This window comes from Hyperoodon ampullatus (assembly GCF_949752795.1).
Source record: "Hyperoodon ampullatus genome assembly, chromosome: 12".
In the NCBI taxonomy this organism is placed as follows: domain Eukaryota; kingdom Metazoa; phylum Chordata; class Mammalia; order Artiodactyla; family Ziphiidae; genus Hyperoodon; species Hyperoodon ampullatus.
In genome coordinates, this window is record NC_136925.1 from 20,479,512 (window position 1) to 20,551,600 (window position 72,089).

The 72,089-nt window shown below is 40.8% G+C and overlaps 1 pseudogene across 1 annotated transcript; it reads right to left on the reverse strand.

Annotated features, from left to right (window-relative positions):
* Positions 1-31,772: 31,772 nt before the first annotated feature.
* On the reverse strand, positions 31,773-41,350 carry LOC307061523 (cell division cycle-associated protein 7-like; annotated as a pseudogene). Its single transcript has 3 exons — positions 41,232-41,350; positions 32,829-33,202; positions 31,773-32,776 (listed from the first exon to the last, which is right to left on the reverse strand). The product of its transcript is annotated as a cell division cycle-associated protein 7-like (transcript).
* Positions 41,351-72,089: the final 30,739 nt, after the last annotated feature.

A 72,089-nucleotide genomic window follows, 5' to 3' on the forward strand; every position in this document is an offset into this window, starting at 1 on the left:
TCACTGATGAATATACATGCAAAAATCCTCAAGAAAATGCTAGCAAACAGAATCCAACGACACAATAAAAGGGTCATACACCATGATCAAGTGGGATTTATCCCAGGAATGCAAGGATTCTTCAATATACACAAATCAATCAATGTGATACACCATATTAACAAATTGAAGGATAAAAACCATATGATCATCTCAATAGATGCAGAAACAGCTTTTGACAAAATTCAACACCTATTTATGGTAAAAACTCTCCAGAAAGTGGTCATAGAGGGAAACCACCTCAACAGAATACAGGCCATAAACGACAAACCCACAGCAAGCATCATTCTCAATGGTGAAAAACTGAAAGCATTTCCTCTAAGATCAGGAATAAGACAAGGATGTCCACTCTCACCACTATTATTCAACATAGTTTTGGACGTCCTAGCTATGCCACCAGAGAAGAAAAAGAAATAAAAGGAATCCAAATTGAAAAAGAAGTAAAATTGTCACTGTTTGCAGATGACATAATACTATACATAAAGAATCCTAAAGATGCCACCAGAAAACTACTAGAACTAATAAATGAATTTGATAAAGTTGCAGGATGCAAAATTAATGCACAGAAATCTCTTGCATTCCTATACACTAACAACAAAAGATCAGAAAGAGAAATTAAGGAAACAATCCCATTCATCATTGCAACAAAAAGAATAAAATACCTAGGAATAAACCTACCTAAGGAGGTAACAGACCTGTACTCAGAAAGATGACACAAACAGCTGGAGCGATATACCATGTTGTTGCATGGAAGAATCAATATTGTGAAAATGACTATACTACCCAAAGCAATCTACAGAGTCAATGCAATCCCTATCAAATAACCAATGGCATTTTTTACAGAACTAGAACCAAAAAAATTTTAATTTGTATGGAAACACAAAAGACCCCGAATAGCCAAATGAATCTTGAGGGAAAAAAACAGAGCTGGAGGAATCAGGCTTCCTGACTTCAGACTATACTACAAAGCTACAGTAATCAAGACAATATGGTACTGGCACAAAAACAGAAATAGAGATCAATGGAACAGGATAGAAAGCCCAGAGATAAACCCACGCACCTATGGTCAACTAATCTATGACAAAGGAGGCAAGGATACACAATTACGAAAAAATAGTCTCTTCAATAAATGGTACTGGGAAAACTGGACAGCTACATATAAAAGAATGAAATTAGAACACACCCTAACACCATACACAAAAATAAACTCAAAATGGATTAAAGACCTAAATGTAAGACTGGACACTATAAAACTCTTAGAGGAAAACATAGGAAGAACACTTTTTGACATAAATCATCACAAGGTCTTTTCTGACCCACCTCTTAGAATAATGGAAATAAAAACACAAATAAGAAAATGGGACATAATGAAACTTAAAAGCTTTTGCACAGCAAAGGAAACTGTAAACAAGATGAAAAGACAACCCTCAGAATGGGAGAAAATATTTGCAAAGGAATCAAAGGACAAAGGATTAATTCCAAAATATATAAACAGTTCATGCAGCTCAATATTAAAAAAACAAACAACCTAGTCAGAACATGGGCAGAAGACCTAAATAGACATTTCTCCAAAGAAGACATACAGATGGCCAAGAGGCACATGAAAAGCTGCTCAACATCACTAATTATTAGAGAAATGAAAATCAAAACTGCAATGATTTGCACATTCTATGATTTCTACATTCTTACATAACACCAGTCAGAATGGCCATCACCAAAAAATCTACAAACAATAAATGCTGGAGAAGGTGTGGAGAAAAGCACCTCTTGCACTGTTGGTGGGAATGTAAATTGATACAGCCACTATGCAGAACAGTATGGAGCTTCCTTAAAAAACTAAAAATAGGACTAACATACGACCCAGCAATCCCACTACTGGGCATATACCCAGAGAAAACCATAATTCAAAAAGACACATGCACCCCAATGTTCATCACAGCACTATTTATAAAAGCCACGTCATGGAAGCAACCTAAATGCCCATCTACAGACAAATGGATAAGGAAGATGTGGTACATATATACAATGGAATATTACTCAGCCATAAAAAGTAATGAAATTGGGTCATTTGTAGAGACGCGGATGGACCTAGAGATTGTCATACACAGTGAAATAAGTCAGAAAGAGAAAAACAAATATCGTATATTAACGCATATATGTGGAATCTAGAATAATGGTATAGATGAACCGGTTTGCAAGGCAGAAATAGAGACACAGATGTAGAGAACAAACGTATGGACACCAAGGGGGGAAACTGGAGGTGGGGGGGTGGGATGAATTGGGAGATTGACATATATACACTAATACATATAAAATAGATAACTGGGGCTTCCCTGGTGGCGCAGTGGTTGAGAGTCCGCCTGCCGATGCAGGGGACACGGGTTCGTGTGCTGGTCCGGGAGGATCCCACATGCCGCGGAGCGGCTGGGCCCGTGAGCCATGGCCGCTGAGCCTGCGCGTCCGGAGCCTGTGATCGCAACGGGAGAGGCCACAACAGCGAGAGGCCCACGTACCGCGAAAAAAAAAAAAAGTTTTATAGATTTCCTCATATAAATCTTGTAAATGTTTTGTTAGATTTATAACTAAGTATTTTATTTTGGGGAATGCTAAACAAAATAGCATTTTTGCTTTATTTATTTTGTGTTCTTAATTTCAAATTCCATTGTTCATTGCTGGTATATAGAAAAATGACTGACTTGTGTATATTACCCTGTATCCTACAACCTTGCTATAATTGCTTACTTATTCCAGTAGGGTTTTTTTTTTTTTTTTGGTTGATTCTGTTGGATTTTCTATATAGAGAGTTGTGTCTTTTATAAACAAAGACAATTTTTAGTTCTTCCTTCCCAATCTATGTATCTTTTATTTCCTTTTCTTGTCTTATTGTGTTAGGAAGGACTTCCAGTACAATTTTGAAAAGGAGTGGAGAGAGGGGATATCCTTGTGCTGTTTCTGATGTTAATGGAAAAACTTCTCCACAGGTACAGCAGGAGGAGGAGGGCTTCAGTCCAGCTCCTCTGATCCACTTCAAATGGCCAATCCTTTTCTCCAACCCATCTCTTTTTTACATTCTTACTCTTCTCCCCTTCCTTCAACCTCAGGATCCTTTAACACCTTTTTGCTTCCCAACTGCACCCAAACCAAGCCTGTTCCTTTCTCTTCTCGACTTTCAAAGCAGGTTTTGCCCATCTGATTTCTCTTCTGGATCACTAGATGTGGCTGGAGGTCGAGTGAGACGGGGTGGGGGGAAAGCCCCTATTAGAGTCTGACCTCAGGTTGGGTTATCTACAAGACAGGCTGAACTTCCACATTGCCAAAGCAGACCTTTTTTTTGACATATCCCCTGTTTTACTATTGTGCTACAAAACGAAAGAAAACCTCTGTCTTTTTTTCGGCACCTTTTGAGGTACGTTCAAAAGGCCTTTCTTGGTTATTTGTACTTGGGTATATTTCAAGCCCCAGAAATGGGAGTAGGCAAGAGGAGGGAGAACACAACCCTGTCACATGTATATTGTGGTTGTTATCATTAAAATTAAATTTATAAAACAATCTTTAATTATATGCTAACTTAAAATTAAAAACTTTACTTGAATAACAAAATAATTATTTTAACCCCTGAACAAATTATAAAAGTATATTATTCTGTGCAAGTGGTTCAAGCATCAAAATAATTGGACTATTCTGATATTCTGGACACTAGGACTACTCTGATATGTCCTATCAAACAACTGACTGTATCTCTTTGACATTTCTAAAGAACTTTATTTCTTGCTATCACTGATTTTTAATTTTTGCTTTGCAAATTGAAAAATTGAGAAAGGAAGCAAAGTGTTAAAAACTATAGTGAAAAGAAGCTAGAAAACATTCTATATGTATGTGTCTTACTGTTACTATTGTTGACAATGAGACTGACTTTGTAGACCACTGCAAAGGACTGAACTGTGTCCCCCTAAAATTCATATGCTGAAGCCCTAACCCCTCATGTGACTGCATTGCAAAAAGGGCCTCTAAGAAGGTAATTAAGGTTAAACGAAATCATAAGGATGAAGCTCTGATCCCATAGAACTGGTATCCTTGTAAAAGGGAAGTGACACCAGAGATCTCTCTCTCTCTCTCCACCATGTGAGGACACAAAGAAGCACGGCCTTCTGCAAGCCAGGAAGAAAGCTCTCACCAGAAACCAAACCCTGCTAGAACATGGATCTTGGACTTTCCAGCCTCCAGAACTATGAGAAAATAAATTTCTTTTGTTTAAGCCACCCAGTCTATGTTATTTTGTTATGGCAGCCTGAGACGACTTAGACAACCACTGAATATATGTCAGGGTAAAAGGAGGGTTGCACAATACGAATAGCTTGAGAAAACCTGTTCTAAGACAAAATTACCTTCAAGAAAATACATTGTACTGAGTCTCCAATGATACTTTGGTTTTCTTTTTAACACATTAAGGAATCATTTGGAGAAGTTTCAAAAAACACAGATTCCTCAGCCACAGCCTCAGAGATTTTGATTCAGTGGATGTAGGGCAGAATTTGATTTTATTGATATAGTTTTTACACGTCCCCAGATGATTCTGATGCAAAGTCAGGGTTAGAAACCACTGCACCTCAGAAATAAGAATCATAATGAATGTAATCCCCTCCTCTCATGTTTTCTCCTCCTCCCCACAAACCTGTCTATTCCCTGCCCACTTCTTTTCTTACTAGTAAAATTAATTTTAAATTAATCAGAGTGTTGAATTGGAATCAGTATGTGGAAATTTTCTGATGAAGAAGAAGAAACCTGCTACTCTCTGGTCCAACAATTAGACACTATGCACAAGAGGAGGACACAAACCTCAGGAAGCCACTGAATCAATTCTGTCTGCTCAGCAGGTCTGTGACTGATCTCTATAGATAACCTGTATCCAAAAATGGCCTTTGGGATTAGTCTATTTACTTTCTTTTCACCTTTGCATTTTAAAACCATAGTTTTCATCTCCCAGCCTAGAAACAAGTGAAAATTCCAACATTCCTCTTCCCTCCTGCCCTTCCTCCTGGTCACCAAATCCTATTGACTTTTCCTTTTAAGTCTCTCGCAAATACTTCTCTACCTCTGTATCTATCCACAACCTCTACCTTCTTCCAGATTACTATAATTTCACACATAATTATTGTAATAGCTCTGGTTTTCCTTGCTTGCAGTCTTGACCTTCTATGATCTAATCCAGATTAAGGTCCTTCAAACCCCTTACAGTGGTGGACGGGGCTCTTCCTCCTTTCAGGCTTAACTTCCACAGCATTACCCCAGCCCTGACCCATAAATACAGACCCAGGACCAGTCACGCTGAGCTATTTTATTCTCTAAACACTTTAGCTTATGACTCAAATGAATTCCCACATTTGCTATTGTAAACTAAACTTCTGCTTGGAATATGACTTCCCCCATACCTGTACAATCTGACTCATCACTCCTTCCAGGCCATCCTCAATTCTGCCTCCTCTGTGTAATGCTCCTGAAGTTCCCTGTAAGGTTAAGAGAAAATAAACAAACAAACAACCAAAACAAACATAGTTGTTGTGAATAACTCAAATCTCCGGATAGGCCTGTCCTTGGTAAGATAAAAGAGTATGGGGAAGTAAAAATCCCGCCTTGAATTTGTGCCTCTAGAGCCTGGAAAGCAAAAAGCCTAATAAGCCATGATGAAGGGAGAATCTGGTGCCTGAGAGGAAGCTCTGCAGACTTTGTCTCCCTGGCAGTGCCCAACCATGCACACTTTCCCCCACCATGCACCACAGCCCTGAGGGGAAGGCTTGCACTATCTCCCAAGGGAGGCTAAGTAAAGAAAACAGCAGCAAAAACAAAGAGAGTAACGTAGAGAAGATGAAACAAAACAAAACCGCACAACGAAAGAAAATGGGAATACCATCTGGAAAGCTCAAGAAGAATATACTCCTGAAGAGGATCTAATGAAGGATAAAGCTGTAACACCAGGGACCCTCACACACAATGTGAGGACAAAGGAATGAGTTGAACATTCAATGAGAGAAAGGCACTACATTTAACATATTTGAAGTTCCTAGAGCTGAAATTTTGAGAGGGGCTCTCAGGGGAAACTCGATTTCTTTTCTTTCCAAGGACTCACTTTGGGAAGTACTTGTTGATAATAGTCTCCAGAGTCTGCTGTAGCTAAATTTAAAAGAAAAAATTTTTAACACCAACCCTTTCTGATAGGACTGTGGCCTCTTCTCTCTGTATAGATAGATACATGACACACATGGAATTCTCATCCTGGCCCAGTCACCTGTGAATTCAAGAATTTGCAGCAACATGGATGGATTTGGAGGACATTATGTTAAATGAAATAAGTCAGACAGAGAAAGGAAAATACTGTATGATATCACTTATATGTGGAATCTCAAAAATACAACGAACTAGTGAATAATACAAAAAAGAAGCAGAATCACAGATAAAGAGAACAAACTAGTGGTTACCAGTGGGGAGAGGGAAGGGGGAAGGGCAATATAAGGGTAGATGGAAAAGGGGGGTTATTACGGGATTATATGAAATCACATGTGTGAAACTTCTGACAATTGTAAAGCACTATAGGATTTAAAGAATCTTTCTAAATACTATATGATATCACTTACATGTGGAATCTCAAAAATACAAAAAAACTAGTGTGACTATAACAAAAGAAAAAGCAGACTCACAAATATAGAGAACAAACTAGTGGTTACCAGTGATGGCAGGGGGCAATATTGGGGTAGGGAAATAGGAAGTACAAACTATTGGGTGTAAGATAGGCTCAAGGATGTATTGTACAACACAGGGAATATAGCCAATAATTTTATAATAACTGTAAATGCAAAGTCAACCTTTAAAATTGTATAAAAATAAAAAATTTAATACAAATAAATAAATAAAATGAAATCAGATTTTTAAAAAAGAGTATTTCATTCAATAAAAAATTTTAAATAAAGGAAAAAATTTTTAAAATTTTAAAAATTCCAATGACTTGGAAACACCATCTTTCTTTGGTAGAAAAAAAAATCCTTCCATCCCATCCTCCTGTTAGGCTTCAGTCAGCTTAAGCCTTTTCTCTTAGTTTCATAAGATGAGCAGAAGCAAAGCACAATTCAGGACTTTGGTTTTCCAACTTTCTCTGGTTCAGTGAAATTCTCCTTCATACCCATCACCCAGTCCCTGCTGGTCCTGAGAGGCACTCCAGAAGGCAGGAAGAAGAGTACACATGCTTGCTTTCTGAATTGAAGAAGGATTTTGTCTGCTTTAGAATTGCCAAGCTACTAGAAAAAAATCACGTCAATTTAGCCATGAGGTTACACAGCAAAGGCAAGTGTGAGGCAGATATTTGGGGAACCACATGGTTTGTCTGCAGAGGTTCCAATGACCTTTCAACTCAAAGATGATATCAAGCTGTCTGCAAAGCACATTGTCTATGTAAAATTTTCTCTTTCATTTTATGGCTCCCATGTCTCCTCTCCCATCTGCCAGGGTTGTGGTTCAAATAATCTGATTTTTTTTCCCTGAAATATGGAATAAATCTACATAAATCCTCAAGGTTTCAGAGCTACCCAGGTTCCAGACAGGAAGTAATCCACTAGCCCTCGGGAAGCCTCCTTCAGCCGGGCCAGGATTCTATAAAGTCCCTCCCAAGTTAAATTCTCTGGCCTCGCGGAAGGTGGATACTCAGAACACTCGGAAGAGCAGAAAGCTCCTGCCAACTTTTCCCCACCCCGCTTCTTCCCTACCCTCCTCTTCCCATCCCTCTCCGTAAAACATCCTGTGGATGTTGACTGGAATTTTCCCCTTGAGAAAAGCTGAGGAATAATTCACCTCCAGAGGGTTTGCCTGGAGGAACCGCAGGAGACAAAGTCCAAATCTGCCCCACTCTCCCCCGTAGCCAGGTTGGCCACAGGAGAGGGGAACGGGGTCTGCTTCTCCCGGCAGCCACTGGCCCGCCGCCAGCGAAGGGCCCTCGTCCACTCCTCCCCCCTCCCCTAGGCCAAGTTTATAGTGCGGGCAGCGCTGCCCTCTAGCGTTGGCAACTGGGAGCCCGGGGGCGCCGTCAGCTCCAGAATTTCTCTTTTACAGCCTAAGCAAGACCTGAAGCACCTCGGAGCTCCGGCCCCCTGTTCTCGTCCACCACCACCGCCCGCACTGCACCCCGGCCCACCTCTTCATCCCACCCACCCCTTTCTCCTTTCAAGAGTGTCCTGGACGGCTGTAACCTACCGGTCGATTTAACAGACAGCGCCCCGCTCCCGCTCCTCTCCTGGTCCGTCTCCTCCTCCCCGCTCTCGCTCTCGCCTCCTCTTCCAGTCGGGGCGCCCAGACGTGGCGGAACGCAGCGCCTGACGCCCTGCGCGCCGCGCTCCCGGCTCCTTCCCGCCGCAGCCCGGGGTCACCGCGAGGGCAAAGGGCGCCCGAGGGGTCAGCGCCCGGGCTCGACGCGCCCCGAAGCCGGGTGCCGTGAGAAGCGGCGCTTTGGTAAAGCTCGAGAGAAAAGGGAGAGGTTCGGAGTGAGACTTCTGGAACCACCGGACGCCCGAGTTTGCCCAGTGCGCGGCGGCTGCGCGCACCATCCACAAGGTGAGGAGGGCACGCCTTCCGGTACGGCCTCGGCCTCCCCTTGACCCTGTCCCGAGGCAGAGGCTCGGGCTTGGGCTGGCGGATTTCTGCCCGGTCTGAGGCTCAAAGGCGGCGGGGGTTAGGGCCCGGGGAGGGCGACTACGGGGGTCGCCCAGGCACCGTGCCTGCCTCTGGACTTCTTAGCACGGGACACGGTTCTCGATCAAACAGTCCCCCAAATGTGTGAACCTGAATGTCGACATTGTGTAGAACTGTGCTTTGAGATTTTATACGGTTTCCTTGCAGAAGGATTTGAGGCGGCGTAAAAATTAAGTAAAGGTAGAAAAGGGGTGCTTGGAGGAGGGAACTCGGGTGGCAGTCCGGCGGAGAGGGGTATGCTGCGGGGACCGCGGGAGGACGAGGGGGAATGCAGAGCCATCGCTGATGGAAAAACCTTTGATTAGAAAGGAAGGCACGGTTGCGCCAGCGGTCCGGAAACAGTGATGTGCTCCTGAGAAAGAAAATACCCAGGTGGGGAGGTGATGGGGCTGACTCATTTTCTTAAATTACCAAATAAAGCTTGGAAATGCGAGTGAAGACGGGAAGTTTAGTCTAAAGCTCTTTCCACCCAGTACTGCAAGGTGAGAGACTGGCCCCCTACGTAGTGAAAACGAAAGGGAATTGAAGCTCAATGGAAGTGGTTCCTGCTCCTATCTCAGGCTCATACAAGGTTGTGCGTTATTAAAATATCATATACTTTTGTGTGTTTCCGTCTGCGTCCAGTTTGGGGTAAGAGCTTGTATTCAGCCTAACCCTGCTTGTCCTTGAGTTAGAAGGATGAAGCAGAGGGTGTCAGCCTCCCAGGTGCTTCTTCCTAACCTTCCTTATTGTCCTTCCGCGCTTCCTGCAGCAAATCTCTGAGTCTGGGAGGGACTAATAGATGGTCAAATGGATTGGGGGAGGGGTTTTTTCCCCAAATAATTCAGGGTTCTCTTACCATTTTTCTCTCACTCCCAGCTCCAAACAGTATATGCTCAGATCTGAACTTGACATTGCTCCACAATGTATGTTTGCCATAGTTACATACTCAGATGCAATGTGCATGACCTTAAACACCCAGGGTGGACTTGGGAATCCGGGACTTCCCTGAATTAACCCTGTTCAAGGGGCAGGAAGCAGGGGCCTGGGTCTGGTTCCCTGTGCAGTCTCTTCCATGGGGAACATATTAGAAATACATATTTGAAATACAGAGGAGATTATGAGCCAGCCTTTCTTCTCTTGCTGGTGTACTTGTTTACCTGCTGAATTCAATGAGATGACCCTGTCTTCAACAAATAAATGAGTAGAAGCATCTGAGGGCAGCTTAGCAAATGCATAAAATATGCCTGCCTGCCTGCCTTTTTCCTCCCTTCAGAAATTTAGCCCCCAGACCGCAGAACTGTGAAAATGAAGCAGGCCTCCTAAATGGGTCTCAGCTCAATTTCTGTAATCATGTTTAAAGCAAAGTATGTTGCTTATTTCTAAAATTGCATAGCACCTCCACTACTAACCATTTTGCTGCATAGAAGTGGGAGAAGTACTTCTGCCCGGTATTTCATCACTAGAGAACTATACAGAGAAGCTCATTCACATCCTGATTCATCGTTGTTGATAGAACTTAACTATCATGTCATCATCACCTGATATGGGCTGTCGAAGCCCAAGGGTTGCTGCAGATCTCATGATGAGCTTGAAAGAGCTGGAAAAGAGCTCAAAAAAATAATGTAGCTGAGACTCAGATTCTGAGAATCATGGTTTATGCATGCCCAAACATCCCTTTAGGTGGTCATTGTTCCTTTTGGGAAGATTTCCAGGGATGAAGACTTCACAGATTATTTTCATAGTAAAAATATTCAAACTGGCCGTTTATGTCCACCAGCTGACAAATTTAAAATTCCATGGAAATCAACATAGTAAACTCAAGTTTTCCTTCTCTTCTCTTCTCCTGCCCATGGTGACTTTACACAGGGCATATTCCCAGACCAGTGCTCCTGGCACACTGTGCCCTTAGGCACATGTTGAGCTTTTTAAATTTATTTTATTTTATTCATTTATTTAATTTTTGGCTGCATTGGGTCTTCGCTGCTGTGCACGGGCTTTCTCTAGTTGCGGTGAGCAGGGACTACTCTTCATTGTGGTGTGCGGGCTTCTCATTGTGGTGGCTTCTCTTGTTGTGGAGCACAGGCTCTAGGGGCGCGGGCTTCAGTAGTTGTGGTGCGCGGGCTTCAGTAGTTGTTGTGCATAGGCTTCAGTAGTTGTGGCTCACGGGCTCTAGAGCACAGGCTCAGTAGTTGTGGCACATGGGCTTAGGTGCTCCATGGCATGTGGGATCTTCCCAGACCAGGGCTTGAACCCATGTCCCCTGCATTGGCAGGCAGATTCTTAACCACTGAGCCACCAGGGAAGCCCTCCCTGATATCACTTTTGTTAGCCTTTCTGGTATCTATTCAGAAACATCTGCTCCCCATTTCTTCTTATTGATGCCTGGTCAGCATCAATCATGTAAATAAATTTCTATTCGTTGGAGGAAAATAGCCAAGGTTCTCAGAGATGGGACCTAGGAAGAGATAAAAATGCAGGACACATCTTTAGCCCAGATGACACTGCAATATGTTTCCATTCCCTGCTGTTCGATGAGATTCTTACTGGAGAGTGAAGTGAAATATGTCTCTAGTGGCACCTTGTCCCCGGCTAGCTCAAGCACCTCCCCATGGACGTATTAAACCACCCCCCGATCACCAGGATCTCAAGGCTTCAAATCGAAAGTAGATCCCTTTGCAGAAAACCTCAGGCCCTGACCTGCTGGGTTATCTTCGCACTAATCAAGCATCTGATTTCCACGCCTCACCTGTATACACGTGTCATTTTTTCATGTTTCTGTAGTCTTTCTTGGAACTTTATTTCTATACTGTCCTTTAAAAGTACAAGATTTAAGTCTAATATTTTAATATAGAGAGGGCTTCCCTCTATCTCCGTAGGCTTATTTACATGAGAAAATAAGCTCGAGGCTGTTCAAGTGGTGAATTTCAACCAAATAAGGATTTATTGTTCACACCACATTTTATCAAGGCCATCTCATGGCAGAGGTGAATCTGGGCATCTTATGCTTTATGTTCCTTTCTGCTCCCCCTCCCACATTTTTATGCATGGGAAATTATATGAACATTAATTGCAGGGAAACACTGAAGATGAGTATGCTATATGGGTGAGGAAGAGGGGCAGATGGCTGGAGAGGGAAGAGAAAAGGGGGGGAAATGGGGCAGTGGCTCTTGAGAGCATCTGACTTCTGTTTTCTCCTCCCTGAGTTATTTTCTAAAACTAGTACTGGGGCCTCTAAAGCTTGGGGCCAGTCATCTTTCCAAAGTCTATCTTCCTAGGAATGAAAGGACTTTCATCAGTATCCCATCACCTTTTTATAATTTGGTATTTGTTTCCACATTTTGTGGATGAAGAAACTGAGAACCAGAATTTACAGAGATCGTTCAGTCAGTTGGCATATTCCTGAATCACAACAAATTGGCAAAATCTTTGAGAATTCTGTTTCTGATACAGTTTGATTCTGATTTTATTTTTCATTTTTAGTTTATTGTTTGTTTGTTTGTTTCATCCACTGTGGATTACCTGGTCACTGTGGTCTTTGTCCTAATAGATTTCAGTGCTTTTAGTTCTGAAAAATGCACATAACCAGAACACTTGTAATAGGTTTGTTGTTAGGGCTCTCTTCTGGTCACCAGTTCTCAACACGTGCGTTGTAGGATTAGGAAGACAAAATCCTTTGGAAGAAGCTGTAAAACCCAATCCTTCTACATGTGGATCATTTTAAGTTGTAAGAGGAATGAGCATCTCAAGATTCTAGTTATCAGTACAGACCAGATGGAAGGTCTTTGTGAAATCTGGCTTGAGAAAGAAAGCATTTTTAGAGTAAGAAGGTAATATTTTGAAAGATAGCAGCCAATAGCAGCAGCAGCTTGCAGTGCTAAAGCTCTCAGATCCTTCTAATGACCCCATCTACCGAAAATGCCCAGGTAAAGTAAAACCAGACCCTGAGAAATGTCTTTCCTTATCTGCAGCCGTTCTTTATCCCTTTATCAAATAATGGGTATATGGTGATGTTTCCAAGGGATCTGGGAAGGATCTGACTTAAACTTGAAAGTATGGGTTTGGTTGGGACAGCTTTCCCAAGAAAGTCAAATTTGTGTCAAGATATGTATTCTTGGGAATCAAAGACAAGCCAAAGTGTCTTTCTGGAGTAAACTCTGCCTAAGAGTGAGATTGATAGGCAATACCTCCCAGAAAATGACTTCAGCTACAGTATTATAATAATGTGCAGAGTTTTCATAAGCCCATTCGTATATGGTGGAAGGGGGAAAAGAGGAGGGAACTAATGTATGATGAGTGTCTGCAGTGCTTCAGGAATTGTGCTAAGAACTGCACATGTATTCTTTTATTTAATGCTCACAAAAGCACTGCAGGGTAAATATTATCAACCCCTACAATTCATTCATTCATTTAGAAACTACATTTGTCATCCAACTGCTGGACCTGCTGTCCTTTTCAGGAAGCTGCAAAAAATCCAGAGTGAGTGATGTGAACACACATAAGGGGAATAGCTAGAGAGAAGGTTTGAAAAGAATGTTGGTCATGGAGGGGATCCTATGACTTTGGACTTTACTCTGTAGGCCTGGGGGAATCATTACAGAATTTGTAAATGTATTTAAATGTATTTATTAAGAATAATATACATACAGGGCCTCCCTGGTGGCGCAGTGGTTGAGAGTCCGCCTGCCGATGCAGGGGATACGGGTTCGTGTCCCGGTCTGGGAGGATCCCATATGCCGCGGAGCGGCTGGGCCCGTGAGCCATGGCCGCTGAGCCTGCGCATCCGGAGCCTGTGCTCCGCAACGGGAGAGGCCACAACAGTGAGAGGCCCGCGTACCGCAAAAAAAAAAAAAAAAAAAAAAAAAAAAAAAAAAAAAAAAAAAAAAAGAATAATATACATACAAAAAGTGTACACATCATACATGTACACTTAACACATGTTAAGCTCAGTGACCTTTCTCAAAGTGAACATACCCAGGTAACTAACCACCATCAAGATAAGAAATAGAACCTCTTCACTACACAAATCTCTTCTGACCCCACCCCATCACTCCTTTACCCTCCTCCCTAAATGTAACCACTACCTGTCTTCCAACATCATAGTTTTTTTGTTTTTTTTGGGGGGGGGGTATGCGGGCCTCTCATTGTTGTGGCCTCTCCCGTTGTGGAGCACAGGCTCCGGACGCGCAGGCTCAGCGGCCATGGCTCACGGGCCCAGCCACTCCGTGGCATGTGGGATCTTCCCAGACCGGGGCACGGACCCATGTCCCCTGCATCGGCAGGCGGACTCTCAACCACTGCACCACCAGGGAAGCCCCGAGAGCCTAGTCTTGTTCTGGTTGGTTCAGGGGGACTGACCCAGTTAAAATGTGCAGAGCGGCAGATGCCAGCACTTCACGAAAGACAAGCACTATCTGAAAATGCAGTTAGACCGCCAATGGGCTGTGTACTTGGCTTTGCTGGGGACCTGTCACGGGTCAGGCTCTCCAAGAGCCACACGCTGAGATGGGATTTATGGTACCCGATGTGTCTTAGGGAATGCCCAGGGGAACCACAGCAGAGGAAGGGGAGGAAGCAGGATTGGGCAGAGGGAGAAGTTGAGCTGCAGTGTGGGCCTCCGGGGGGCGTCTGAGCATTCTAGAATGATCCACCAGAGTCGTCCCAAGCTGGGCCACAGGGTCAGGCTTCCCAACCTTTCCTCCGGCAGGAACTGAAAGTGGCTGCCCTGAGAAGGGCACAACCCAGCTCTCTGCAGCTGAGGACATTCCTGAAAGGGCTGTCCTGACCCAAACCCAGCGGCCTGGCTACAAGCCCTTTCTTTTTTTTTTTTTTTTTTTTTTTAATTTTAAAAAATTTTTTTATTGGAGTATAGTTGATTTACAATGTTGTGTTAGTTTCAGGTGTACAGCGAAGTGAATCAGTTATACGTGTACATATATCCCCTCTTTTTTAGATTCTTTTCCCATAATAGGCCATTACAGAGTACTGAAAAGAGTTCCCTGTGCTATACAGTAGGTCCTTATGAGTCACCTATTTCGTATATCGTAGTGTGTATATGTCAATCCCAATCTCCCAATTTATCCCTACCCCCTTTTCCCCCCTGCTAACCATAAGTTTGTTTCCTACATCTGTAACTCTATTTCTGTTTTGTAGATAAGTTCATTTGTACCCTTTTTTTAGATTCCACATATAAGCGATATCATATGATATTTGTCTTTCTCTATCTGACTTACTTCACTCACTGTGACGATCTCTACGTCCATCCATGTTGCTGCAAATGTACAAGCCCTTTCTTGAAGGAGAGATCTGGGCAGCATGTCTCTGTGTCCATCTCAGGACATTTTTTTATATGGACTCCAACAAGAGACGGTTAAGCTAGATAACTTTCCAGGCTGCTCCTTCTAACTGTGAGATCTGCATTGACTTTTTTCATTATACCCAGGTTTCTAAGCCACTGAAGAGCTTCCAAAGTGTTGTAACTAATTTGCCAATTTTCCTTTCATCTCTCCTCCCTACCATTTCAGCAAGTAAATACATCACTTAAACCACTCAGAGAAGAAGGGTGCCAAGACCCCCTATAAACACACGTGACCCCTTGATGCAGAACTTCTCTTAAGAAGGTGGGGAGGCTATACTGCCAACTGTCTTCAGTAGTAACCTTTTAGATGATCCTAAAGGGACTGTGTGTGTGTGTGTGTGTGTGTGTGCATGCGCATGCCTGTAATGGTGATGCCTGTATTTAACGCTTGAGAAAGACTTTGCTGTAACTGCTCCTTTATAATTGGACCTGCATGAAGACTGAAATTATAATAGAAAAACTGCTCATGAAAACCTCTCCTTACTATCTCTGCCTATTCAACTCAGTAACATGCTATCCTGTAAAGGGGTTTTTGCTGTACACCTTTGACAAGGGACTGGATGATACTTATCAGTTTGAAGAACCTCTCAGGGCAGATTCTGCTGGAGAAACCCCTGCTCACACACCACACAGCAGCCCCTGAGCTGGAAACTCTGCCCCTGACCTCATGATTCATTCCATTTTGCCTTTAATGCTGGGGCTGCTGCTCCCAGCTTTCCCATGAATTCCTACCAAGGGCCTCTCCCCAACACTTTTGTGACCCAGAAAGGGCAGAACTATACTCTGCATCCATCCGAGCTCCATTCCTGGGTCCTATTTGCTTTTCCTCCCACTGTTTGGTCTCCTTTCAAAAACGGTTTTAGTGTCTGCAAAAGCATCATTACGAAAGAAACACGGTCTGTTAAGAAAATGTCATTAGTTTTTGGTCTTCACTGTGTTAATTTTCTCCAACATTCTTACTGCAGTTCTCCAGTTTGCTTTTCTTGATTGCAATCTGATGCCTCCCCCTCCCTTATTACCTAAAGTAAGTTCTTTGATCGCTCTGGGCCTTGGTTGTCCCATCTCTAGCATGAGAATGACAATTCCTGCCTTCTAGACCTACTGTGAGGAGTAAAGAAAGGGTAGTGTAACATAGGCTGTGAAGGAGCTGAGGTATTATTACAATCACTATCTTCATTATTATTCTTGTGGGGGTGTTGTAGAAATAATCCTGACCTAAGTTTAGGTGGAGGATGTGGCGCTGGTCTTGTACAAAATAAACAGCGATGGATCCAGGCTGAGTTCCACTGCCCTGAGCCCTGTCGGCAAGCATTTTTCCTCTTTTAATGACTAAACTTTGCCTCAGATCAGCCCCAGAGCATGCTCTTGTGCGCTGCTTTCTCCAGCCACTCCATCTCCACACTCTGGATCCACTCACAAATCCCCCCCTCTGTACATGCAGGAGAAGAGACTGGTCCCAGGGTGGTATTGTGGAGTTGCATTTGTCATTGCTCTGCACGTAGAAAGTCACATGGTTTCTGCGTGCTCTGTAGTGATGCCTCTAAAACCTCAGTGTGCAGAAGAACCACCTGGGAAGCATGTTAAACCTCAGGTGCCTGGGCCTCACCTGCAAAGCTACCAATCATTAGGGTGGGGAGGGCAAGAATTTTCTTTTCTCACAATCTCCCAGTGATGCTGATGCTGCTTGTCTGCACACCACACTTTGGGTAGCATGGATCTGGGTGGGTGGTGGGGGTGAGGGGCGTGGCCACGGGGTCAGCATGCCATACAAAAGAAAATATTTTTGTCACAGCGAAAGGAACAGAAAACGTATAAGGGAACTCAAAGAACTAAAACCCAGATTAGAGGTGTGTCATCTTTAAGCAAGAAAACATTTTGCTGTCATGTTGCAAATACTTTATTATCACAGTCTTCTTTGTGGGGAAAGCAAACTTCCTTTTAAAACGAGCAAAAATATCACATCAATGAGCCAATGTTCATCTCAAAGGCTACCAAAAGTTTACAAAATTCAATATATATTCCTATTTTTTTAAAAAACTAGTAAACCGGAAGTAGAAGAAAGAAATTTATTAATAAAAGAAACAGTAAGGAACAGTTTTTCACAGTAAGAACATCTTTCTTAAACAATAGCCAACATCATGCTTACTGGTAAAACACTATAACAATAAGACAAGGATGCCTGCTAATACTACCATTATTTAACTTTCATCTAAATGTTCTAATCAATGTGGAAGGAAGGAAGGAAGGAAGGAAGGAAAAAAGAAAAGAAAAAAGAAAAACAAAAGACTACAAAAGAGGTGTTATAAATACTGGTCAGGCTGTAACTGTATTATTATTTATAGATGATGTGATTATCTACTAGGAAAACTCCAGTGAATAAATGAAAAGTGTCGTTAAAAAGAATGGAGGAACTCACGAAGATGAGTATACAAAAATATACAAAAGCCAATAGCTTGCCTGCTTGGCAACAATATTATTGTAGGGATATCTACAAAGCTTGCAAATCACTGGGGAGAAAACAGGCCTGAGAAATGTCAAAAGATTCTGTCAGAGTCCCAGAAGAATGGGAAATGAAAGCCCACCTCATCTGAAGAAGCTGAAGGAAGAGGACCCTACAGGAAGGGACTTCACATTCCAAAACTCATCTCCATGAATTCTGTAATATTTATCACTCCATGGTTTCTGACCACACCGTGTGGCACTCTAACTAATTCTCTCCTGTATTACCATAAATGAACAAGAACAGTATCCTTACTTAAGTAGCTTACATCTTTTTTGGTGTTCCCCCTTTTAAAATTTTTATACAATTTTTAAAGGTTACACTCCATTTACAGTTCTTACAAAATATTGGCTATACTCCCCACGCTGTACAATACATCCTTGAGCCTATATTACACCCAATAGTTTGTACCTCCGACTCCCCCACTCCTATGTTGCCCCTCCCCCTCCCACTGGTAACCACTAGTTTGTTCTCTATATCTGTGAGTCTGCTTCTTTTTTTGTTGTATTCACTAGTCTGTTGTATTTTTTAGATTCCACATGTAAGTGATATCATACAGTATTTGTCTTTCTCTGTCTGACTTATTTCACTTAGCATAACGCCCTCCAAGTCCATCTATATTGCTGCAAATGGAAAAATTTTGTTCTTTTTTATGGCTGAGTAGTATTCCATTGTGTGTATATGTGTATATATATATACACATACACACACACACACACCACATCTTCTTTTTTTTTTTTTTTTTTTTTTTTTAGTTTTTGGCCACACCCCACAACACGTGGGATCTTAGTTCCCTGACCAGGGATGAAACCCGCTCCTTCTGCATTAGAAGGCAGAGTCTTAACCACTGGACCACCAGGGAGGTCCCTATACCATGTCTTCTTTATCCATTTATCTACCGATGAACACTTAGGTGGCTTCCATATCTTAGCAATTGTAAATAATACTGCTGTGAACATTGGGGTGCCTGTATCTTTTCAAATTAGTGTTTTTGATTTTTCAAATATATACCCAGGAGTGGAACTGCTGGGTCATAAGGTAGTTCTATTTTCAGTATTTTGAGAAACCATCATACTGTTTTCCACAGTGGCTGCACCAATTTACATTCCTACTTATTATGTATGAGGGTTCCCTTTTCTTCACATCCTTGCCAACATTTGTTATTTGTGCTCTTTTTGATGACAAGCAGCTTACCTCTTAAAACTTTATTTCATGGTGCAGATTTTAATGTTGAACTCTGCCCTTCTCAAAGAAATTTTTGTCAGCTGGCAGAAGAAGTGGACATTTAGTAATCCATAAATACTCCCCTACCATATAGTCCAGCATAATTTAAGTAAACATTCAAGGAAAGAAGCAGAGTTTCCTCTTTCATTATGTTTTCATTTGAACTGTTTTAACTTTCTGATCATTCTGTCCCTCTGAACCTAATTCAGTTCCTTACAAAGATGGTCTAAAAAAAAATCAAGTATTAAATATGACATTTTATTAGTAGTTGGCAATTAGCAAATAAATTTACAGGATACATTCATATTGGCAAGCATATTTCATAGATTCTAAACTAGTAAAGCAGTGTAATCTCCTCAGCCTTTCTGTGACATGATAAGCCTGTTTCTAAGGCCACCTGAGGCCTCACCTGATGTCCAAGGTATTGGAGGGCCAAAATGTGCTGACCCCAGGATTTGGCAACTTAATATAAGTGAAGCATCTTATCAAGAAGGCATGAAAATGACTTTAGAGGAAACAAAAATCTCCAAGCTCACGAGTCTTGCTTGGTTTTCAGCTTGGTAGCAGAGACAGTGCTCTTGTGATGCGGATAGAGCGGTTTTCTCCAGCACATCCGTGGCGATTTATACCTTTACCAAAAAGGTGGCCAGCCAGGTCCCACTGATTTTTGGATAATCTCTCATATTGCCTTAGTGTACTGAGTGCCTCTTTCTCAGACATATTTAACACTGACATGCATTTAATTAATAATTTATGGTTCATACTATTGTTAATACAATTGCTACACATTACTGTTATTATATTAAAACATGTGGTATTAGTAGCATATGGTTTGCCGGTTTAATAAAAATGATCATGAATCTAAGGGTGAGGATGCATGGAGCAAAGACTTAAGGTCAGAGAGCCTGGATTAACATCCCTGCCTCCTGTCTTGTGAGCTGCATGGTTTGTCATCATTACCGTTGGACACCTGCCACCTCTATAGAAGTTTCTCAAATCAGTGTGTGCTGTAGGAATTCCTCCTTTACATGATCACCTGTGTTAAGTCAAACTGCATCTTGTCTTCCTCCAAGGGGACAATTCAGCATGGAACTCAAGCTCTGGAGTTCAGCGAGCCAGGTTCAAATCCCAGCTCAGCCACTTGCTAACTGCTTGCTTTGGGGAAAATTACTTACCTCTCTAAACCTTAATGTCTTCATTTGTTAGACAGGGCTGGCATAATAGTACTACCTCGTAAGGCTACTATGGGAATTTAAAATATGTATTAGTTATCCATTGCTGCATAACAAATTACCCCAAAGCCTAATGGCTTAAAACAACAGATTTTCATTATTTCAGGGTTTATGTGGGTCAGGAATCTGGGCATGGTTTAGCTGGGTCCTCTGGCTCAGATTTCTCACAAGGCTGCAATCAAAGGGTCAACCAGAAGTGCAGACATCTCAAGGGGTAACTGAGGGAAGAGACGCTTTCAGACTCACTCATGTAGCTATTGACAAGCCTCAGATACTGGCTGGCCAGAGACTTAGGTTCACTGTCACATGGACCTCTCTATTGAGCTAGTATCAACACAGCTTGCTTCTCCCAGGTGTTGCAGCTTGCTTTCCTCAGAGCTAGGGCTGAGAGTGAGAGATTCTAAGATGGGAGCCACAGTCTTTTTATAACCTCATCTCAGAAGCGACATCCCATCCCTTGGGCTGTACTCTGTTCGTTAGAGACAAGACACTAGTTCCAGCCCATACTCAGGGGAGGGAGCTACACAGGGGCATGAGTACCAGGAGGAACAAATCACTGAGGTCCCCTTTAAGGCTGCCTACCACAATATGATGATATATGAAAAGTTGTTTGATAAAGACTCAAGTCAGTATCAGCTGCTATTACTACCTCACAGTACTGTTCTTAGACTGAAATTAGAAGCTATGTCATCTATCAGAATATATGTAAAAGAAATTTGTAAAATGTAAAGATCCTTGCAAAATAAAGATTTCATTAGTTTTATAACATTGAAAATCTACTTCCAAATTAGAGGTGGCGATATAAAAACAGCAAATTAAGTAGTAAGTGACCTGAATTCTACACCTTGCTCTGAGAATGACCTTGGAATAACCATTTATTTGTTTCATGCCTTAGTTCTCTTATAAGAGCAATACTAATAACAGCCTTGCCAGGATAAAATGTAATAGCATACATAAAATGATGCTGAAACTTAAAGAAATGAGGTGCTGATGGTGATGCTGATGGTGATGATGATGATGACAGTGATAAAAATGATTATATATTTCAGCTACTGCTTCTTGGTCCTTTGTTGACAGTTCAACTAAACACATGTGATTTTTTTTTATCAGTTATATTTTAAATCTATGCATAAAATCCAGCTACTCCCAATTTTTGCAATTTTATATGGCTTAATCTTATCTGGCTTTGCATATTAGATATGCTGCCCTGAAAAGTGGATGCAAATAGAACTTTTGGAAACTGACCCACAATTCAAGTGCACAGAAAGGGTTTCCATATATCTAGTGGAAATTCACAATGCATGTGTGACATATTAGTATTTTTGTAATAGAAAGAATTATCTTTATCTAATTAGCCTGAGGTTTCTGACATTATATCAAGTGCTTTAGAATTGGGCACACCTGGATAAATATTCTTCTAGTATATAATCAAGCCTTAAAGTTATTAGAGAAAGAACTTGCAAAACAGCCTTTTGAAGTAGGCAAATATAACCAACTTTTGGTTATCTCCAAGAGTGTTTTATGTTTAATTCTTGTGCTATGTACACTTCATCTCTCACTGTACACTGACTCAAATTTACCAGGCACACGTTCAAAATCTCCTGTTCAACCACTTTATGTGGTTTTTCCCCCTGCTTATAAATGTATTACATGTTCATTGTAGAAAATATGGAAATACAGAAAAGTGTACAGAAGAGAATTAAAATTATTCAAAACCCCAACACCAAGAGATAGCCACTGTTGATACTTTGATGTATTTTTGCTCCCAGCACTTTTACTCTATATAAACAGAAAACAGATGTTTCTTTTTTAATAATATTAGAAGCATACTATGTGTTTTTTGTATCCATTAACTTTTTTCCAATTGACGTTATATCTTTAATAGTTTCACATATAACTAAATATTCTTTTAAAAAATCACTTCTGGGTTTCCCTGGTGGCGCAGTGGTTGAGAGTCCGCCTGCCGATGCAGGGGACACGAGTTCGTGCCCCGGTCCGGGAGGATCCCACATGCCGCGGAGTGGCTGGGCCCATGAGCCATGGCCACTGGGCTTGCGCGTCCGCGTCCGGAGCCTGTGCTCCACAACGGGAGAGGCCACAACAGTGAGAGGCCCGCATACTGAAAAAAAAAAAAAACCAAAAAACAAAAACATCACTTCTCATAAGTATATATTGTATGGATATATCATAACATTTAACCAATCATTACCACTGGATTTTTAGATTGTCACTTTTTTAATACTATAAAATTAGAGTGTGAAATTATATACATTTAATACTATAGCATAAAATTTTTTACTTAAATCTTGTCGTTTATTATTCTAGCTATTTTGGTAAGCGGTTTGTAGCAAAGGAGTTCTTGACGTCACTAGAGGGGAAATGAGTTTTGGTAATTTAATTGTGATAGGACTTACATACACACCACAGCCTTTTCTTTACCTTCCTTCCCTCTTTTGGCAGCAATTTATAGGCTTTTAGTGCTGGAAATTGTCAAAGCAACAATCTAATTGGAGTGGCATCTGTCCTTTTTCCCTACCCAGCATCCACCCCCTTTCTCTGGTAACAGTGCCCTGATTTTTCTTGAAGAACCACACCTCTTTTTCCTCAGTCTGCATGACCCACTCAGGTCAAACTGAATGCACCCTTGACTCCAAGAGTTACACGTGACCCAGGCCAATCACAACATCTTGCTCTTCTAGCCACTGTGATTGGTTCAGGGATGTCCCGTGGTCCAGAACAAACCAATCAGAACTGGTGAAACTCAGTTCAGAGGTTTACAGGTGCCGCCAAAGCCTTTTATCTGTATCGGCTGTGTAGATTTGAGGATCTATGCCTGGAAATGCTGGGACCTGAGCTAAGGGGAAAGCCCCCTAAAGATAACACCTTACATGGTGAAAAGAAGAGATGGAGAAAGAGTCTTGATTTAATTCTTTGACTTCCTGGATCCAGCTGTTCCTGGATCTACCCTGGACATTAAAGTCTCACGAGCAATTCCCTTTTTTGCATAAACCAGTTTAAGAGGATTTCTGTCATTTGTGTTTGAAAGGATTCTCACTAATCCAGAGATCTTACACCCTCAACGGATGAAGACGAGTTGTGGGTAAGATAGTATAAATTCATACTTTATAACTTTATGAGTTGTGGAGCTGAATCGTGTATCCATCACTCACTGTGTAACTGCGGGGAAGTTACCATGACCTTCCCTCTGCCTCAGCTTCCCTACTTCTACAATGAGGAAAATGAAGGGTTAAATCCATTAATATGTGAGAAGTGCTTAGAACAGTGCCTGGCACCTCCTAAGTGCTATCTAATGGTGCCCCTGCTGCCGCTGTTGTTATTTTGAAGGCGGAAAGTGAAACACAGGAGAGGTCGGTGACCTTTTTCACTCAGGGCTTTGTTTGCCAACCTAACATTCAAACTTAGGTCTTCTCTTTTCTGTGCTCAGTTAATGATATCATCAACTTCATGACAGAGATTTAAGCATTAGGCTTTGAGAGGGTTTCTGCCCGCATATTTGAATATTTCTGTCAAAAGCATTGGAGGGAAATCTGAGGCCCACAAAATAGCTTTATGTTGCTAGCAGTGACCAGCCCCTACCGCTAGGACTGTAGGTTATAACTTGTAACCGAATATCTTTTATTATAAGAAATTTAATTAACTGTATTGTTAAATGTATTTATTTAATTAAAATTAAAATACATTTTATTGTAATTTCTATTATTACAAGTGATTGGAAAGGAAATACTTGGTCCCTTTCCCAGCTTTCTTTTTCTTAAATGAAATATACCTTCCCACTAAACCAGTTGACCCTGCAGAATGCCCTCAGGTAGTGGGCTCCTGTTACTACTGGGCGCTGGGCAGGCAGCTGGTCTCTCCCAAATGTGAATCAGATTTCATCAAGTCTGGCTCGGAGAGAACGTGGCATATGGCCAATGAAAACACAGCTGCCTCGTGAATATTTCCACCAAGATTAGTCTAATACCTAAATATACAGTGAATAAAATACTTTCTAAATAAGAATATTATGTTCACATTCCTTGTCACTGTCAAATATTAAGAGCCAGGTCATTCCCTTGAATTATAACAAAATCCCACTCTCCTGTTTGAAAAAGTCCACATTACTTAGTATTTATTGTCATACTATTCAAGTCCAGGCTGCCTTTTAAATTTTATTATTAAAAACTTTTTCAGACAGCTACATTGTCTGTTATTAAACTAGGAGCTCTTCTGTGAGTGGAGAACTGCTCCGTAAAGGCCTCATAAAGCTCTGATAGAGATGGAGAGCATGGAAGCATGATGGTGTGATTGGAGGTGCTGGGCCTGGGGCTTTGGAAGGGTCCGATCGCAGTTCCAACACAGCCCTGACACTTCTTGGCTGCCCGGCATTGAGCAAGGTACTTACTACCCTCTGCCTTAGTTTCCTCATCTGTAAAATGATATAGTAATAATATCATGCCCTAATGATAATTCAACTATTATCAGAATCAAATTTGGGATAATAAAATTGTCAGAATCAAAATGAGAAAATGTATACAATGCTCTTAGCACAGTACCTGCTGCATAGCAAGCCCTCAAAAACAATGAGAGCTGCTTTGTTATTGATTCCAAAGTTTGCAGAATTATCTTTGTAACCACGGGACAATTATCAAACCTTTCTGGGCCTCAGTTTTGTCATCTTTACAAGTAAATTGGATCAGATTCGATATAAAATGCCTTTCAGGTTTCAAATGCTATGACAGTGCCCATAGGTGTAAGGTAAACCCCAAATCTATAGCAGTGTTGATGTTGGGGGAATTTTTTCAAACCTATTCTTCCACAGTGAAATCAAGCTGCACCCATTCTCAGCAAGGTTCCTCCATTCATGACTTTTTCTCCATCCAGTGCTCAGATTTTTCAGCACTTGTATGGGGAGAAGAGTTAATGGCTCATTGCAGAACTTTCCTCATCATGACAACTTTAATAGTATTATCAACTTTCTTTCCGATTCCATAATGGATCTTTATCATAATTAAAGGGCTGCATGATGTTGATGGCACAGACAAAAGTAACCAAGTCAAGGATTAAGTTGGTTACTGAGTATCACTAATACAGGTTATTTCTTCCCAATTGTCTTTCTGGGGTGGGTGCTGAGGGCACTATCTAATCGTCTTCACTAATTAAGCTAACCTGAAAGTCTCTTTATCAGCCCTTAACTTCGTAGTTCACCAGCACAGCCTTTGAAGTATTTATGTTTTTCTTCTCATGAAGAGCTTTTAATTTTTTTTTTTGCCTAGGCTCCAAAGTAAGAAATTAATTTAAAAAGCATTACTTTCAAAGTAGGCTTCTGAAAGCCTCCACACATCAACATTAAATCTAAATTGATAAGTCTTTTTTTCTTTAAATGATGCAACTTGTAAAACTAGTGGTATATTTCCTGTGTGAATAACTATAGCTATATTGATTTATGAACTCCAGAAAGAATTACCACTTGGGAAAAAGACAGGCTAGAGGAGCATTAGTTGTGAAGCAGATATAACATTTTAAACTGTGTTTACATTTACAACATGTGTTTATGTGTTTACTGATATTTATACTCATTTTCCAAAAATGAATTATAGATTGATGAAGGATGTATTCAAAACTCAATTCACTGGAAGAAAAAACAATAGATATATGTGCTGTGAGATTGAAAAATGTTTTTTTTCTAATAATATAAATGGAATAATGCAAATAAAAATGTCACCTGAGTAAGTGGCACACTGTATTTTTGCACCCCAGATTGACTACTGGCATAACTATCAGAAAATAAAATAGAAACTAGATACAGCCAGGCATTGGCAAATATTCTTCCATATTATTGTTAAGAAATTAAAATAACTGCCTCTTCATGTTGTGAGCTTTCCTTATTTGAGCCTTTCTTGATTACAAATAACAGATTCCCATTTCAAATTAGCTTAATCATGAAGGGAATTTATTAAAAGTTGCTAGGATATATGGTGGAACCCCAGAGCCAGAACTAGCTGCTAGGAAGTTATCCAGAACCCAGAACCCAATATGTATATGTCTCTCTTTTCTCTCCTTCCCTCCCTCCTCATCCCCTTCCCTCCTCTCCTCTCCTCTCTCCAGATTGGCTCTCAATGTTCTGCATGCACATAGGGAAATGTAGGTGTTCTGCAGCTCCCTAGCTTAGATGTCCAGGTGCAGACAACTCAGAGAGAAAACCAGTAAACATCTCTCACTCACAGGTCCAAATTTTTAGAAGAAAGTGATTGGCCCAGCTGTAGTTAGGTATGTACCCTTGGCCCAATGAACAGTGGCCAGGCGGTGAGGTTCTGGAATTGCAAACATTGTTGCTGGGAATCTAGTCCTACCAGGAGGGGAACAGTAAGCAGGAAAAAAGAGGATATGAGTTGTAGAGATACTCCCCCCGAAAGTTGTCTGTTCTTCCTTTTGGTTGGCATGCATAAACACACACACACACACACACACACACAAGCAGGAAAAAAGAGGATATGAGTTGTAGAGATACTCCCCCAGAAAGTTGTCTGTTCTTCCTTTTGGTTGGCATGCATAAACACACACACACACACACCCCCCTCTACCTGTCTCCTTATATGAGGTCTCCCAGCCATACATGATTAAAACAGCTTACATTGAGCTACTCACTCTCACCCACTCTCCTTCTAAAGGGAGATAATCCAATCAGTCATATCTAGCAACTGAAACCAAAAATGTCATCAGTGGGCCCCTATCCTCAAAATGAATGATTTCCAGATTAGCCCATTTTCCCTCTAGACCAGGCTCCATTTTGTCAGACAATGCTCTTTTCCATCCTGCAATTCCATGGTTAGATGGAAAAATTAAAAAGCTGTCAGAACCACAAACCACCCCCACTTAGAAAAAGATACAAGAAGCAAAAGTCTTCAAGGCAACAACCATGCATTGGTTACCAGACCACAGAATATATTGCATCTCACAGGACAAGGATTACAAGGATTAAAGGGAAGGATAAAAATATTTTATGGGCATCCATTGGTGTTGTGGTGGGTTCCTTGCTTAATTAACTGCTTCAGTAAAACATAGTGCAAATGAGGGAATTCTTTCTGCATGCTGCCCTGAGTGACTTAGCCAATCAGTTCCACAGTCTCTCTGTAGTTCTGTAGCCTTCTCTGTTGATACAGTTTCTCTCTTGGTCAAGATTCTTTGGTTTGCCAGTAAAAACATACACAGATGTAAAAACACACAGCTTAGGGGAAAAAATAGGTTAGGAGTTTATTGGAAGGGTACAGGGGTGTACCAGTTAGCTACTACCAGATAACAAATAACCTCAAAACTTAATGACATAAAATAGCACCCTTTATTTAACTCAGTTTTGGAGACTGGGTAATTTTTCTGGTGTGGTCCAGCTCAGCTGGTCTCTGCTGAGATAGCTTGTGCATCTGCACACAGCTGGCATGTCAGTTATAAGCCTGGTCTAGTGTGTTCACACACGGGGATTGGCAGGCTGCCGTCTAGTGCACCTAAGTGGGCCATTCAGGATACTAGACAAGGTGTCCTCACTTGGTGGCCACAGGGTTCCTAAAAGAGCAGCTCTTGAGACCCAGAATCAAAACTCATACAATTCCATTTCTGCCACGTTCTACTGGTCAAAGTAATTCATAAGTTCAGCCGGATTCAAGAAATGGGGAAAAGATCCACCTCCCGATGGGAGGAGCTGCAAAATATTATGGGCATTTCTGCAATCTCCAGCAAGTGATATTTCAAGGAGGTCCAAGATAATGTGAATAGCCAGACACCACAGTGGCTAGAACTGGGAACTGTAAAGCTTGCGGAGCCTGGGAGATTTCCATTTTCATTCAGGCTATTGTCTGCCTCTCATCATAGCTAGCTCTGCTTCCCTCAGTAAGACACCTGACTTTATTCTGCGACTTTCTTCTCTTGTGTGTGTGTACAAGACCAAGAGAATGGCCCCACAGTACACCAGTGCACATGTCTTCAGCTCAAGTGACCAACAGACAGCTGTTCACCCAGCCCATCCACCGTGTCTGGGGGGAGAGCCACAGAATAGACACATGGTAGCTGGGAGCCCACCCTGTGGAAGGGGAAGTTTTGGGATCCTTCTCAGAGGATGAGAGAGACCCAGGAGGCACTTTCTGTCACCATAAGTAGTGACAAAGCCTGTGTGCTGTAAAAAAGACAACTCTCCAAGTGAAATATGTACCCTATTGCCAAGTCAGTAGCAGGCAAGTGCAACAAAAATGGAAAACAAGCTTGTCGTTTTCTTTGATTTCTTCTGAATCTGAAGCTCCTGTAAATACTTTCTTTCTTTTAGGAGGTTTATAAATGATATTTAATGGAAGTCAAATTTGGTCTGCAGCATATTTTGTTCATTCAACTTTTCCCCATTATCTTGGGAACATCCCCTAATGAACATCCCCTATCCCAGAGCACCAGCACAGCATCCTTTCCATCCATCTGGGAAATGAGCACAACATAAACCAGAGCAAATAGACTATCTGCTTTCTGATAGCGAGCATGATTTCAGGAGTTTCTCTGAGCCCGTGTCTTATGACTTCACCACATTTTCCTACACTTTCTGGAGGTCCAGCAAAGAGTCAGTTTTCCCTGGCAGTCTTGTTGGGGCAAACAATATCTCTTGCTGGCACCACTGCTTATTTTCTACAGAGTGATTGAGAGGGACTATACACCCCATGCAGATTATTTTCCCACCTGCACTTACCCATCATGGAACCTTAAGCAAAGCCTCCTCTCTGTCAACTTGTCACCTACAAAATCTAGATGTAAAATATCTGCTCTTGCTGGTACTCGATATGTTGGTTATCAAGATCAAAGGAGTCCAGGTCTACATGTGGTAGCACCTTGAAAACAGTAGAATGTTCTGTACATGAAAAGAAATGGAACTTCTCTCACAGATGCTTGGTAGTGAGATCAATTGGCACAGGTTATTTTGTGCCCATTGTCGTAGTACAGAAGTAAAATCCCACTCTGTAAACGTAGATGAGCCTGTGGAGAATTGTTCCTCTGCTACCCCAACCCGCTGCTGCCCCTTGCAGTATCCCGGAGGCTTTTCCTCTCAGCCTTTCTCTTTACATACAAACACTTGAATAAGTCCATCAGAAGGAGGTGGAAGGTATGAGAACTTAACCCAGTTTGATTCTCCCAGAAAAAGCCTCCAGAAAGCTTGCCAGTGGGTTCAAAGATGATTTGTCACACTGGTCTGGTTTAGAAGTCCTTTGGCTCACCCGCTTTCTGATATCCCTTCCATAATTTTCTCCTAAGTTTATCATTATTGTCTTCTCTGATTTCCTTTGAATTTTTTTTAACAGATCATGCATTCCCATGCTTGAAATTACTCCCAAATGTCAAGAGGACTCTTACAAAATGCCAAAACAGCCAATCTTCAAATTATGTTCTGGATGTAGTAACTTTTGCCCTAATTTTCAATTATTATACTTGAAACTTTTCCATTACTTCAATATTTTGTCTTGATAAATGTCAAATCTACAGAAAAATTAAAAGACTAGTACAATGAGCATGGGTATATCCTTCTGGATTCTTCAACTGTTGACATTGTCCCACATTTATTTGCCTTCTGACTCTGTCTCAAAATCTCTCTCCCCCTCTGCTCGAGTATGCATATTCATATATGTCTGTATGTGTGCATATACACACACACATATGTATAGGTTGAACTATTTGAAGTCATAAGATGTTCTGGGCTCATCTTGGGCTTTCTCTACAACCAATTTGGAATCATCCATTTCTCCATGGAGTACTGGTTTCTTTTAATGGAGAATTGTACCTAGAAACCACAGTCTGGGCTCTAGGTATACTTGATACTAAGGTGTCATTGCTTCTAGGCCTTTTTAGTGAACAAAACTAAGAAAACAGTTTTAAGAGTTCCTATCGTTGATGTTTCCAACTCAAATCCAGCACCCCTGAGTTCTTTCTCACCATCTCTTATTTCATATTTGTATCTTCCTTCTTCTACAAATGAGAACGCTTGTTTCCACCTACATCAGTGTATTTAATCATGTGTTCTATCCTGCCGTACACACAAAATAGTTTCAGAATTACTGTATCCATACTACTGCTAGCAATAAAACTTCTAAGTAAAGGTCAAGATTTCTTTGCCGTTCTTTCTTTCCTCAGGAAAAAAAAAACTGCAAAACAGTTCCTTAATATTATAGAGTATGTGTCACTATATTATCAGTTTGATTATGTACCTGTGTTTATATTTACATTCAATTCTACAATTTTCTTTTTCCATTGCTCTTCAATTATTTTTGAACACATAAAATATTTACAAAGTTCAAAAGTCCATCTCCTCACTTTCACTCTGTGTGTCTTTTGCCCTAAAGTGAGTTTCTTATAGGCAACATATTGAAGAGTCTTGTTTTTTTTATCCAATCAGACACTCTTTGTCTTTTGATCAGAGCCTTTAGTCAATTAACATTTGTAGTAATTTTTTTTTGCTCTATTTACATTTATTGATTCAAGGTCCAATTATGCACCAAACACTGCACAGGCACAGCTACGGGCTGCAGACGCAAAGCAAAATGAACACACACACACTTAGATTCTACCTCTATCGAACGATTTGATTCATGCCAAAACAGGTGGAGGGAGAGACGACACATGGACTCTGCCCAGAAACTAAACTGGCAGAGATGTCAAGTTAGCAAACTGTTGAAAGTCACCCTTCTCCAAAAAGGCACTTCTCAGTGTTATAAAAGTGCTTCAAACCTGAATGTGAACCCTGTGCCTGGCTTATAATTTCTTCAAGAAAGTAAAAACTTCAAAGAATTGTAGCTGAGTATAAGTATCAATTTTCCATGCAACATAAGCAAGAATTTATTTGAAATACCTTACGTTATGAACTGAAATCAACTTGGCAAACTACAGTTATCCTGAAGTTTTATTCCATGAATTCAAATCGGCCTACTCCTGAAGGCTCCCCGTCCCAATTCCCCAGGATGGCTTTTCTACAATGATTTCAAGCATAGCACTGCCCGAGAACCTTTGGGTCGTGACCATGTGGGCCAGATGCACTTGGTGGAAGAAATCAGCAGCAACTAAGCCTCAATTGTGACAACTCGAATAATAAGCACAATACATGGAATATTCTCCTGAGAGGCCTCCACAGTCATATACTCCACTTGCCAACAATCACCTAATTTTTCCACGTGGTTTTAAGACTTTTGTGCCTTGATTCTGTTAAAAATGTCAGCTAACACTAAATCAGACCCAGTGTTTTCACGTAAGCAAGTTAGAGGGCTAGTCTCTGGAAATCGAGAGATGTAGTTAGTTAACACCACTACTGAGTTTCTAAGTGCTTGGTTTTATGGGTGGATTCCAGGGCTATTTCAACACCAATTAAATCAAACATGCTTTCATAAAATTGTCATTTAAAAAGGATTCTGAAACTAAATGATGGAAGAGAACCACTGGAGATAAGAGGGGGATGGCATGGGATGAGGGGTGGGGGAAAATGCAAAGGAGAAACTGCAGGAGGGCAGAGTACAGCGGGCACTACACCCCCGTGACGCCCAGACACACGTGCATGTCTAATGAGGTTAACCTGATTCGCCTATAAGACAGACTGATCATCAGAATTCTTAAACTCGGGTTTCAATCACATGACAAAATTGAAAACTTTAAAACAAGGAAGATTTATGAAGTGGAAGGCAGGTAGTGGATCTTCCAATTATTATGCTTGCATTTCAAACTCCTGTTATAGACTTTTCAAGTAAGCATGCACGTTCCCGAAGCCGTGGTACTTGGCTAAGTACACGAGCACCCCAGTTGCACACCACCCGTCTCTCTGCCGACAGAAGCTACAGTTGCAGATCCCGCGACAAGGTGGGCAGTGCCAGCTTGGGTCTAGCAGAGCATCCCTGACTTCTTCACCGTAACGGTTTCAAAGGCAGGGCCCACAGAACTGGCCTCGAACGCCCCAGCACTCTGGGTTTCTGCAGTTTGTCTTGGTATCCATAGTTTTCTGGCGGCACTGATGACAAGTTGATCCCAATGAACGGTTATAGATCTTCTCTCGAGAGTTGTTGCAGATGTTGTCCAATTCTTCCTCCGTGATTTCGTCCACTGGGCGAATTATATGGGGAAGGGTCATGGATCTGGGGCAACGACTTGGGGCATGTCATCTTCGTTCATGTAGCCGGCCACGGGCTTCCTGTTTCTCACCAACATGTACTTATCCTCCTCCTCCTCATCCTCCTCGTCCTTCTCCTCCTCCTCCTCGTCCTTCTCCTCCTCCGTGGGCAGGGCACTGTGCGACCCAAGGACCCGAGACCTTGACGTGGTGAGAGGACGAGCTCTCCGCTCAGGGTTTCTCCTGCAGGAGACACCTGAGAATGTGCGCCTTCGGGGTGTCTTTGGACGTGAACTGGAGCCTGGCAGGGAACGCCTTCCAGGGAAGGAGCCAGGAAAGCTTTCTAATTCTGACATGAGTTTTGCAAGCATTGCTTTGTTTTGCTTTATATTTAAAGCCCTTTTCTCCAAAAAATTCATGCCACTTTCATCTTCTGAATCAGAATTGCAATCGATCACAGAATTCTCTGAGGGTTCGGGGGGCACTGCTCTCTCGTTGGCTGCTCCCCTGGTGTTTCGAGTTGGAAACTTCATGGCCACCCGGAGAGGTCCGGAACTTCTGCACTGACTGCGGGTCCAACAGCCCGCGTGGTCTTCCTGCAGCCTCTAGTCAATCAGAATGAGTGAGGCATTAATGACTTGCTGATTGTTGCACAGTCATTCCATCTTGAGAAACCGCAAAACGATTCATCATCAGAGTCGGCATGAAAAATACTGGCCAGTTCGTTAGTGACATCTGGCCTTGGTTTCTGTAAAAATCCACAATGGTCTAACACATCTTGCACCTCACTTTCTGAAAAGCCGCAGAAAGATTCATTATCAGAGTCCTCATAAAAAACATTTGCCAGTTCTTCACTGATCTCTGACCTGAATTTAGGTTTTGTGTTTGCAAAATTATCAGAAGCAAAGCTGTCACAACTGTCATCAGAGGATGACGAGGTTTCCATGGAAATCAGCTTGACATACCTGAATTTCTTAAAGTTCTTTGCTCTGCGATCCTTTTGCTTCTTTTCTGGCTGAGGATTCCGCCTCCTACTTGAGGTAGAAAAAATATGGAACTTCTCGCCTAGTTTCCACCAACAAACATCTCTGCGGTTTCATCTATTCTCAGTTTTACCTCCTTATCTTCTTTTGTTCGAGACTGTTTTTCTGTCTGTGGTTTAGATCAGTCATTTCTAGTAATTATTGATGGGTATGTACCTATTGCCATTTTATTCCATGTTTTCCAGTTGTTTTTTGTAGCCCTTCTTTTTGTTTCTCCCTCTGCAGTTTGATGATTTTCTTTTGTAGTATGCTTGGGTTCCTTTTGGTTTTTATGTATCTGTTGTAGGTTTTTGCTTTGTGGTTACCATGGAGTTCACGTATATTGACACATAATTACATCTACTTGATTTAAACTGATAGTCATTTAAGTTCAAACACATTCTAAAAGACATATATTTTGCTCCCCCTTATTGCCACATTTCATGTTTTTGATGTCTTACTTTATATCTTCATACTTATCCCTTTACGGTTAATTGTAGTTATAGTTGCTTTTACAATTTTTTTGTCTTTTAATCTATTGAAGTGATAAAGTGCTTATTTACCTGATCTTCAGTCTTTACATTGCCTTTCCTATTGGGATTTTCCCCCTCCTATAGGTCTTTCTTTCTTTTCCATTTAGAGAAGACCCTTCAAATTTCTTTTAGAGTAGGTTTAGTGTTGATGAATTCTTTTAGTTTTTACTTGTCTGAAAACTTGTTTATCTCTCCTTGTGTTCTAAATGATAATCTTGTCGGGTAGAGTACCCTAGGTTGCACATTTTTCCCTTTCAGGACTTTAAATATATCACATCACTCCCTTCTGGCCTGTGAAGTTTCTGTGGAGAAATCAGCTGATAGCCTTATGGGGATTCCTTTGTATATGACTCTTTGTTTTTCTCTTGCTGCCTTTAGAATTCTCTCTTTATCTTTAACTTTTGACATTTTGATTATGATATGTCTTGGTGTGGGTCTGTTTGGGTTCATCTTGTTTGGGACCCTCCGTATTTCCTGTACTTGGATATTAGTTTCCTTCTTTAGGTTGGGGAAGTTTTCAGCCATAATTTCTTCAAATACATTTTCAATCCTCTTCTCTCTCTCTTCTCCTTCTGGAACCTCTTCAATGTGAATTTTGGCACGTTTAATGTTATCCCATAGATCTCGTATGCCACTTTCATTTTTTTTTTATTTGTCTCTCTGTCTGCTGTTCTGTTTGGGTGATTTCCATTATTTTATCTTTCAGATCACTTATGAATTCTTCTGTGTCATTTAGTCTACTATTCATTGCTTCTAGAGTGCTTTTTATCTCACATATTGAATTATCTTTTTTTTTTTTTTTTTTTCCGGTACGCAGGTCTCTCACTGCTGTGGCCTCTCCCGCTGCGGAGCACAGGCTCCGGACGCGCAGGCTCAGCGGCCATGGCTCATGGGCCCAGCCACTCCGCGGCATGTGGTATCTTCCCAGACCAGGGCACAAACCCACGTCCCCTGCATCGGCAGGTGGACTCTCAACCACTGTGCCACCAGGGAAGCCCCGAATTATCTATTTTTGATTGGGTCTTCTTTATATTTCCTAGTTCCTTGTTAAATGATCTGTGTTTAGACCAATTCCCTTCCCTAATTCACTTCGCATTTTTATTACCAATGTTTTGAATTCTTTGTCTGACAGATTGCTTATTTTTGTTTCATTATTTTTTCAGGGGTTTTCTCTTGCTCTTTCAATTAACAGTAGTTTCTCTTCCTTTTCATTTTACTTAACTTTCTCTGTCTCTATGAATTTAGATGAAACATATGAATTGTGGTCTTGAAGTGGTGTTCTTATGTGGACTATGTAGACTGCATTTGCCCAGTCCCTTTGGTGGGAGTGCTGGATTTGGTATGGACACCAGTCACATTTTTCCTCAGGGTGTGGTAACCACTCTCACCTTGGTAGGGGCTGTAGCTGGAGATGGAGGAGCTAGAGCTGGCTCTAGGTGTGAGGCAGGACTTCCTCTCTGTTCAGTGGCCATCACTGCCCTGTCCTGGGTGGGGTCTACTCCCAAGTTACTGGAGCAGAAGCCCTGAGGGTCCGGCTCAAGCTGGCTCTGTTCTCTTTAATGGTGTGTTTTTCTTTCTCCCTGCACTGAGACCTTTGCCCAAAAAGAGGGGAGTGCTAAAGAAAGTGGGGCTCATGTGCTTACAGAGGTCCGATGTGCTGCCTGTGTAGATGTCTGTGGCTCTGCTCAGATGCAGCCAACAGTTGCATCTTTTGCACTGTTGTCGTCGCCCCAGATCTAGTGCTAGGCAGTGGCATGGAGTGGGCGGGGCTGGAGCTTTTGTTCAGCCTGGGCTGGGGCACACAGTGAGGCAATGGTGGGGATTCCAGCAGCCACGCTGCTATCAAGTCTGGGCTGTTTCTGGGGTGCTTTTCGAGTAAGCACCAAAAATGGCCATCACTGCCCCACCTGGACTACACCCAGGGACCCCAGGTTGCTTCTGCATCCCTAGGTTGTAGGTTGAGTCTTTTCCCAGGTCCTGGCAGCCCTAGATGCACTGGCATGGAGTAGCAGGGATGGGTTGTTCACTCAGCTTGGACCAGGGAGCACAGCGAGGTGGCAGCTGCTAGGGCAGACCTCTCTTCACCCAGCCTAGAGGCAACCAGCAGCAGTGCACTCCTTTATGAGTGGAGGCTAAGCTTCAGCCTTTCTACCTGTCCCGGCAATTCTCCAAGCAGCCAAGGGGGCTGGCCTTCTACATGTAGGACCCCAGGACTGGGGTGCCCAGTGTGTGGCTGAACCTTCTCACTCCCCAGGGCGAATGCCTGCCTGTGTGATCTCCCTTTTCCTCTTAGTTCCCTCCCAGGGGCACAGGTCCCAACCAGATGGTTTCCTTCCCATCCTACCTGATTACATGTGTATCTTTCTTAGAGCCCTGATTATATAGGAGTCCATCTCCCAGTTTCCAGTTAATTTCCCATGAAAACTGTTCCACATGTAGATGTATTTCTGATGTGTTCATGGGGGAAGGTGAACTCCACATCCTCTTACTCCATCATCTTGATCTCCCTCCTCTGGCCTTAGACCTATATCTGGATTTTGAATCAACATTATAAAGGCTTTTCCCTGGCCTATAAAGAAACTGACCTATATTTTCTTCTATTCTTATATAGTATTTTTACAATTAGAACTGTAATTAATTGGGAACTTTGGTATGGATCTAATTTTATCTTTTTTCAAATTGCTATCCAGTTGCCCCAACACCATTTAATTTACAAGTCATCGTTATTCCAGTAATGTTAGAGGCAGGCCACTTTTATCATAACCACAATTTCCACTTGCACTTGAATCTACTTGGGGAGTTTCAGTTCTGTCCCATTGATCTATCTGTCTATTCATGCACTAATATAAATGTGATACCTTTTCAACTGGGTTCACACAACAGCCACTCCTTCTGCCCTTGGTTCTTGGAAGGCGTGCAGGGAGGGGGTACCATCAGGCCCAGTATCTCACAGTCTAAAGACTTGGAAAAGTGTTTGTGGTGGACAGACGCTAAGGTGATCCCAGTGATTCTGCCCTCTGGTATTCACACTTTTATAGATTCTCCTCCCCTTGAATGTGAGTGAGACCTGTGACTTGCTTCTAACCAATGAAATACAGCAAAGTTGATGGGATGTCATTCCCTTACATTACCTAAGACCGTCTTGCTAGCAGACGTACTCTTACTCTTCTGCTGGCCTTGAAGAAGCAGACAGCTCTGTTGTGAACTGTGGGGCAGTGCACAGGACAAAGAACTGTGGGTGGCCTCTGGGAACCAAAGGCAGCCTCTGACCAACAACCAGCAAACAACAAAAACAAACCTGAAGCTCTACAATCTCTCTCTCTCTCTCCCTCTCTCTCTCTCTCTCTCCCTCTCCCCCTCCCTCCCTCCCTCTCTCTCTGTCTCCCTCTCTCTCTCTCTCTCTCTCCATTGTGGGCTTTAAAGAGGCAAGCTGCCATGAATCCTACAGCCATAAGGAAATTAATTTTGCCAATAATCCAAGGAACCTTGAACGTGAATCTTTCTGCATTCGGATCTGTGATGAGAACCGAGTCCTGGTGGACACCCTGATTGCAGACTGGTAAGACCTTAAGCCAAGGACTCAGCTAAGTCATGCTCAGACTTCTGATCACAGAAACTGAGATAATAAACAGGGGTGGTTTTAGGCTGCTAAATGTGTGGTAGTTTATTACACAGGAAGGAACAACTAATAATACAGTGTTCAGGCTTAAATCTAAAATAGCATTTTAAGTAATACAGTCCTAAGTGCGTATGAGTGTGTGTAGGCTTGAGTAAGAGAAAGTGTGTGTGTGAAGAATGAAACACATTTAAAAATTAAATACGTTTTTAAAAACATGGGGTTTTTTAGTGTTTAAAATTTATTTTTCATTGGATTGTCATTACAGTTATGGACATTACATAATTCTCAAAACAATTTGAACTCATTATAACTATTGGTAGTTACTAAACATGAAACAATAATTATAACAGCAAATCTTAATAAAATAGATGTGAGAGCTTTGTACCTTTGTGAAAAGTAATTTTACTGACATCAATTTTTTGAATTGTTCCATTTTTTTGGTGCCCTGAATATTTTTACATCTGGGTGCAAAGCACCACAGTAATATAGCTGTTTTCTTCTGAGAGACACAATTTGACACACAAATCGACATTATAAGAGTATATGTGGGGCTTCCCTGGTGGCGCAGTGGTTGAGAGTCCGCCTGCCGATGCAGGGGACACGGGTTCGTGCCCCGGTCCGGGAAGATCCCACATGCCGCGGAGCGGCTGGGCCCGTGAGCCATGGCCGCTGAGCCTGCGCGTCCGGAGCCTGTGCTCCGCAACGGGAGAGGCCGCGGCAGTGAGAGGCCCGCGTACCGAGAAAAAAAAAAAAAATGTGTGTGATTTTTTTTAAATATGATTTTTTAAATATTCCTTTAAAAGTACCCTACTATTAGGATATTTTCCTACCCAGTTTTAAGATCAATGATATATAAAATACAACCTTCCAACATAAAATGGACCTGCCAATTCAGGAAAAGCCTATGGTTTTCCAGCTATGCCTGTGACAGAGTGGAAGAGTCTATAAAAACATGTTTTTGAGTCAGAGAGAGCTTGGGTGCTACTTGCTCAGCCTAGAGCCTTATTACGTTATTTACTTTTTTTGAGCTTTATTTTCTTTTTCTGTGAAAAAAAGAACACCACCACCAACCTTAGAGTTTTATGAGAGTTGCATATGCAACTCTTATTCGGCCAGGCTGGTATATGCATATGCTTATTTGCCAGGCTGGAAGACTATAATGTTAGATTTGCACTTATCTGTTTGTTTGACTCCTTATTGGTATTCACGGGGTTCCATGGCTGAGTTCCATCACATGCCAGCCTTGTTGTTAAGCATATAAAACAACCATTGTTGAAACCGCTGGTCTCCAGATACCCAACAACAAGGCTGAGATTCTGAGACAGCTTAGTAAAATCTATCCAACAGACTTGAGAAGGCTTGGGAGCAGATGTTTGGGGGCATTTTAAAACAACTTCAGGCACCAGTCCAGGGGGAATTTTTGTTCAAGTGGAACTGGCATTGTGGGATTTTTTCAAAAACAATAAGCAGTCCACCATTGTTCAAAGATGATTATTTCCTGCCTTCTGAGGCGATTACTTGAGCAATGTCTTTCAAATAATCCTGATCTAAGAATTTTTCACTTGAACCTTTGAAAAAAAGCAAGAAAAAATATCTCTTTTACTCTTAATAGTTGTGTAGAACAACCTCTAATGATTAGGGTATTTGGAAGTTTCTTTTTATGATAGATGCTGGCTAAGACCATCTGTGTTTTTGTGAAACATTGTTAGAATTAAATCCCCAAATTCAAGATGAGCTTTCCCTTACTGTCACTTTTCTTCCTACCTCTTGACTCTTCAAGGACTCTCCATGGATAGCTCAGCCCCAGCTTCTCAGGCCTGTGACACTGGAGAAAAAGCACAGTGTGGTCTGTCTCACATCAGTTGATCTGAAGGTTTAATTCTTTCCATTTGTTTTACAATTTCTTTTTTTTTTTTTTTGCGGTACGTGGGCCTCTCACTGTTGTGGCCTCTCCTGTTGCGGAGCACAGTCTCCGGACGCACAGGCTCAGCGGCCATGGCTCATGGGCCCAGCCGCTCCACGGCATATCCTCCCAGACCGGGGCACGAACCCGTGTCCCCTGCACCGGCAGGCGGACTCCCAACCACTGCGCCACCAGAGAAGCCCTACAATTTCTTATAAAATAAATTATTTTCCCAGTGGGAAAAAAAAAAGAAAGACTTACAGGCATTTGCATGGAAAGATTTCGAAGATGTATTGTTAAATGGAAAAAAAGCATGTCATGGAATGAAGACTAATGCAAAACCAGATCCCACAAGCATGGAAAAGCATGGTCAAAAGTCTGCAGGGTGCGTGATGGTTACACTGGGCACCCATGGAAAGGGAGTGGAGTGGGGAGGGGTCAGGGGGCCTGTTGCCTTTAGTTATGTCTATTTCTGTATTATTTAAATTTTTTACATTTAGGCCCTATTGACTCATTGTTTCATTTCTTAAATTGTTTTCAACTGAAAAAGCACATGCAGCGCTCGATCAGTAGAGGCACTTGTCATTGACAAGCCTATGTTTAAATGTCAGCCCCTCGAAATCACCTTCCTTGATCATATTCTATCTAAAGGACCCTCTCTTCCTTCACTCTGTCCCTGCTTCCCTCATCGCCCTCAAAACACTTGCCACAATCCAAAATTAAATTGTATCGATGTTTATTGGCCTCTCTCCCGACAAGAATGCAGGTTTTGTGATGGTGGAAGTCTCATCAATCTTGTTCAACTTTGATTCTCCAGTGAGAATCTGGAAGAGAACTGGGCACAGAGTAGACGGTCAGTGAATATTTGAATAAATACTGGAATGAATGAGACAGGTGCCCATTTACCCTGTGTTCTCAGCTGCACAACTCCCGAGGGGCAGGAGCTGCAAGGGAAAGTAGCAGCTTTCCCAAGTTCTGTATCTGCTTCCAAAATACCCCTCTCTTCTTTGTTAGAGACACTTGTTTCAAGAGATTCAGAGAAAATTTGCCCCATGAAGGATCCCAGCAGTCACAGTATATTTACAATTATTCACAAACTTCCTGCATGTTGCCCCTAAAGTGCAATGTACATAAATATTTGCAGTTTTATGTTATAACTGTATTCAGTAATAAATATGCATAAATATATGGTCTAAGCAATAAACACAAAGATCACCATCAGCATAGCAAGATGCTCTCAATGTGAGACACGAGAAAATGTGATACACTCATTTAGTGATAGAGCAGAATCGTTTGCAGTATTTAAATGGTTTCTTCCTTCCTCTGCTTTTGTATTTTTTTTCCAAGCATGGGTAGTCAGATCTGACTAAGTTAAATGAGGACATGGTGGGATTACACTGTATTACTTTGACTTCTCTTTACAACAATGATAAATTACAGTTGGAACAAAAGGCTTCAAAGTGTCTTAAATTCTCTTAAAATAGTGATTCACAGTACTGAAGAACTAAATGAAAACTTCAGCAAAAGAAACCTTTACAAATAACAAATATTTATTAATTTTGGTATCCTTATATTTTTTAATGCTCTGCGATTAGGAAGATTATTTCATTTATAAGAATGATGACTTTCTCATAAAATTATAACTGATCATTTAAAATTAACAAATGAAACAATATAGTACCATTAAAAGAAATGAAAAGGAACATCGTCAGAAACATATTCTCCAGATTTACTGTGTTCCATCCACCCCTGGACTGTGTTGCCCCGGCTGTTGCTTCAGAGCCAAATCTGCTCAATTAATATCACCTTCTGCCTCATTTCCATTGCATCTGTAAGTCAAGTTCCCCATCACTGCCCCACTCCGTGCCCCATATGAAGCCCTCCAGACCAACCTTGCCTTGAGGGACTCAGCATCCTGGGCTTCCTACCCCTGTCAGGGGAGCTGTCCGAGGTGCTCCTCCTTCAATCCTGGGACATGCTCACTGCTGCTCTGGCCCAACGTGGGACCAGAGCTGGCTGACCTCTGATGCTAGGCAGTTCTGAGTCTCCTCACCTTCTACGTAAAGCTCCCTGTCTGATAACGAGGCTCTCATTCCTGGCATGGAGTCTATCCCACTCCATCTTCTATGAGTCCCACTCCAGGGAGTCTCAGTTCAATGATACGCAACTGAAAGCATTTGCATTCCTTAGTGCAGTAGTTCTCAAACTTGACTGCATATTTTATTCATCTGGGAAATTTTTTTTTTTAATATCAGTGTCTGGCCCTACCCCCATAGATTCTGACTTAGGAGTTCTGGGATGGGTTATAGTCATTAGCATTTTGTACAAGTTTCCCAGATGGTTCTAATGTACATACAGCCAGAGTTGAGGACCTCTGGCCTAGAAGGCATCACGCTTCATCCCAGGCTCACCTTCCCAGGCAATGCCAACAGCCAGGTCAGTCCATCTAGGGGTTCCTAGCGTGTGTACAAACACACACATACACAAACCAGGCTAGGTGTAAGTAAATAATTCAAGGAATGATTACAAATAGGAGCAGAGACAAAGTACACCCACCATGCTGTGTCTGAATTCCTGACCCACAGAATCCAGGAGCGTGATAAAACAGTTGTTGCTATATACCATTCTGTTTGGGAGGTTTTGTTACATAGCAATAGATAATTGGAACAGCAAGTTACATAACTTTTCTAAGGTTTGCTTTGATCATTTTCTAAGGTTTTGAAAAGTTGTGTGGAAAATTAAAATTAATGTATATAATTTACCTGGCATAAAATAAGTGCTCAATAAATGATATCCATTCATGATAGTGATTATCATTTATTTTCATTAACTGTTGTTTCTTTGAGGCCTGGCTGCTGCCACTGCTTCATAGGTGCCCTTCACATTTGAAGATGCATAAAAATGTGAACAAGAAGTTCTATATAACGAATGCTCTTTCAAAGCTAACCATGGAAAAGGACCAGCCCCTTGGTTTGAGGTGACACCAGTCATTTGCCCAACAATTTAATCATAAGTTACTTTTTCGATTCATGTTTTTCTGAGCAATTTAACAAATATTTATGAAACAGTGTGCTATGTACAGTGACACAAAAGATAGAATCCCTGCCCAAAGGAGTTGATAGTCTTAATAATAATTAAGAAAACAAAATCATCAAATAGGCCTAAGAGAGCTTCTAAAATATCCCTTCATTTTATACTTGAGGAAATCGAAGTCTGGAAAAGTTAATCAAGCTGCTCGGGACCACACATTATTGGCAGCAGACCTGAGACTAGAACCCAGGACTTATTACTTCCAGTAATTTATTCATTCCTTCCTTCAAGATACATTTGTTGAACACTTCCTATGCTCCAGTCACTGGGGACTCCAAGGTGAATAGGAAACACTCTTGCTGACAAGGAGTCCACAGTCTGATGGGAGGTACAGGCACAAAAGCAGATAAGTACAGAGCTCAAGAGAAGAGCTGCAGGGTTGAAAGGGGGCCTGGGAGCAGAGAGGGGGCTGCCCATCTTTGCTGGGGAAAGATTCAGAAAGGAGATGACATTTGGGCTGAGTTTTGAAGGTTGAGTAGGAGTTTGCCAGGCAGAGAAAAGGCATGCCAGGTAAGAATAACCAATTTTGTGATGCCTTAGAGATATGACTATGCATTTTTATTAAACCAGAGTTTCAGGAACTCAGCTCCATGGACATATTCTTAAAGGACCTAGAGAATTTTTATCCTTTTAAAGGGTTAATATTTTATTCAAGTTTATTAAACAGACATAATTCTTCACAAACAAAAACAACACAAGACACATAAAATATACATCTTTTCTAAAGGAACATGTAGTGTCTGACCTTCAGAGATCATTTATCTCAGCCTCCAGGGACTCATGGGCCATAGCAGAGGAGGGATATAGCTTAATGAGCAGGAAGACTGTGAAACCAGAGACATAGTTAAACAGCAAGAAAAATTAAAGGTTAAAATTAGATTATTATTCCCTTTGATGCCCTTCCTCCATGGCATATCACAAAATATAAAAGCAAAGGGGAGGGAAAAAAACAGCAACTGAGAAGATTACCCTTGAGCCAGCCTATCACAATTATAATATGGTATTTGATAAAAGAAAAGACATTTCCAAAGGCCGCCATTATTAATGCCACCAAGAAAGAATTGGAAAGTTGAAGTTTAAATCATTGGTTCTGTGCCAGTTCTCTTTTTTATATAAATATCAGTTCTCACTGTGAGTTATTGCACCTTAATTTAGTTAGGAATACATTTTAAAAATGGCTTGCTAGAAGGTGTGACTCAATGGAGGGAAAGGATTATCAGGTAGGGCAGTGATCCATAAATAGCTGTTATTATTATTTAACATTTGTTAAACACCCACAGTGAGCTAAGCACCATACTAAACCTCGGGAAGTTGTGGTTCTTTCTCTGACAAGGAAAGGCTAAATACACAGAAAAGAGGAACGCTTAAATCTACTTAAGATCAGGGAAATTTATTTTTCTACTCCAACTTTTCCTTGCTTTGCTTGTCAAATTAATACAATTGAAGATATTAGACTAGTATTGATAATAGTTATTCCTTACCCATATTCAGTGTTTTATACTTTACAAAGGGTCTTATATAAAGATCTCGTTAGATAACAGGGCACATAGTCTTTGGAATATGTGAGCATTAAGGAGAGATAGTTTCATTTCAGGAGAAGACGAAAAAAGTAAGAGGGGTCAGCTGACCTTCAGAGCATCACAGGGCAGTTGTACTTGGGGAAGGAGAGAGATTTTTAGGATGGGTAATATATGCACAGAGCAACTGTCCCTCCCACCTCTGTCTTTCAGCCACCAGTTTCTCACCCTAGAGGCAGTCAACAAAATCAATTTCTTGTGTATTCTACCAGAGCTATCAAATGCATGTCCTAGCATAAAGTTTACACGTGTGGTATCATACTGTATGCACTGTTCTACATCCCACTTCTTTCTCCTATATTTTGGAGATTATTTCATGCTGCATTATTATTTGTAATGGCTGCATCATATTTCAGGTATACATGTGCCATAATTTATTTAATTAGTGTGGTAATAAAGGATATTTAGGAGGGTTGGATTTTTTGTTTGTTTCTGCAAACTTCTGCTGTTACAGTGATTCAATACATATCCTTGTAGAAACAACTTTCCTATAAGTGGATTTGCTGGTCAAAACTGTACATGAATTGGTAATTTTGATAGCTATTGCCAGATTCTTCTCTGGAACATCTTGAAATTCTCAACAGCAGTGTATAGGAGTGCCTATTTCCCCCACTGTCACAGGCACAGTGTGTTATCAAAATTGATGATTTTTGATAATCAGATAAGTAAAAAATAGAATCTCATGGTAGTTTCATTTGCCTTCCTTCCAATTATAAGACTTTTTTTTTTTTCACAGTTTAAAAAACATTAGCATCCCTTTCTGTGAACTCTGTTTATATTCTCTGTAAGATTTTCCTTTTGGGGTGGTTCTCTTTTTTCTGATTGATTTTGGGGACCTCTTTTAATACTAATGAAATACATAATCTGAATAGCATATATTTTCTGTAGTATGGCATTTCTCTTTTGACTTTGTTAAGGATAATTTTTGCCTTACAGAATTGTCTCATTTTAATAAGTTAGTGAATTAATCAATCTTAGGTTTTGTTTCATATTTATAAGTCACAATTAATACAAGATTGTTTTTAAAAGAAACTCCCTAGTTTTCATCTGGTATTATGATTTTTGTATGTAAGTGATTAATCCATTTGGTATTTATTTGGTGTGAGGTAAGGATCTAATATTTTGTTTTTCTCGATGGCTACTAAGTGGTCCCAACTTCTTTCATGAATAAATCACCTTTAAATTTAAATGACACTTCTGTCAAATATTAAATTCCTCCATAGACAGTAATGTTTTGTTAAGACCATTATTCAGTTTAGGAATCTAGAAATTCCCCTGGGTCAATTCACCAGAGTTTATGCTAGAATGACCTCCTGAATCCAAGTAGATGTGTGTGGCAAGGAAAAAGTGATATGTAGGAAACAGAGTGCCAGCTGGCATTAAGATAGCAAATAGGAACAGAGAAAAGTTAAGATAAAAATATGAAGTACGGAAGATTCCAAAACAAATGCTTATGATGCAGAAGGTGATCTGCATGCCAAGTGCCCTACTGATAAAATAGGCAATCATCTATTCCAATTGCCCTCATGATAAAGTTTAAATTCCATCACGTGAACTCCAGGACCAGTCTGATCTGGCCTCTGCCTACCTCTCTAGCCCAGGATAGGTTGTTACCCCTACTTGTCTTTCAGGTTTCAGCTTAAGCAGTATTTCCCCAGGTCTACTTCCCTGACCTGGCCAGTACTGAATCAGGTATTCCTCTTATGTGTCTCTGCAGGATCCTGTGCTTTGTCGAGTCTGTCTAGTCTCTTAATGCTTTCACCTCTGTTGTAGACTTTTCCCCCACCCCCTGGCTTTTATAGATCTTTCTCCTGGTAGATAAATTTCTCTCTGGGAGACTGCCCCTTCTCTTACAATAAGCTCAGTGTTTCTGAGGGCGTTGACTCCGCCCAACGCAGAGATCCCACACGGGATTTAGAGCAAAGCCATTTTAGCGCCAATCATGCTCCAAGCCCCAGTGCTTGGTTCAGGGATGGGCGTGTGCCCAAAGAGAGCTAATAGGACACAGTGAAACTTAGACTGGGGAGCCTGAATACAGACTCATACCAGAAGTCATCGCAAAACAGGAGGCTGAAGAATGAACCAAAAATAAAGTGGCACTAAGAAATGGGAAGACAGAGAACATCACTTGAAGCCCTAGGTCAATCTGAAACCAGTCTTGTGCCTGGACTGTTCAATGATATGTGAGTTTATACATTCCCTATTTGTCCTCAAGTCACATTGAGTTGGGTTTTTTGTCACTCCCAACTGCAACTTCTTAACCTAAAGGTTAAGCTTCTTAAGGGCAGAAACTGTCTTAATGCTATTGTATTCCTAGCACCATGCCCGGAGCACAGCAGCCTTCAATACAGCTACAGGGGAAAAAAACGGAATAACTAATCTGATAAAGTTCTTTCAAATTCTAAAGTGACAATTGCTTCCATGTATTGATATTCTAGTTGCAAAAGATCACTGAGCCTGGGTTGTATGGCAGAGCCTGGATTCTTTGCAGGGCTCCCTGGGTCAAAGTCCTTAGTTTTCTAGTCTATAAAATGGCAACAATAATACCTAATTTGAGGCTTGACGTAAAAATGATGATAAAATAGGACCTGGGAGCACGGCCCACTGCTGCTTCCGGTGAGCGGCCACAAGACCCGCCACAGGCCACGCAGGCCAAGTCCAAGGTCAGGTGCGTGGGGACCCAGCCACGGTGGATCCTGTGGAGTTCTCCATGTGGACCCAGCATTACTCTCAGTACTGCCAGACTGTGTGGGTCCTCAGGCTGAAATTAATGCCCTAAGTGCAGAAGAAGGCGGACCAAGCCTGGGCTGGGTCCTGGCAGAGTGCAAGGTGCTGAAGGCCATCAGTGAGTGCCGGGAGCTGACGGCCTGGGAGTAGGCCAAGAACCCGGAGCAGGGGCAGCAGCAGGCCGAGGACAGGGCCCCCCAGGCTGGAGAGGCGCAGGCCTGGACATGACTCTAGGAGCTGGAAGTGCTACAGCTGCAGGAGAAGATGAAAAACTTCCTCACCCAAGAGAACCTGGAGATGCAGGTGCGAGACGCATTGGACTCCTGGAAGAGCTACAACTGGGCCATTTCTAGCACAGGGCTCCTAGGGGCCCAGCAAGGACAATGCCCACCCAGGGCCCAGAAACCATGTGTGTGGGGGGGGCAGGGGGGATTAGGAGAGTTGAGCCTGACCTGGAATAAAGCATCTGGTGCTTCTTATTAGGAAAGCTTCCAGCACAGCCCTCACGTTCTGGCCTCTGCACCCACTACTTGGTTAGAAACTCTCCAACACAGTGCCCTGTGCCACCCATGTGCACAGCTCTAAGCACAGCACCAGCCCCTGGGACAGGTTTCATCTCACAGAGGAGCAGACTGGGCCATAGTCCCCTCAGGCAGCCAGGTCACCTCTGAGCAGTTAGCAAATTACAAGCCATGGGTCACATCTGGGCTGCTGCCTACTTTTGTTAGTAAAGTCTTATCGGAATACACACACACACACACACACACGCACGCACATGATGATAATAACAGCACACATTAATACTTATTCTTAAACTGATTATTTCACCCTTTTTCTCCTGTAGGCTTAATCCTCTTCAGAATCTTTACAGATTATAAAAACCACATAGGAACTCTCTAAACTCAGAAAGGAAGGTATCATGGCTATCTATGAGAGGTTACCCTGATTTTGCAAATCAAATTGTTTTCACTCAGCTTCCAGTTGTCTCTGCGGATGAAAGAATGCCAAGTCGTGGATAATCAAAAGTCATTTATACATGTTTGGGGACCTTGTTGTCTGACGAGTTCAGCAGTACATTTTCCTTCCTAATTGCATGTTGCCTACAGTGGCACCAAAGTGAATCTGGATTGTGTGAGCGTATGTTGACCGGGTGATAAAGAAGCTAATCATTGTGTCGGACAGGAACAGAAACCGAAAACATTTTTAAATGTTTTTAAATTTTACTTCATGGAATCCTCAAAGCAGATAATCTACAAAGCAGAGCGATAATGTCAACGAAGTATAAGGAATTTTTTTTTTTTTTTGCGGTACGCGGGCCTCCCACTGCCGTGGCCCCTCCCGTTGCGGAGCACAGGCTCCGGACGCGCAGGCTCAGCGGCCACGGCTCACGGGCCCAGCCGCTCCGCGGCACATGGGATCCTCCTGGACCGGGGCACGAACCCGCGTCCCCTGCATCAGCAGGCGGACTCTCAACCACTGCGCCACCAGGGAAGCCCTAAGAAATTTTTTGTTCGATGCCATCATTATGATTTTTAACATAGCATTATAATTTTTTTGTTTTGCAATAATTTAAAAAAATTTTACCTACTGTAGTTAGAGGAACTTTTATTAACTGTAAAATTTTACACTACTTGAATAATCTCATGTTTCAATTACCATCTTCTTAAAATAGCACAAGTAATGGTTGAAGCATTATTCATTCTATTCATACGTTAATGCTGGGTTTTGTTTGCTTGTTTGTTTGTTTGTGGTACGCGGGCCTCTCACTGTTGCGGCCTCTCCCATTGCGGAGCACAGGCTCCGGACGCGCAGGCCCAGCGGCCATGGCTCACGGGCCCAGCCGCTCCGCGGCATGTGGGATCTTCCCGGACCGGGGCACGAAGCTGTGTCCCCTGCATCAGCAGGAGGACTCTCAACCACTGCGCCACCAGGGAAGCCCTTAATGCTGTTTTAATTCTGTGAGTGAAATGGATTAAAAATTCTTTATGGAGTGCTGCTGATCCACAGATCACAGTATGAGCAGCTGGGCTTTGGAGAACAAAATGATTCCTCTGTGCATGTGTGACTGGGGAGCCAGGATAGGAGGTATAAGAGCATAAATTGGTTTGCAGAGAAAATGTAGCAGGCTCAGCTGCACTGGGAACTATCGTCTTAGGTATGCCTAGTGAGATTTGCAGGTGCAGGGCATTGCTAGAGGATTCCTTTCTTAAATGTCTGTAAAGAAACTTATTCCTGTAGTGACATCAGCATCATGGCTTCATGAGATGCTCCCGTTGCCTCTCCCTTTCAATCTACCATTAAAATAAAACATCCATAACTCAACAAAGGCTCCTCTGCCCAAGACACCAGGACTCCAGAGAGATCCACACGGCTGTAGATCTAAAGGTGAGTGGATTGGAAAATACAGAGGAGACAGAACCAGGGGAACAGTGGAGGTGGTGCCCACCATCCCAGCCGCAGCCCCAGAGAATGCAGAAGCAGCAGCAGAGGTGACACACACGACTCTGGCCGCCCAACACAGTAGCACCTGCAGCCACAGGGAACCAGGTGCAGTGGAGGTGGCACTCGTAAACCTGACAATCCCAGATGTGGCAGAGGCACCTGAAGCCCTGGCTCACCCGCCTTCCCTCACCACAGCAGTGGTGCCCGCGACTCAGGCAACCCCAGACATGGCCGAGGCGTCGACCATCCCCGTGCCCCCGATGACAACACCAGCAAGAGCAGGGACACTGGAAGCAACAAGGCTCTGGCGGCCCCAGAGGCACAAGCAATGATGACAAGGACACCGCAACACCTCTGGCAGAGGCAGTAGAGGATGGGAAGTGCCAGTTCTCAAATACAGCCTGAGGAAGCGCAGGTAAGAGAAACCAAAAACTTGTACTATAGCGCCACCTACTGAAAAACGAAAGAAAGGCCTCTAATTACCAACCTGTTGATAGAACCAAGTTTCCAAAAAAAGCTTTACCTAAAGAAGACAGGCGTTTGCTACTTCACATGCACTGGCAAAGGAATAACTCATCAAGCACCATGAAAAACCTTGGTCACACAGAACCACAAGAAGAAAATGACAATTCTCCAGAAACCAAACTTAAAGTCATGAAAGACTGTGATCTGATAGAGAATTCAAAACAGCTGTCGTGAAGAAACTTAACAAGTTACAAGAAAACTCAGAGAGGCAAATCAGTGGGCTCAGGAATAACATTAACAAACAGAAATAATATTTTACCAAAGAGACTGAAACTGAAAAAGAGGACAGAAATTCTGCAGCTTAAGAACTCAATAAATGAGATGAAGAATGCATTAGAAATCATTGGAAATAGAGCAGACTATATGGAAGAGAGACTAGTGAACTCAAAGATAGAAATCTAGAAATGATTCAGGTAGAAGAGGAGAGAGAACTAAGTTTTTTTAGTGAAGAAACTCTATGAGAACTACCTGACTCCACTAGAAAAGGCAACATAAAGATAAGCGTATCCCAGGGGCTTCCCTGGTGGTGCAGTGGTTAAGAATCCACCTGCCAGTGCAGGGGACACTGGTTTGAGCCCTGGTCTGGGAAGATCCCACGTGCCACGGAGCAACTGAGCCCTTGCGCCACAGCTGTGCCACAACTACTGAAGCCGGCGTGCCTGGAGCCCGTGCTCTGTGACAAGAGAAGCCACTGCAATGAGAAGCCCGCACACCACAGTGAAGAGTGGCCCCCACTCGCTGCAGCTAGAGAAAGCCTGCGTGCAGCAATGAAGACCCAATGCAGCCAAAAATTAAAATTAATTAATTTTTAAAAAAGATAAGCATATCCCAGAAGGAGGAAGCAGAGAGCTTATTAAAAGAAATAACAGCTGAGGACTTCCCAAACCTGGGGGAGGAACTGGATATACAGTCCACAAGGCTAACAGAACACTTAATTATCTCAATGCAAACAAAGACCTTCTCCAAGACACATTATATTAAAACTATCAAAAGTCAATGATTAAAAAAAAAGCATTTTAAAGGCAGCCAGGGGATAAAAAGACAGTAACCTACAAAGGAACTTCCATTAGGCTATCGGTATATTTCTCAGCAGAAACTCCTACAGGCCAGGAGAGAGTGGAATGGTGTACTCAAAATATTGAAAGATAAAAACTGTCTGCCAAGAATACTCTATCCAGCAAAGTTACCATTCAAATATGAAGGAGAAATAAAGACTTTCCAGACAAACAAAATCTAAGGGAGTTCATCACCACTAAACTTACCTTACAAGAGATGTTGAAAGGAACTCTTCTACCTGAAACACAAGGCAAAAGTAAATAAAACTTTGAGTAAGGTGATAAACAGACAATCAGAAAATTGCAACTCTATATCTGAATAGGTTGTTAAACACAGTTATAGTATAAAGGTTAAAGGGGGGAAAATCATTGAAAATAACTATAGCTACTTCAATTTGAAATGAACCCACAGATAAAAAGGGATAACTTGTGGCAATAAAAACATAAAAAAGGAAGAGGAAAAGAATGGAACTTATATAGGCAAATGAAGATAAGATGCTATCAGCAGAAAACTGACATTTTATCTATGAGGCATGTATACGAACCTTATGGTAACCACAAAACAAAAATCTAGAGCAGAGACACAAAATATAAAAAAGATGGAACTGACAAAAACATCATAGAAAACCATCAAACTAAAATAGAAGACAGAAACACAAAGAAAAAGAAATAATGAAGACATAGAGCAGCCAGAAAGCAGTACTAAGTCCTCATTTATCAATATTCACCCTAAATATAAATGGATTGAATTCACCAATCAAAAGACACAGAGTGGCTGGCTGGAATAAAAAACAAGACCCAACTATATGCTGCCTCCAGGACACTCATCTCAGCTCTAAAGACAAACATAGGCTCAAAGTGAAGGGTTGGGACATGATACTCCAAGCAAATGACAGCTAGAAGAAAGTGGGTGTAGCCACACTGATATCAGACAAAACAGACTTCAAGCTAAAAAAGTAACAAGAGATCAAAATTATCAGCATATAATAATAAAGGGGACAATCCACCAAGAAACAAATTTATTAACATATATGCACCTAATTTAGGAGCACCAAAATATATAAAACAATTACTAACACACCTAAAGGGAGAAATTGACAGCAACACAACAATAGCAGGGAAATTTTACACTGCACTTACATCAATGGATAGATCATCCAGACAGAAGCCAACAAGGAAACATTGGCCTTAAATGAAACATTAGAACAGACAGACTTAACAGATATATACAGACCATTCCATTCAAAAGCATCAGAATACAAGTGCTCATGGAACATTCTCAGGGTTAGACCGTATGATGGGAAACAAAACAAGTCTCAATAAATTTTAAAAGATTAAAATAACAAGCATCTTTTCCAACCACAAAAATATAAAGCTAGAAATCAACTATAAGAAGCAAGCTGGGAAAATCACAAATATGTAGAGGCTAAACAACATGCTATCAAAGAACTATTGGGCCAATGAAGAAATCAAAAGAGAAATTTTTAAATACTTGAAGACAAATGAAAATAAAAATACAACAAACCAAAATCTATGGGATATAGCAAAAATAATACTAAGTGGAAACTTTACAGCAATACAGGCCTACTTCAAGAAAAAATTCAAAAACAATCTAAACTTACACCTAAAGTAAGTAGGAAACAAAGACTAAACAAAGATCAAAGTGGTAGAAGGAGGAAATAATATGGATTAGAGCAGAAATAAATGAAATACAAACTAAAAAGACAATAGAAAAGATCAATGAAACTAGGAGCTGATTCTTTGAAAAAATAAACAAAATTGACAAATTTTTAGCTATACTCACTAAGAAAAAAAAGAGAGAAGGCTCAGATAAATAAAATCAAAAATGAAACAGGAGGGCTTCCCTGGTGGCGCAGTGGTTGAGAGTCCACCTGCCGATGCTGGGGACACGGGTTCGTGCCCCGGTCCGGGAGGGTCCCACATGCTGCGGAGCGGTTGGGCCCGTGAGCCATGGCCGCTGAGCCTGCGCGTCCGGAGCCTGTGCTCCGCAATGGGAGAGGCCACAACAGTGAGAGGCCCGCGTACTGCAAAAAAAAAAAAAAAAAAAAAAAAGAAAGAGGAGAAATTACAACAGTTACCACATAAATACAAAGGATTATTAGTAAGGGAATACTTTGAATAGCTATACAGCAACAATTTGGACAGTCTAGAAGAAATGGATTAATTATTCAGATCAATCATACAACTTTCCAAGACTGAATCATGAAGAAATAGAAAATCTAAATAGACCAATCACTAGTAAAGAGGTTTGAAACAGTAATAAAAATCTCTCAAAAAGCAAAAGTCCTGAACAGATGGCTTCACAGGTGAATTTTACCAAACATTCAAAGAAAACTTAATACTGATCCTTCTCAAACTCTTCAAAAAAAATTAAAGAGATAAGAATGATTTCTAACTCATTTTACAAGACTAACATTACCCTGATACCAAAACGAGAAAAGGACAACACAAAAAAGAAATAAAAGGAATTCAAACTGGAAAGGAAGAAGTAAACTGTCACTATTTGCAGATGGGATGACTTTATATATAGACTCCACCAAAAAAAACTATTATAAATATATACTCCACCAAAAAAAAAAACCTGTTAGAAATAATAAATGAACATAGAAAAGTTTCAGGGTACAAAATAAATATATGAAATAAATATATGAAAATCTGTTGCATTTCTATACACTAATAATGAACAAGCAGAAAGAGAAATTAAGAAAGCACCCTTCATATTCTTAGTTATGCAGGGTTTAAAGAGCAAGCAGGATATTTGAAGATATGCTTTGGGCATTCTTTAAAAAAAAAAAACAGCAACATAACCTAAACTCAGTGAAATGACCCACTTTTACGAGGAAGTCTCTGGTACCTTTCCCATTATGGCCGGTAGCTGTGTACATTGATATATTATTTCTGTAGTACAGTTTTCCAATTTGTATAAAAGTCCCTGAAATATTTAGCATTTGATTCAATTACACTTTGAGGAGTTACATTAAGAAAATAATTAAAGACACAAAAACCATGTCATTGCAGCCCTATTGATTATAGGGTGAAAGGTCTAAATTTCTAACTATAATGACATATCTGTAATTTAAAAAATCATGTTTTCAAAGATTATTTCATAGCCAGACAAGATAACTGCAATACAATTATTAAGCAAAATACACACACAGAGAAAATTATCCTGGATATCTCTATGAGTGTATAGGGGTGGTAGGGGAGTGCGGTAGAGAATTTGCCAGGTACTACTTGGGTTGTGTGATGATGGATAATTTTTACTTCTCATTTTCAACTTGCTGTCTCATCACAAATGTCCGTGATAAACATATACAGCTTTTATAAGTATGAGATCTATGTGCTCCTTGTCTGGAGGCAGGAAGACCTGTTAGGAGGCTGTTGCAATCGTCTGGGTCAGAAATGATAAATATAAGCCAAGGCAGTGGTAATTGGGGGAGGGGGCTAAGTGGGAGATTCAGTTAGCCCACCCAGCCCACGTGTATCCTCAGCCTAGAATGATCTTCATCTTTGCTCAGCCAGATCCTCATTCTTCATGCTTCCATTCAAATGCCTCCTGCATAGAATCCTTCATATTTTATATTTTGAAACAATCGCACTTACAGAAAAGTTGTGGGTACAGTACAAAGAGCTTTTTCTTAAACTATTTGAGAGTAAGTTGCCAAGCTAATGCTCCATTACCCCTGAATACTTCTGTGTGTATTTCCTACCAAAAAGAAGACGTTCTCTACATAACCACATTACAACCATCAAAATCAGAAAATTAATATTGAAACACTAATGCCATCTATTTTTCACTCCAGTCATGTTTTTTCATAGCAAAAGGATCCTGTTCAGAATCGATGTCTCTTTAATTTCATTCAATCTGGAACACTGTCTTAACTTTCATGACTTTTACACTGTAGAAAATCACAGGCCAGTAGAATATCCATCAATTTGGGTTTGTCTGGTATTTCCTTATGACTAGATCCAGGTTATACATCTTAGTAAAAATAACACAGAAGCTATACTGTAGTCCTATTAAATGGTACATGATTGCAATTTGTTCTATTATTAGTTATGTTCACTTTGGTCACTTGATTAGGATGATTTCTGCCAGTCTTCTCAACTCTGAAGTTAATCTATCCCCCTATGTAATTAATAATACTTTATAAGGATGTACTTTCAAACTTTTAATTTATTCATTCATTTATTTCTTATCAGTGTGGACTCACCATTCATTTGATTCTACAGGCTATAACCTATTACTATCATAATTTCTTTTGAAGCTCAAATTGACACAGATTTGGCCAGTGAGAGCCCCTTCAAAGTGGCTTCTCTGTCCTTTAACATGTTTTCATTATTCTTTGAGCATTTCCTTGCTTTATGGTATGTTCCAAGCTCATTTGTACCTTCCTTGTTCCAGACCTGTAATCATCCATTTCTATTGGGTTGGCCAAAAAGTTCATTCTGGTTTCTCCATGCGATCTTACGGAGACCCATCCCAATACAAAGATGCCTGGTTCCCTTAAGAATGGTATTTAGAAACCAAAGTCTGAATCTTAGGAGTGTTTATTGCTTTCAGAGTGTAACTGCTCCCAGGGCCACTCAGCGGACAGAGATTAGTAATCTTGGGAATACATGTATATGCAATGCGTATAAATCCACACACATTTACATCTACAGCTATTAAGACGTCTGTCTGTATATACTGAAAACCATGAGTTCACACTTAAATCTTTTAATTTAAAAGCTTATTCAAGCTTTCTCCTTTTCTGTATTTGCAATTCCTTTTTCCAACAGTGAGAAATCTGGCTTCCATTAACCTTATTATAGTTACTTATTTAAACACTTCCCATATATGTAACCAGTTTCCCATCTTTGAATCTACTACTTCTCCCCTGCATAGATGTCCTCCTTCATCCACAAAGGCTTTATATGACCACACATGGATGTCCTCCGTACCATGTTCAGTCACTGAAACCCCACTCCATATGTATACCCTCTTCAACCAGTTCGTCCTTATACTTCCATGCCAGGCCACTGGCCCCCATGTGGATGCCCTTGTCACCCTGCTTATGCTCTGATACCCCACTCCAGGCTATCCTACATGTGTACCCTCCTCACTCCACCAGGCCACCTGATACATGGACCTCCTCTTCACTCTGCTTATAAATAATAAAATCTTTAAGTTAAGAGAAAAGAGATACTGGTAGAATTTTTACTCTAGGGACACCCTTGACCAAACCCTGAAATTATTAGAATACTTGAAACACACTCAAGGAAAAGTGATTCCTTCTTTTCTACCCCACAGACCATTCATCAACATAATGATGGTTTAAAAGAGAAAATATATTAGCTTTTCCTTATTCAATATCACACACACTCACTCACTCGCCGTGAGAGTCTCCTTTACTTTCACTCATTCCTCTGTGGATTGAAAGTTGGCAAAGGAAAATCAAATTATTAATATTTTTCATGGAAAGCACTGCTTATTACATTCTGTCGCTGGAAAGAGGCTCCTTTTGCAGATTCCTTCTGTTTAGACAACTTTAAAACTTCAATGTGAATTCATAATCCTTTCTTTTCTGGCATAGAGAAAATCAATAATACCAGCTTGGCCAAGGTTTAAACTCATTGATTTGGGGACAAAGGAAATAACGCTATATAAATTCAACCCAAAAGAATATTGGGAAATTTTGATGTTCTTTGACAACAGCCCACCATTGAGTCACAGTTTTTAGCACCAGCTGCCATCAAAATAAAAATATCAAAATCAATTTAGTGCCCAAGATAACTTTCACATTGCTATGTCAACCTCTTTTTCAAGTTTAATATCAGAAGTCTTAATTTGGACAGAGTTAGTGTTTACTTATCAGGAGGGGTGGTTTTTGTTTTTGTTTTGTTTTTTTGCACAAATTAGATTTATTTCAATTTTTCCAAAAAGGCACTATTAGATTTTACATGATTTTGTCCATGAATAAATTATTCTGGTCAAAATCAATTTCCAATTGAGTAAAATAAATTATATGCGAATTTGTTATATATATGTTTTATGTACTATTCTTGGGAGAAAAATTATGTTTTCATCTGCTTCGCAAATGAGTCATGACTCAAGAAAGTTAAAACTGTTGCTGGAGAATGAAAAATAATTGTAGGTGGTCAGAAAAATTACCATGACAGGGGAAAGGACCAGAAGGAATAAAATAAGATGTATTTAAAGAGTTTTGACATGAACAGATATAAGAAAACTACCTCCTGGACGTGGAAAAGTGGTTGCATATGTATTCAAATTTGTTACGGTGTAGTTGGGAAACTCAGCACGTGCATAGAAGCCACTGGAGCCTTTAAGATATTTAATGACGGTACACTGCAGTGCATATATAAATTAGGTGCATGCCTATATCAGTGAAAGTTCCAGCAGGAAACTTAACGCACAAACTAAAAGGGTATTTGAAGAGATTTTAATGAAGGGAATATTCACAAAAGAGTGGACAGGATTAAAGGAAGCCACAGGGGTGATGGGGGAGCCTAGGACTGACAGCAGTGAAAAACTATTACCACTCATTCCTAAGCCCAAAGGGGCGAGGAGGGAATTTTCTCAGAAACTAGCCTGTGAGAGTCAATGCTAGGGGACCAAGATGCCTGGCAGGAACTTTGACCTTAGGAAGAGGGGTGCAGAAACTGCCAAACTGCAGCCCAACAAGGACGGAGCCAGGATCATACATGCACCAACCTCACTCTCTCCCCATCCTCCGACCTCTCACTGACCAAATCCACACAAAAGCTGAGGGTAGGGGAGCTGGCTCATCCTGTCTGAAGAAGTCAGTTTCTAAAGCCCGAATAGGTTCAAGGGTGGAGAAGGACCTGACAGGGCAGACACCACCCAACACAGATGCTGCCTGAATGAGTGCATGGGAGGAACTCATTAAGAAATGGAGATACTTGGTTCCACAACAGCATTGGTACACATTTTGGGCGAAAGTGTATATTTTAGAATCCTTCCCATTTTCTTAATGTAAGTTTTTAGTCTTCACACTTCATGGTGACAATTTTCTGAGTATAAACAAATACGTATTTCATAATTATTAACTTTCTGACAGTAAATCCAATCCTTTTTCCGTCGGGCAGAATCACTCTCCTAGTTCCATAATCTTGGCAGTACTTTATTATTGTCAAAAGCAAAGTGTTTATGTAACTTGAGATCATTTGCTTTGATTCCACCTCCAAGTTATACTCATTCACATTCAATTCGTATTTCTCTTCAGAGTCGTTACGAGTATAAATTGTGTCTGGGAGCGTGGGTAGGTGTATGCGGTTAATTTACTGAACTCATCAACGGAGAGGCCGTGTGTCCAGACGACCTGAGTGCCAACACTAGCTCATCATGTCTGTCTTTTCAGGAACTGATTGTATAGGTTGTGTGGTGCAGTGGAAAATGTTCTGGACTTTGGGTCTGGAGGCACTGGTTATGATCTGTCTTTTCATTAACAAGCTGTAGGACTCTGCAAGTCCCTTTACCCCTCCAGCTTCTCTTTTATTTCCATAAAATTATACTCCAATAAAGATGTTAAAAAAATTAAAAAGTAAGGGTTAAACTAATAAAAAAAAATATGGAAGGCAGCAGAGGCTCTGATGTCACGCCTAGCTTTAAAATTCTGTACTTCAAACATTAACTCTAAGTACCATACCTAGTAGGAACCATCAGTTTTGCTACTTATTGGTAGCTTTAGTTTGAAAGGGCTTTTTTTAAAATTGAAGTATAGTTGATTTACAATGTGTTAGTTTCAGGTGTATAGCAGAGTGATTCAGTTATATATGCATATATATATTCTTTTTTAGATTCTTTTCCATTATAGGTTATTACAAGATATTGAATATACTTCCCTGTGCTATACAGTAGATCCCTGATGTTTATCTATTTCATATACAGTCGTGTGTATCTGTTAATCCCCAACTCCTAATTTATCCCTCCCCCCGCTTTCCCCTTTGGTAGCCATAAGTTTATTCTCTATGTCTGTGAGTCTATTTCTGTTTTGTAAATAAGTTCATTTGTATCACTTTTTCATGTTTTTTTAAATTTGTTTTGTTTTGTTTGCGGTACACGGGCCTCTCCCGTTGCGGAGCACAGGCTCCGGACGCGCAGGCTCAGCGGCCATGGCTCACGGGCCCAGCCACTCCACGGCATGCGGGATCTTCCCGGACCGGGGCACGAACCCGTGTCCCCTGCATCGGCAGGCGGACTCTCAACCACTGCGCCACCAGGGAAGCCCTGTATCACTTTTTTAGATTCCACATATAAATGATATAAAATGATATTTGTCTTTCTCTGTCTCATATCATACTTCGCTTAGTATGATAATCTCTAGGTCCATCCATGTTGCTTCAAATGTCATTATTTCATTCTTTTTTATGGCTGAGTAATAGTCCATTGAGTGTGTGTGTGTGTGTGTGTGTGTCTGTGTCTGTGTCTGTGTCTGTGTCTGTGTATACCACATCTTCTTTATCCATTCATCTGTCAGCAGGTATTTAGGTTGCTTCCATGTCTTGGCTATTGTAAATAGTGCTGCTATAAACACTGGGGTGCACATATCTTTTCAAATTAGAGTTTTCATCTTTTCCAGATATATGCCCAGGAGAGGGATTGCTGGATCATATGGTAACTCTATTTTTAGTTTTTCAAGGAACCTCCATCCTGTTTTCCATAATGGCTGCATAATTTACATTCCTACCAACAGTGTAGGAGGGCTCTGAAAGGCTTTTAAACTAATATAGAGAATGCTAAATACTCTAAATTAAAATTTAAATTAAGAAACCAGTGGACGACATTAAAATCCTCAGTGAGTTTCTGAGAGTCTGACAGTTCTAGCCTCCTATGAACCTTGGCATTTCCCTGAATTGCATAAATTATGTTTACCATTTCATAGGTAAATATTTACATGCCTGAGTAATGACTCCACAAAGCTATGAGGAATGACAGGATAATTTATGCCCTAGAGTTGGTCCATACTTCGTAATTCAGCTACATTGAAGAAACGCTCCTTACTATCCTTTATATCTTCTTCAATGTCCTAGAACAGAGGAGAAAGCTATTCAGCCCCTGCTGAGGCTGAAGTATTCCCTACAAACTGGTACTATTTATATAGGTAAATAAGTAATTACCTTCATATTTAATACCTACTACACAGTGTATTATGTGTGTTACATACATTATTTAATTCTCACAACTGTCCTTTGATATTAAGTCCAATTTGCTGGTCTCAGAGAAGTCAAGTAACTTAACCAAAGACAACCTAGTAAGCAATAGGGCCAGGATTTGAACCTAACAGTCTAGAGCGGATGCCTTCATTCTTTTACCCCAGTGTCTCCAGCAATGCTGGTCAGACACATCCGCTATATCTCAACACTTCATTTGTTTTTCATAGACAATGAAGCTTTCCTTCCTCCCTTGAGGGATGCCTCTGCACCCTGAGCCCCTCTACATGTCCCTCTAGCAATATCCATCACTCCTTCAGGAATGAGAACCAGGCCCCAAACTTGGCCTCGAATTACAGTGTCCTCCAGCTCTGTATCAGAGGCAACTGACACATCCAGGAGGCTTGTCTTTAGGCATTAAAAGCCCTATCCCTTGGGCTTCCCTGGTGGCGCAGTGGTTGAGAGTCCGCCTGCCGATGCAGGGGACACGGGTTCGTGCCCCAGTCCGGGAAGATCCCACATGCCGCGGAGCGGCTGGGCCCGTGAGCCATGGCCGCTGAGCCTGCACGTCCGGAGCATGTGCCCCGCAACAGGAGAGGCCACAACAGTGAGAGGCCCGTGTACCGCAAAAAAAAAAAAAAAAAAAAAAAAAATAGCCCTATCTCTTTTCATTCTTCTTAATTACAGACCACTTTTTTCCCATAAGTATCTACCTCCTCTGTACTTCTACCATAGTTACCCAAGTGTCCAAATAACCTACTTCCTACCTCAGTTCTCTCTAGAAGACACCTACCTTCTAAATGTGCTTTAGAAAATTTTACACCTTTACTGGTCTTTGAGGAATAAAGAAAGATTGGAGACACTGTCCTAGACCACTCCCCTTCTGTCTTAGATTCGGTCTCCTCAGAACAGACTGAGGTGGAGAATTGTTTGCAGAAGTTTGGTTGGGGAGTCCTCTGAGGAGATTCACATGCAAGGAAGTGAAGAAAGAAGGACTGATGCACGGAGGACCCAGGGGTGGGTCAGCCCTGGAGAGGGGTCTGGGATGAGCTCCACAGTGTACGCTACATCCCATCAGACTGGTGAATCGAATTTGTGTCTTCAGTGTAATTACCTGTTCTTCTTGCCAACAAAGGGTTTTCAAGGTTCTAAAGACCAGTCTGGAATCTGTGCAGAATTTAAAAGATACTGAGCATTCTCTCTTGGGAAAATAAATGGAACAAAGATTATAAAATAGGAAAGTTCTAAAAATAATAGAATGAAACTGGGTAACTTGAATGAAAGCCAGTCAAATCATTGTGGAATATAGCATATTACTGATTCATTATCAGGCCACATAGCTTAATTATATTCTATTTACCATGCAATTTTCACACCCTGAAACTTCCCCTGTGAAGTCCACATTATCTGATTAAAGAGAGAGAGAGAGAGAAAGAGAGAGAGACAGGGCAGGGCAGGGGACGTAAAAAAGCTTAGTTGGGCTTCCCTGGTGGCGCAGTGGTTAAGAATCCGCCTGCCAATGCAGGGGACGCAGGTTCGTGCCCTGGTCTGGGAAGATCCCACATGCTGCGGAGCAACTAGGCCCGTGTGCCACAACTACTGAGCCTGCGCTCTAGAGCCCGCGAGCCATAACTACTGAGCCCATGCACCACAGCTGCTGAAGGCCACATGCCTAGAGCCCATGCTCCCAACAAGAGGAGCCACCACAATCAGAAGTCTGCGCACCACAATGAAGAGTAGCCCCCGCTCACCACAACCAGACAGAGATAAGCCCGTGTGCAGCAAAGAAGACCCAATGCAGCCTAAAATAAAATAAATAAATTAAAAAAAAAAAAGCTTAGTTAAGGATGGCAGAATGCGTTGCAAATTCAGAAACATCTTTAACATGTAAAAGAAATGATGCAAATTCATGTTTTGGTTTCTATAAATAAGCAGGGTTTATCTTAAACTATTAGTAAGAATATCCTTCCCTTTCATCTTTCCTGAACTTGAGTCATTTACAGTTTGTAACAGAGAACCATTTTTTAGATCTAACTTAAAATGTAACTCTGTTGTTTCAACTGAATTTAGCAAAACCCAGAAAGAAAATCCTTTCCTAAGACATAAGTAATTTCTACAAAGTGTTGATTTAGGAGCTGCTGTATTAGGAACATACATTTCATGATTGCTAGGTTCTTCTGGTCAAACTTTAAAGATATGCTTTCAAAATATATATACATACCTCAAGTTCTGGGATCAGGAATTTTTAGTGACTGAAAGATGATGAGGAAAATGTAAAGCTCTTACTTAAAAGTATCAAGTCAAACACATTGGTGGTATTATCTTTGCTGAAGACAATTACTTACTTTTGTCCTAATAAGAGATAATATAGTAAATATGCAAATAATGCTGTTAGGTTAATCTGATCAAATACATTAATAACTTAATAACCACTTAATTAATAACCACTCTCAAGTTTTGAGGAGTGTTTGCATATGAAGAATAAAGAGGTATGTATGTATGTGTGTATATAGTTAAAACATTCTCCATAATTTTTATTGTCCTAGGAATTATATTAAATGCACTTTTAAGTCTGTTTCTAAAGGAGCCATAATTAACATTTTATTTTAAATAAATTAGGCTAGGAATAGGATATAAATTTGTGGAAGACAAAGTTTTTTATCTGTTTTATTTACACCATGTCCCCAACAAGTGGAAGAGTAACTGACATAGAGTAGGTGCTCAGTAAATACATGTTGAATTAATAAATTAGGACAAGTTTAGTGAGGACTATAAGACAATACTAAGAACAAGAAATGGCCCTGGCCATTCAGTGACCATACTTTGTCTTAGAAAGAGAACTAGCAGGTATTTAAAGCAAAGGGGTTCAATCCAAGTTTGGATTAACACTAAAACACGCTATTGACATCTGTCCAAATTCTTTCCACAATCTTGGATTTTTACGTAAATGTTCTGAAATCTTTTAAAATAGCACAACAGGCATAAGCCCAGAACCACGACGGCTTTGTTTCAATATAGAATTAAGAGGAGGCCTATTGGGCTTCCCTGGTGGCGCAGTGGTTGAGAGTCTGCCTGCTGATGCAGGGGACACGGGTTCGTGCCCCGGTCCGGGAAGATCCCACATGCCGCGGAGCGGCTGGGCCCGTGAACCACGGCCGCTGAGCCTGCGCGTTCGGAGCCTGTGCTACACAACGGGAGAGGCCACAACAGTGAGAGGCCCGCGTACCACAAAAAAAAAAAAAAAAAAGAGGAAGCCTATTGATGAAATATCTTTAAGATGAATTATTCATGCTGGGAGATGAACAAATTACTTACTAATTCAGTTGTAATGCTTAACTGTGTTATCTGACCAAGAGATTGAAATGGTCCTGAAAAACTCAGTAGAGGCAAGAGAACTTGGCAAGGAACTGCACCCCATGGAATCACATAAAGACCCTAAATGCTACATTATCATCACTATTATATAATGTGCATTGTAGTTACCAAAGCTCATTGATATTTATTATCTAAATTGATGCTCAGGACAACTTTGTGAATTAGGTAATAGTACTGAATCATGCAGGAATGTGGGAGTACTAGTTACAACTTTTTGCAGTCTAACCAATTGAAAATAATAATAGTAACAACAATCATAATAATTATAGCTAACACCTAAATAGTGTTTATTTATGTGCTAAGTACTATCCGTGTGCTTTTACATCTGTCAACTCACTGCAATCATAATGTTACAAATAGGAATCAAGGCATCTGCTCTCTATATATATTTTTTTTTTTTTCTTTTTTTTGCGGTACGCGGGCCTCTCACTGTTGTGGCCTCTCCCGTTGCGGAGCACAGGCTCCGGATGCGCAGGCTCAGCGGCCATGGTTCACGGGCCCAGCCGCTCCACGGCATGTGGGATCTTCCCGGACCGGGGCACAAACCCACGTCCCCTGCATCAGCAGGCGGACTCTCAACCACTGCGCCACTAGGGAAGCCCATGGCATCTGCTATATTAAAGTTAGTTGGCAAATTCAGTTTCCACCTGATGTAAAAACTACAGTTTGTCCCTCTCTCCTGAGTTGAAGATAATCAGGGAATGACCACCCTGACTTTTCCACCCAGTGTCCTGCTGTACAGCTGAAACAGACAGAACTGAGGTCTGGATACAACAGGTTCATGTGTCTGGGGGTCTTTTTACTGACAGAGCCTGCATGTGTAAGCTTTAGGCTTTCCCCAGTTTCACCAGTCTCTCACAAGGTTTTCCAGTGGGTGGAAAATGGTTACTGAAAACGCTGCTGCTCTCTCTGCTCTCTCCTGCAAAGTCAAGCAGATATCCCCCAGGCCTCCACGGGAAACTGCAGGGAAGAAAAGGAGTGTTCCAGTCCATCCTATACCCAGCACCTCCAGCAGCCAAATGAGGAAAACAGAGGACCAGGCAGGTTTAGGAGCTTCCTCCAAGTCAAAGAACTGGCAAGTAGCAAAGCCAGGTCTTGAGTCCTAGCACTCTGAGGGCTGTCCACGTCATATTCACTGTACATGACACTGGAGACCTTCCACTCAGACAAGTTTGATGAAAGCTGAAAGGCAAAACTCCTGGACACTCTTCCAGAAACGCTCTCATGCCTTTACCAGATTCTCTTTTTCCCATAATTTTTTGCCACATGCTCTGAAAACATACCATTCAAACCACTTTTTTCTGAGCCAAGTTAAGGGATGAAGTGAACAACAAAAAAGAAAAGAGAAAGACACTGTAAATTTTATCTGAGCCAAGTTAAGGGATGAAGTGAACAACAAAAAAGAAAAGAGAAAGACACTGTAAATTTTATCTCACATCAGCATATTTAAAACTTGACTCAGTTTTGACCTTGCTACAGTTCCATTACTCAATAAGTACTCACTATATTGAATAACACAGTAAAAATCTTCAGTTTAGAGAGTTATCAATTGTGCCAAAAGTATAATAGTTCACTTTGTTGAACATCAGATTCTGGAGCAGATGCTACACTATTCTCTTACTTGTATTTTTTCGTCAGTCTTCATTCAGCAAGTATCCCAATATGAAACTGCTTGTTAGTTTACTTTCCACTGAATACATACACATAATTAATATGTGCTAGTTCATGTAGTATTTACCTTACTGTTTATTAACATGCTTAAACTGCAGAGTATGAATAAATTTGACGTGTTACCACCAAGAAAAAGTCTTAACAGTCTAATGTCATTAGCAAAGGTCTTTCCTCTAATTTTTTTTTGTGGGTTTTTTTTTAATAACCAGTTTGCATGATTCATTGTATTTCTAAAGTTCTTTTTAAGAATTCCACTATGGGAATTTAGAGTTTAATATCTCTCATTTAGCCTCTAATCTCTTAAACTATTCTTCCACTGATAAGCTCTCCAATTGCAATTATAGTAACAGATTCTATAACTTTATTAGAGTAGAGTTTGAGATGTGGGGTGGAAAGGGAATTATAAAGATCCATTCTTCTTCCCAAGAAGTCCTGGCAATTTTGGACCCTGTTAGCGTGTCTATGGGAGCTGAGTACTTTTTGTTTCTGCTGTAATTCTTCCTGATCAAGTAAAAAATTAAAAAGGTTAAGTAACTTCAAGACCTCATAAAATCATGACAAAAATCATTTCAGTTTTGAATAAAACAGTAATTACTTCAGATAATGACATCCAGCTCATCTGTCTTGTACTTCCTATGGATAAATTTTCCTGGATACCATTTGAAATGCTATTTGTTTTGCTTGATCATTTGTTTTTAAGGTTATTGTTCAGACACCCAATATAGTACGTAATATTTGGTTTTATTTTATTTTATTTTTTCTACTATTTATTGAATTTTATTTATTTTTTTATACAGCAGGTTCTTATTAGTTATCTATTTTATTCATATTAGTGTATATGTGTCAATCCCAATCTCCCAATTCATCCCACCTCCACCATCCCCCCCCACCGCTTTCCCCCTTGGTGTACATACCTTTGTTCTCTACATCTGTGTCTCTATTTCTGCCTTGCAAACAGGTTCATCTGTACCATTTTTCTAGATTCCACCTATATGTGTTAATATATGATATTTTTCTCCTTCTGACTTACTTCCTCTGTATGACAGTCTCTAGGTCCATCCATGTCTCTACAAATGACCTAATTTCGTTCCTTTTATGGTTGAGTAATATTCCATTGTATATATGTACCACATCTTCTTTATCCATTCGTCTGTCAGTGGGAATTTAGGTTGTTTCCATGACTTGGCTATTGTAAATAGTGCTGCAATGAACATTAGGGTGCATGTGTCTTTTTGAATTATAGCTTTCTCTGGGTACATGCCCAGTAGTGGGATTGCTGGGTCATATAGTAATTCTATTTTTAGTTATTTAAGGAACTCCATACTGTTCTCCATAGTGGCTGTATCAATTTACATTCCCACCAACAGTGCAAGAGGGTTCCCTTTTCTCCACACCCTCTCCAGCATTTGTTGTTTGTAGATTTTCTGATGATGCCCATTCTAACCGGTGTGAGGTGATACCTCACTGTCGTTCTGATTTGCATTTCTCTAATAATTAGTGATGTTGAGCAGCTTTACATGTGCCTCTTGGCCATCTGTATGTCTTCTTTGGAGAAATGTCTATTTAGGTCTTCTGCCCATTTTTCGATTGGGTTGTTTGATTTTTTAATATTGAGCTGCATGAGCTGTTTATATATTTTGGAAATTAATCCTTTGTCCATTGATTCATTTGCAAATATTTTCTCCCATTCTGAGAACTGTCTTTTCATCTTGTTTATAGTTTCCTTTGCTGTGCAAAAGCTTTTAAGTTTCATTAGGTCCCATTTGTTTATTTTTGTTTATATTTCCATTCCTCTAGGAGGTGGGTCAAAAAAGATCTTGCTGTGATTTATGTCAAAGAGTGTTCTTCCTATGTTTTCCTCTAAGAGTTTTATAGTGTCCAGTCTTACATTTAGGTCTCGAATCCATTTTGAGTTTATTTTTGTGTATGGTGTTAGGGAGTGTTCTAATTTCATTCTTTTACATGTAGCTGTCCAGTTTTCCCAGCACCACTTATTGAAGAGACTGTCTTTTCTGCATTAAATATCCTTGCCTCCTTTTTCATAGATTAGTTGACCATAGGTGCGTGTGTTTGTCTCTGGGCTTTCTATCCTGTTCCATTGATCTATATTTCTGTTTTTGTGCCAGTACTATATTGTCTTGATTACTGTAGCTTTGTAGTATAGTCTGAAGTCTGGGAGCCTAACTCCTCCAGCTTGTTTTTTTTCCCTCAAGATTGCTTTGGCTATTTGGGGTCTTCTGTGTCTCCCCACAAATTTTAAGATTTTTTTTGTTCTAGTTCTATAAAAAATGCCATTGGTAATTTGAGAGGGATTGCACTGAATCTGTAGATTGCTTTGAGTAGTATAGTCATTTTCACAATATTGCTTCTTCCAATCCAGGAACATGGTATATCTCTCCATCTGTTTGTGTCATCTTTGATTTCTTTCATCAGTGTCTTATAGTTTTATGAGTACAGGTCTTTTACCTCCTTAAGTAGGTTTATTCCTAGGTATTTTATTCTTTTGGTTGCAATGGTGAATGGGATTGTTTCTTTAATTTCTCTTTCTGATCTTTTGTTGATAGTGTATAGGAATGCAAGAGATTTCTGTGCATTAATTTTGTGTCCTGCAACTTTACCAAATTCATTGATTAACTGTAGTAGTTTTCTGGTGGCATCTTTAGGATTATCTATGTATAGTATCATGTCATCTGCAAACAGTGACAGTTTTACTTCTTTTCCGATTTGTATTCCTTTTATTTCTTTTTCTTCTCTGATGGCCGTGGCTAGGACTTCCAAAACTATGTTGAATAACAGTGGTAAGAGTGGAGATCCTTGTCTTGTTCCTGATCTCAGAGGAAATGCTTTCAGTTTTTCACCATTGAGAATGATGCTTGCTTGTGGGTTTGTCGTATATGGCCTTTATCATGTTGAGGTAGGTTCCCTCTATGCCCACTTTCTGGAGAGTTATTATCATAAGTGGGTGTTGAATTTTGTCAAAAACTTTTTCTGCATCTATTGAGATGATCATATGGTTTTTATTCTTCAATTTGTTAATATGGTGAATCACACTGATTGATTTGTACATATTGAAGAATCCTTGCATCCCTGGGATAAATCCCACTTGATCACGGTGTATGATCCTTTTAATGTGCTGTTGGATTCTGTTTGCTAGTATTTTGTTGAGGATTTTTGCATCTATATTCATCAGTGGTATTGGTCTGTAATTTTCTTTTTTTTGTAGTATCTTTGTCTGGTTTTGGAATCAAGGTGATGGTGGCCTCATAGAATGAGTTCCTTCCTCTGCAATATTTTGGAAGAGTTTGAGAAGGATAGGTGTTAGCTCTTCTCTAAATGTTTGATAGAATTCACCTCTGAAGCCATCTGGTCCTGGGCTTTTGTTTGTTGGAAGATTTTGTTTGTTTGTTTGTTTTTGTTTTTGTTTTTGTTTTTGCGGTACGCGGGCTTCTCACTGCTGTGGCCTCTCCCGTTGCGGAGCACAGGCTCCGGACGCGCAGGCTCAGCGGCCATGGCTCACGGGCCCAGCCGCTCCGCGGCATGTGGGATCCTCCCAGACCGGGGCACGAACCCGCGTCCCCTGCATCGGCAGGCGGACTCGCAACCACTGTGCCACCAGGGAAGCCCTGTTGGAAGATTTTTAATCACAGTTTCAATTTCATTACTTGTGATATGTCTGTTCATATTTTCTATTTCTTCCTGGTTCAGTCTTGAAAGGTTATACCTTTTTAAGAATTTGTCCATTTCTTCCAAGTTGTCCATTTTATTGGCATAGAGTTGCTTGTAGTAGTCTCTTAGGATGCTTTGTATTTCTGCGGTGTCCGTTTTAACTTCTCCTTTTTCATTTCTAATTTTTTTGATTTGAGTCCTCTCCCTCTTTTTCTTGATGAGTATGGCTAAAGGTTTATCAATTTTGTTTATCTTCTCAAAGAACCAGCTTTTAGTTTTATTGATCTTTGCTATTGTTTTCTTTGTTTCTATTTCATTTATTTCTGCTCTGATCTTTATGATTTCTTTCCTTCTACTAACTTTGGGTTTTGTTTGTTCTCCTTTCTCTAGTTCCTTTAGTTGTAAGGTTAGATTGTTTATTTGAGATTTTTCTTGTTTCTTGAGGTAGGATTGTATTGCTATAAACTTCCCTCTTAGAACTGCTTTTGCGGCATCCCATAGGTTTTGGATCATCGTGGTTTCATTGTCATTTGTCTCTAGGTATTTTCTGATTTCCTCTTTGATTTCTTCAGTGATCTCTTAGTTATTTAGTTATGTATTGTTTAACCTCCATGTGGTTGTTTGTTTTTTTTTCCCCTGTAATTTATTTCTAATATCATAGTGCTGTGGTTGGAAAAAATGCTTGATATGATTTCAGTTTTCTTAAATTTACTGAGGCTTGATCTGTGACCCAAGATGTGACCTATGCTGGAGAATGTTCCATGTGCACTTGAGAAGAAAGTGTAATCTGCTGTTTTCGGATGGTATGTCCTATAAATATCAATTAAATCTATCTGGTCTAGTGTGTCATTTAAGCTTGTGTTTCCTTCTTAATTTTCTGTCTGGATAATCTGTCCATTGGTGTAAGTGAGGTGTTAAAGTCCCCCACTATTATTGTGTTACTATCAATTTCCTCTTTTATAGCTATTAGCATTTGCCTTATGTATTGAGGTACTCCTATATTGGGTGCATATATATTTATAATTGTTATATCTGCTTGGATTGATCCCTTGATCAATATGTAGTGTCCTTCCTTGTCTCTTGTAACATTCTTTATTTTAAAGTCTATTTTCTCTGATATGAGTATTGCTAGTCCAGCTTTCTTTTGATTTCCATTTGCATGGAGTATATTTTTCCATCCCCTCACTTTCAGTGTGTATGTGTCCCTAGGTCTGAAGTGGGTCTCTTGTAGACAGCATATATATGGGTCTTGTTTTTGTATCCATTCACCGAGCCTGTGTTTTTTTGGTTGGAGCATTTAATCCATTCACATTTAAGGTAATTATCGATATGTATGTTCCTATTCCCATTTTCTTAATTGTTTTGGGTTTGTTTTTGAAGGTCCTTTTCTTCTCTTCTGTTTCCCACTTAGAGAAGTTCCTTTAGCATTTTTCTGTAGAGCTGACTTGGTGGTACTGAACTCTCTTGGCTTTTGCTTGTCTGTAAAGCTTTTGATTTCTCCATCGAATCTAATGAGATCCTTTCTGGATAGAGTAATCTTGGTTGTAGGTTCTTCCCTTTCATCACTTTAAATATACTGTGCCACTGCCTTCTAGCTTGTAGAGTTTCTGCTGAGAAATCAGCTGTTAACCTTATGGGAGTTACCTTTTATGTTATTTGTCATTTTTACCTTGTTGCTTTTAATAATTTTTGTCTTTAATTTTTGTCAGTTTGATTACTATGTGTCGCAGCGTGTTTCTCCTTGGGTTTATCCTGCCTGGGATTCTCTGTGCTTCCTGGACTTGGGTGGCTATTTCCTTTCCCATGTTAGGGAAGTTTTCAACTATAATCTCTTCAAATATTTTCTCAGGTCCTTTCTCTCTCTCTCTTCTCCTTCTGGGACCCCTATAATGCGAATGTTGGTGCATTTAATGTTGTCCCAGAGGTCTGTTAGGCTGTCTTCATTTCTTTTCATTCTTTTTTCTTTATTCTGTTCCGTGGCAGTGAATTCCACCTTTCTGTCCTCCAGGTCACTTATCTGGTCTTCTCCCTCAGTTATTCTGCTATTGATTCCTTCTAGTGTATTTCTCATTTCAGTTATTGTATTGTTCATCTCTGTCTCTTTGTTCTTTAATTCTTCTAGCTCTTTGTTAAACATTTCTTGCATCTTCTCAACCTTTGCCTGCATTCTTTTTCCGAGGTCCTGGATCATCTTCACTATCATTATTCTGAATTCTTTTTATGGAAGGTTGCCTATCTCCACTTCATTTAATTGTTTTTCTGGGGTTTTATCTTGTTCCTTCATCTGGTACATAGCCCTCTGCCTTTTCATTTTGTCTACCTTTCTGTGAATGTGGTTTTCATTCCACAGGCTGCAGGGTTGTAGTTATTCTTGCTTCTGCTGTCTGCCCTCTCAATATTTTGTTTTAAAATCAACAAAAGTTGTTGCCACTAACCCTTCTAGAGCCAAAGAATCCTTTCTGCTCAGCCATCTTAATTTTGTTTTTCAGTGAGTTTGGTTAGCGTTAGAGTTGTATCCATTATTGGAGTCATATAGTTCTGAATCATTTCATTGCCCATGAAAATATAACCAGAGTATAGTAAAAGCTTAAAAATCATCAAAGAAATGCATTTCAGTAGTCTGAAAATGTTTCAAATCAAATTTTTTCTCTATTTCTAATTGAATAAAGCTATTCATCTCACTAGGAAATTAGCTTTCAAAAATAACCAATAGATAAAACTTTTAAAAACTCAGAGATCATATCTTGAATTGCAATGATACGATAGTTATTTAAATAGGTATATACTTCTAGAGTTATTTGACTTTTACTTAACTAATGTTTTTCCTGATCAATCCCCCTGATTAAATTCAACTTTATTTTGGCCTATACTCAAATTTTTTTGGAAGTACTATAAAAAATTTTCCAAAATGGGCTGATTAACATAGTTCATCCTTCCTATTGTTGCAAGAAATTCCAATATGATCCATTTCCTGGAGGTATTTTGATCTTAGTTGCTGTGGCCTTCGCTGCAATGGCTTTGATTTTTAAGGTAAAGCCTCACTTCCCTAACACATTCTATGTCTGGGCACATGTATTTAGGCCTCAAAAGGCCACATCTTTAGACTTAAGAAACAGAAGCAGTGGTGGTTTCATATACATGTGTGTTAAATATAAAATTTATATTTAGGGGTCTAGGGTCTATAATTCTGCTCTCACTAGGAAGTCCAGGACTCTGAGATGTTTTTCATAAAGTGGATAAATGAATTTAATCGATCCACAGTCTCTCAATTAGCCTTCCTTAAAACCAAAGCACAGCCCTCTGAGCTTCAGTGTTTAGAGCAACTCTCTGGCCTTTACAAGGAGCCCATCCATGACTTGGATTTGAATACTGTGCCCTTAACCAATGGCAAGAGTAAGCCACCAAAAAGAAAAGACAGGGAGGGCTTCTGTGGTGGCGCAGTGGTTGAGAGTCCACCTGCCGATGCAGGGGACACGGGTTCGTGCTCCAGCCTGGGAAGATCCCACATGTCGCGGAGC